Genomic DNA, 72,089 nt, shown 5'->3' on the forward strand with positions numbered 1-72,089 from the left:
AAAATATGCCAATTACTGTGAGCGGCGATGGATCACATTTTGCCCAAACCCTTCCTGTAGTTTTCAAAATATCCCAAACATCCCAAATTCGACCCTTGAGCCATATTTTGGAGCCAAATTTTGGCTCTCTGCACAAATTCGCCGGTTAAAATTACGACATTTTATACCGAAAACATGCCAATTACTGATAGCACCGATGGGCCACATATTGCCCAAACCCCCTCTGCAGTTTTCAAAATATCCCAAACATCCAAAATTCGACGCTTGAGCCATATTTTGGAACAAAATTCTGGTTCTATGCACGTATTCGCAGTTTGAAATTACGACTTTTTATACCGAAAATATACCAATTACTGAAAGCGGCGATGTATCACATTCTGCCCAAAACCTCCCTGCAGTTTTCAAAATATACCAAACATCCAAAATTCGACGCTTGAGCCATATTTTGGAGCCAAATTCAGGTTCTCTGCCGTATTCGCAGTTTGAAATTACGACTTTTTATACCGAAAAAAATGCCAATTACTGAGAGCTGCGATGGATAACATTTTGCCCAAACCCTCCCTGCAGTTTTCAAAATATTCCAAACATCCTAAATTCGACCCTTGAGCCATTTTTTGGAGCCAAATTCTGGCTCTCTGCACATATTTGCAGGTTGAAATTACGACATTTTATACTGAAAATATGCCAATTACTTAGAGAGGCGATGGATCACATTTTGCCCAAACCCTCCTTGAAGTTTTCAAAATATCAAAAACATATAAAAAGCAACTTTTGAGCCATATTTTGAAACCAAATTCTGGCTCTCTGCACGTATTTGCAGTTTGAATTTACGACTTTTTATACTGAAAATATGCCAATTACTGAAAGCAGCGATGGTTCACATTTTGACCAAACCCTCCTTGCAGTTTTCAAAATATCCCAAACATCCCAAATTCGACGTTTAAGCCAAATTTTGGAGCCTAATTCTGGCTCTCTGCACGTATTCGCAGTTTGAAATTACGACTTTTTATACCGAAAATATGCCAATTACTGAGAGCAGCGATGGGTCACATATTGTCTAAACCCACTCTGCAGTTTTCAAAATATTCCAAACATCCCAAGTTTGACGCTTGAGCCATATTTTGGAGCCAAAGTCGGGCTCTCTGCGCGTATTCGCAGTCTGAAATTATTTCATTTTATACCGACAGTATGCAAATTACTGAGAGCAGCGATGGGTCACATTTTGCCAAAACCCCCCTGCAATTTTCAAAATATCCCAAACATCCAAAATTAGACCCTTGAGCTATATTTTGGAGCCAAATTCTGGCTGTCTGCACGGATTCGCAGTTTGAAATTACGAATTTTTATACCGAAAAAACGCCAATTAATGAGAGCTGCGATGGACACATATTGCCCAAACCCTACTTGCAGTTTTCAAAATATCCAAAACATTCAAAATTCGTCGCTTGAACCATATTTTGGAGCCAAATTCGGGCTCTCTGCACGTATTCCCAGTTTGAATTTTCGTCATTTTATTCCGAAAGTATGCCAATTACTGATAGCGGCGATTAGTCAAATTTTGCCCACCCCCCCCCCCCCCCTCCTTCTTCCCCTGCAGTCTTCAAAATGTCCAAAACATCCCAAATTCGACGCTTGAGCCTTATTTTGTAGCCAAATTCAGGCTCTCTGCACGTATTCGCACTTTGAAATTACGGCTTTTTATACCGAAAATCTGCTAATTACTGAAAGCAGCGATGGATAACATTTTGCCCAAACCTTCCCTGCAGTTTTCAAAATATCCCAAACATCCCAAATTCGACGCTTGAGTCTTATTTTGGAGCCAAATCCTGGCTCTCTGCACATATTCGCAGTTTGAAATTACTACTTTTTAGACCGAAAATATGCCAATTACTGAGAGCGGCGATGGATCACATTTTGCCTAAACCCTCCCTGCAGTTTTCAAAATATCCCAAACATCCCAAATTCGACCCTTGAGCCATATTTTGGAGCCAAATTCTGGCTCTCTGCACATATTCGCAGGTTGAAATTTCGACATTATATACCGAAAATATGCCAATTACTGATAGCACCGATGGGCCACATATTGCCCAAACCCCCTCTGCAGTTTTCAAAATATCCTAAACATCCCAAATTTGACGCTTGAGCCATATTTTGGAGCAAAATTCGGGCTAGCTGCACGTATTTGCCGTTTGAAAATATTTCATTTTATACAGAAAATATTCCAGTTACTGAGAGCGGCGATGGGTCTAATTTTGCCAAAACCCCCCTTGCAATTTTCAAAATATCCCAAACATCCAAAATTCGACGCTTGAGCCATATTTTGGAACAAAATTCTGGTTCTATGCACGTATTCGCAGTTTGAAATTACGACTTTTTATACCGAAAATATACCAATTACTGAAAGCGGCGATGTATCACATTCTGCCCAAAACCTCCCTGATGTTTTCAAAATATACCAAACATCCCAAATTCGACGCTTGAGCCATATTTTGGAGCCAAATTCAGGTTCTCTGCACGTATTCGCAGTTTGAAATTACGACTTTTTATACCGAAAAAATGCCAATTACTGAAAGCTGCGATGGATAACATTTTGCCCAAACCCTCCCTACAGTTTTCAAAATATCCCAAACATCCCAAATTCGACCCTTGAGCCATTTTTTGGAGCCAAATTCTGGCTCTCTGCACATATTCGCAGGTTGAAATTACGACATTTTATACCGAAAATATGCCAATTACTTAGAGAGGCGTTGGATCACATTTTGCCCAAACCCTCCTTGAAGTTTTCAAAATATCCAAAACATATAAAAAGCAACTTTTGAGCCATATTTTGAAACCAAATTCTGGCTCTCTGCACGTATTTGCAGTTTGAAATTACGACTTTTTATGCTGAAAATATGCCAATTAATGAAAGCAGCGATGGTTCACATTTTGACCAAACCCTCCCTGCAGTTTTCAAAATATCCCAAACATCCCAAATTCGACGTTTAAGCCATATTTTGGAGCCAAATTCTGGCTCTCTGCACATATTCGCAGGTTAAAATTACGACATTTTATATCGAAAACATGCCAATTACTGAAAGCAGCGATGGGTCACATATTGTCCAAACCCCCTCTGCAGTTTTCAAAATATCCCAAACATCCCAAATTTGACGCTTGAGCCATATTTTGCAGCCAAATTCGGGCTCTCTGCACGTATTTGCAGTTTGAAATTATTTCATTTTATACCGACAATATTCCAATTACTGAGAGCGGCGATGGGTAATATTTTGCCCAAACCCTACCTGCAGTTTTCAAAATATCCCAAACATCCCAAATTCGACCCTTGTTCTATTTTTTGGAGCCAAATTCTGGCTCTCTGCACATATTCGCATGATAAAATTACGACTTTTATACCGAAAATATGTCAACTACTGAGAGCAGCGATGGGTCTCATTTCCCCCCCTCCCAATCTGCAGTTTTCAAAATATCCAAAACATCCCAAATTCGACCCTTGAGCCATATTTTGGAGCCAAATTCTGGCTCTCTGCACGTATTCGCAGTTTGAAATTACGAATTTTTAAACCGAAAATATGCCAATTACTGAAAGCGGTGATAGATCACATTCTGTCCAAACCCTCCCTGCAGGTTTCAATATATCCCAAACATCCTAAGTTAGACGCTTGATTCATGTTTTGGAGCCAAATTCAGGTTCTCTGCACGTATTCGCAGTTTGAAATTACGACCTTTTATACCGAAAATATGTAAATTACTGAGAGCAGCGATGGATCACATTCTGCCCAAACCCTCCCTGCAGATTTCAAAGTATCCCAAGCATCCAAAACTCGACGCTTGAGCCATATTTTGGAGCCAAATTCAGGCTCTTTGCACGTATTCGCAGTTTGAAATTGCAACTTTTTATACCGAAAATATGCCAATTACTGTGAGCGGCGATGGATCACATTTTGCCCAAACCCTCCCTATAGTTTTCAAAATATCCCAAACATCCCAAATTCGACCCTTGAGCCATATTTTGGAGCCAAATTTTGGCTCTCTGCACAAATTCGCCGGTTACAATTACGACATTTTATACCGAAAACATGCCAATTACAGAAAGCAGCGAAGGGTCACATATTGTCCAAACCCCCTCTGCAGTTTGCAAAATATTTCAAACATGCCAAATTTGAAACTTGAGCCATATTTTGGAGCCAAATTTGGGCTCTCTGCGCGTATTCGCAGTCTGAAATTATTTCATTTTATACCGACAATATGTAAATTACTGAGAGCAGCGATATGTCACATTTTGCCAAAATCCCCCTGCAGTTTTCAAAATATCCCAAACATCCCAAATTCGACCCTTGAGAATTATTTTGAAGCCAAATTCAGGCTCTTTTCACGAATTCGCAATTTGAAATTATTTCATTTTATACCGACAATCTGCCAATTAATGAGAGTGGCGATGGGTACCATATTGTCAAAACCCGCTCTGCAGTTTTTAAATATCCCAATCATCCCAAATTCGACCCTTGAGCTATATTTTGGAGCCAAAATCTGGTTGTCTGCACTTATTCGCAGTTTGAAATTACGACGTTTTATACCGAAAATATGTCAATTACTGAGAGCGGCGATGGACCACATTCTGCCCAAACCCTCCCTGCAGATTTTTAAATATCCCAAGCATCCCAAACTCGACGCTTGAGCCATATTTTGGAGCCAAATTCTGGCTCTCTGCACGGATTCGCAGTTTGAAATTACGACTTTTTATACTGAAAATATGCCAATTACTGAAAGCAGCGATGGTTCACATTTTGACCAAACCCTCCCTGCAGTTTTCAAAATATCCCAAACATCCCAAATTCGACCCTTGAGCCATATTTTAGAGCCAAATTCTGGCTCTCTGCACATATTCGCAGGTTAAAATTACGACATTTTTATACCAAAAACTTGCCAATTACTGAAAGCAGCGATGGGTCACATATTGTCCAAACCCCTTCTGCAGTTTTCAAAATATCCTAAACATCCCAAATTTGACGCTTGAGGCATATTTGGGCTCTCTGCGCGTATTCGCAGTCTGAAATTATTTCATTTTATTCCGACAATATGCCTATTACTGCGAGCAGCGATAGGTCACATTTTGCCAAAACCCCTTGCAGTTTTCAAAATATCCCAAACATCCAAAATTCGACGCTTGAGCCATATTTTGGAACAAAATTCTGGCTCTATGCACGTATTCGCAGTTTGAAATTACGACTTTTTATACCGAAAATATACCAATTACTGAAAGCGGCGATGTATCACATTCTGCCCACAACCTCCCTGCAGGTTTCAAAATATCCCAAACATCCCAAATTCGACGCTTGAGCCATATTTTGGAGCCAAATTCAGGTTCTCTGCACGTATTCGCAGTTTGAAATTACGACTTTTTATACCAAAAATATGCCAATTACTGAAAGCGGCGATGGATCATATTCTGCACAAACCCTCCCTGCAGTTTTCAAAATATCCCAAACATCCCAAATTCGACCCTTGAGCCATATTTTGGAGCCAAATTCTGGCTCTCTGCACATATTCGCAGGTTGAAATTACGATATTATATACCGAAAATATGCCAATTACTGATAGCACCGATGGGTCACATATTGCCCAAACCCCCTCTGCAGTTTTCAAAATATCCAAAAAATCCAGAATTTGACGCTTGAGCCATATTATGGAGCCAAATTCGGGCTCTCTGCACGTATTTGCAGTTTGAAATTATTTCATTTTATACCGACAATATTTCAATTACTGAGAGCGGCGATGGGTAATATTTTGCCCAAACCCTACCTGCAGTTTTCAAAATATCCAAAACATCCCAAATTCGATCCTTGTGCTATTTTTTGGAGCTAAATTCTGGCTCTCTGCACATATTCGCATGATAAAATTACGACTTTCATACCGAAAATATGTCAACTACTGAGAGCAGCGATGGGTCTCATTTCCCCCCCCCCCCATCTGCAGTTTTCAAAATATCCCAAACATCCCAAATTTGACGCTTGAGCCATATTTTGGAGCCAAAATCAGGCTCTCTGCCCGTATTCGCAGTTTGAGATTTTTTCATTTTATAGCGAAAATATGCCAATTACTGAGAGCGGCGATGGATCAAATTCTGCCAAAACCCCCCCTGCAGTTTTTAAAATATCCCAAACATCCAAAATTCGACGCTTGAGCCGTATTTTGGAACAAAATTCTGGCTCTCTGCACGTATTCGCAGTTTGAGGTTACGAATTTTTATACTGAAAATATTCCAATTACTAAAAGCAGCGATAGATCACATTCTGCCCAAACTCCCCTGCAGTTTGCAAAATATCCAAAACATCCAAAATTCGACGCTTGAGCCATATTTTGGAGCCAAATTCGGGCTCTCTGCACGTATTCGCAGTTTGAAATTACGACTTTTTATACTGAAAATAGGCCAATTACTGAAAGCAGCGATGGTTCACATTTTGACCAAACCCTCCCTGCAGTTTTCAAAATATCCCAAACATCCCAAATTCGACCCTTGAGCCATATTTTAGAGCCAAATTCTGGCTCTCTGCACATATTCGCAGGTTAAAATTACGACATTTTATACCGAAAACATGTCAATTACTGAAAGCAGCGATGGGTCACATATTGTCCAAACCCCCTCTGCAGTTTTCAAAATATCCCAAACATCCCAAATTTGACGCTTGAGCCATATTTTGGAGCCAAATTCGGGCTCTCTGCGCGTATTCGCAGTCTGAAATTATTTCATTTTATACCGACAATATGCCAATTACAGAGAGCAGCGATAGGTCACATTTTGCCAAAACCCCCTTGCAGTTTTCAAAATATCCCAAACATCCAAAATTCAACGCTTGAGCCATATTTTAGAACAAAATTCTGGCTCTATGCACGTATTCGCAGTTTGAAATACGACTTTTTATACCGAAAATATACCAATTACTGAAAGCGGCGATGTATCACATTCTACCCAAAACCTTCCTGCAGATTTCAAAATATCCCAAACATCCCAAATTCGACGCTTGAGCCATATTTTGGAGCCAAATTCAGGTTCTCTGCGCGTATTCGCAGTCTGAAATATTTCATTTTATACCGACAATATGCCAATTACCGAGAGCAGCGATATGTCACATTTTGCCAAAACCCCCCTGCAATTTTCAAAATATCCAAAACATCCCAAATTCGACATTTGAGCCATATTTTGGAACAAAATTGTTGCTCTCTGCACGCATTCGCAGTTTGAAATTACGACGTTTTATACCGAAAAAATGCCAATTACTGAAAGCTGCGATGGATAACATTTTGCCCAAACCCTCCCTACAGTTTTCAAAATATCCCAAACATCCCAAATTCGACCCTTGAGCCATTTTTTGGAGCCAAATTCTGGCTCTCTGCACATATTCGCAGGTTGAAATTACGACATTTTATACCGAAAATATGCCAATTACTTAGAGAGGCGTTGGATCACATTTTGCCCAAACCCTCCTTGAAGTTTTCAAAATATCCAAAACATATAAAAAGCATCTTTTGAGCCATATTTTGAAACCAAATTCTGGCTCTCTGCACGTATTTGCAGTTTGAAATTACGACTTTTTATGCTGAAAATATGCCAATTAATGAAAGCAGCGATGGTTCACATTTTGACCAAACCCTCCCTGCAGTTTTCAAAATATCCCAAACATCCCAAATTCGACGTTTAAGCCATATTTTGGAGCCAAATTCTGGCTCTCTGCACATATTCGCAGGTTAAAATTACGACATTTTATATCGAAAACATGCCAATTACTGAAAGCAGCGATGGGTCACATATTGTCCAAACCCCCTCTGCAGTTTTCAAAATATCCCAAACATCCCAAATTTGACGCTTAAGCCATATTTTGCAGCCAAATTCGGGCTCTCTGCACGTATTTGCAGTTTGAAATTATTTCATTTTATACCGACAATATTCCAATTACTGAGAGCGGCGATGGGTAATATTTTGCCCAAACCCTACCTGCAGTTTTCAAAATATCCCAAACACCCAAATTCGACCCTTGTGCTATTTTTTGGAGCCAAATTCTGGCTCTCTGCACATATTCGCATGATAAAATTACGACTTTTATACCGAAAATATGTCAACTACTGAGAGCAGCGATGGGTCTCATTTCCCCCCCTCCCAATCTGCAGTTTTCAAAATATCCAAAACATCCCAAATTCGACCCTTGAGCCATATTTTGGAGCCAAATTCTGGCTCTCTGCACGTATTCGCAGTTTGAAATTACGAATTTTTAAACCGAAAATATGCCAATTACTGAAAGCGGTGATAGATCACATTCTGTCCAAACCCTCCCTGCAGGTTTCAATATATCCCAAACATCCTAAGTTAGACGCTTGATTCATGTTTTGGAGCCAAATTCAGGTTCTCTGCACGTATTCGCAGTTTGAAATTACGACCTTTTATACCGAAAATATGTAAATTACTGAGAGCAGCGATGGATCACATTCTGCCCAAACCCTCCCTGCAGATTTCAAAGTATCCCAAGCATCCAAAACTCGACGCTTGAGCCATATTTTGGAGCCAAATTCAGGCTCTTTGCACGTATTCGCAGTTTGAAATTGCAACTTTTTATACCGAAAATATGCCAATTACTGTGAGCGGCGATGGATCACATTTTGCCCAAACCCTCCCTATAGTTTTCAAAATATCCCAAACATCCCAAATTCGACCCTTGAGCCATATTTTGGAGCCAAATTTTGGCTCTCTGCACAAATTCGCCGGTTAAAATTACGACATTTTATACCGAAAACATGCCAATTACAGAAAGCAGCGAAGGGTCACATATTGTCCAAACCCCCTCTGCAGTTTGCAAAATATTTCAAACATGCCAAATTTGAAACTTGAGCCATATTTTGGAGCCAAATTTGGGCTCTCTGCGCGTATTCGCAGTCTGAAATTATTTCATTTTATACCGACAATATGTAAATTACTGAGAGCAGCGATATGTCACATTTTGCCAAAATCCCCCTGCAGTTTTCAAAATATCCCAAACATCCCAAATTCGACCCTTGAGAATTATTTTGAAGCCAAATTCAGGCTCTTTTCACGAATTCGCAATTTGAAATTATTTCATTTTATACCGACAATCTGCCAATTAATGAGAGTGGCGATGGGTACCATATTGTCAAAACCCGCTCTGCAGTTTTTAAATATCCCAATCATCCCAAATTCGACCCTTGAGCTATATTTTGGAGCCAAAATCTGGTTGTCTGCACTTATTCGCAGTTTGAAATTACGACGTTTTATACCGAAAATATGTCAATTACTGAGAGCGGCGATGGACCACATTCTGCCCAAACCCTCCCTGCAGATTTTTAAATATCCCAAGCATCCCAAACTCGACGCTTGAGCCATATTTTGGAGCCAAATTCTGGCTCTCTGCACGGATTCGCAGTTTGAAATTACGACTTTTTATACTGAAAATATGCCAATTACTGAAAGCAGCGATGGTTCACATTTTGACCAAACCCTCCCTGCAGTTTTCAAAATATCCCAAACATCCCAAATTCGACCCTTGAGCCATATTTTAGAGCCAAATTCTGGCTCTCTGCACATATTCGCAGGTTAAAATTACGACATTTTTATACCAAAAACTTGCCAATTACTGAAAGCAGCGATGGGTCACATATTGTCCAAACCCCTTCTGCAGTTTTCAAAATATCCTAAACATCCCAAATTTGACGCTTGAGGCATATTTGGGCTCTCTGCGCGTATTCGCAGTCTGAAATTATTTCATTTTATTCCGACAATATGCCTATTACTGCGAGCAGCGATAGGTCACATTTTGCCAAAACCCCTTGCAGTTTTCAAAATATCCCAAACATCCAAAATTCGACGCTTGAGCCATATTTTGGAACAAAATTCTGGCTCTATGCACGTATTCGCAGTTTGAAATTACGACTTTTTATACCGAAAATATACCAATTACTGAAAGCGGCGATGTATCACATTCTGCCCACAACCTCCCTGCAGGTTTCAAAATATCCCAAACATCCCAAATTCGACGCTTGAGCCATATTTTGGAGCCAAATTCAGGTTCTCTGCACGTATTCGCAGTTTGAAATTACGACTTTTTATACCAAAAATATGCCAATTACTGAAAGCGGCGATGGATCATATTCTGCACAAACCCTCCCTGCAGTTTTCAAAATATCCCAAACATCCCAAATTCGACCCTTGAGCCATATTTTGGAGCCAAATTCTGGCTCTCTGCACATATTCGCAGGTTGAAATTACGATATTATATACCGAAAATATGCCAATTACTGATAGCACCGATGGGTCACATATTGCCCAAACCCCCTCTGCAGTTTTCAAAATATCCAAAAAATCCAGAATTTGACGCTTGAGCCATATTATGGAGCCAAATTCGGGCTCTCTGCACGTATTTGCAGTTTGAAATTATTTCATTTTATACCGACAATATTTCAATTACTGAGAGCGGCGATGGGTAATATTTTGCCCAAACCCTACCTGCAGTTTTCAAAATATCCAAAACATCCCAAATTCGATCCTTGTGCTATTTTTTGGAGCTAAATTCTGGCTCTCTGCACATATTCGCATGATAAAATTACGACTTTCATACCGAAAATATGTCAACTACTGAGAGCAGCGATGGGTCTCATTTCCCCCCCCCCCATCTGCAGTTTTCAAAATATCCCAAACATCCCAAATTTGACGCTTGAGCCATATTTTGGAGCCAAAATCAGGCTCTCTGCCCGTATTCGCAGTTTGAGATTTTTTCATTTTATAGCGAAAATATGCCAATTACTGAGAGCGGCGATGGATCAAATTCTGCCAAAACCCCCCCTGCAGTTTTTAAAATATCCCAAACATCCAAAATTCGACGCTTGAGCCGTATTTTGGAACAAAATTCTGGCTCTCTGCACGTATTCGCAGTTTGAGGTTACGAATTTTTATACTGAAAATATTCCAATTACTAAAAGCAGCGATAGATCACATTCTGCCCAAACTCCCCTGCAGTTTGCAAAATATCCAAAACATCCAAAATTCGACGCTTGAGCCATATTTTGGAGCCAAATTCGGGCTCTCTGCACGTATTCGCAGTTTGAAATTACGACTTTTTATACTGAAAATAGGCCAATTACTGAAAGCAGCGATGGTTCACATTTTGACCAAACCCTCCCTGCAGTTTTCAAAATATCCCAAACATCCCAAATTCGACCCTTGAGCCATATTTTAGAGCCAAATTCTGGCTCTCTGCACATATTCGCAGGTTAAAATTACGACATTTTATACCGAAAACATGTCAATTACTGAAAGCAGCGATGGGTCACATATTGTCCAAACCCCCTCTGCAGTTTTCAAAATATCCCAAACATCCCAAATTTGACGCTTGAGCCATATTTTGGAGCCAAATTCGGGCTCTCTGCGCGTATTCGCAGTCTGAAATTATTTCATTTTATACCGACAATATGCCAATTACAGAGAGCAGCGATAGGTCACATTTTGCCAAAACCCCCTTGCAGTTTTCAAAATATCCCAAACATCCAAAATTCAACGCTTGAGCCATATTTTAGAACAAAATTCTGGCTCTATGCACGTATTCGCAGTTTGAAATACGACTTTTTATACCGAAAATATACCAATTACTGAAAGCGGCGATGTATCACATTCTACCCAAAACCTTCCTGCAGATTTCAAAATATCCCAAACATCCCAAATTCGACGCTTGAGCCATATTTTGGAGCCAAATTCAGGTTCTCTGCGCGTATTCGCAGTCTGAAATATTTCATTTTATACCGACAATATGCCAATTACCGAGAGCAGCGATATGTCACATTTTGCCAAAACCCCCCTGCAATTTTCAAAATATCCAAAACATCCCAAATTCGACATTTGAGCCATATTTTGGAACAAAATTGTTGCTCTCTGCACGCATTCGCAGTTTGAAATTACGACGTTTTATACCGAAAAAATGCCAATTACTGAAAGCTGCGATGGATAACATTTTGCCCAAACCCTCCCTACAGTTTTCAAAATATCCCAAACATCCCAAAATCGACCCTTGAGCCATTTTTTGGAGCCAAACTCTGGCTCTCTGCACATATTCGCAGGTTGAGATTACGACATTTTATATCGAAAATATGCCAATTACTTAGAGAGGTAATGGATCACATTTTGCCCAAACCCTCCCTGCAGTTTTCAAAATATCCCAAACATCCCAAATACGACCCTTGACCCATATTTTGGGGCCAAATTTTGGCTCTCTGCACATGTTCGCCGGTTAAAATTACGACATTTTATACCGAAAACATGCCAATTACAGAAAGCAGCGATGGGTCGCATATTGTCCAAACACCCTCTGCAGTTTGCAAAATATTTCAAACATCCCAAATTTGACGCTTGAGCCATATTTTGGAGCCAAATTCGGGCTCTCTGCGCGTATTCGCAGTCTGAAATTATTTCATTTTATACCGGCAATATGCCAATTACTGAGAGCAGCGATATGTCACATTTTGCCAAAACCCCCCTGCAGTTTTCAAAATATCCCAAACGACCCAAATTCGACCCATCAGCCATATTTTGGAGCCAAATTCTGGCTTTCTGCAAGTATTCGCAGTTTGAAATTACGACTTTTTATACCGAAAAAATGCCAATTACTGAAAGCTGCGATGGATAACATTTTGCACAAACCCTCCCTGCAGTTTTCAAAATATCCCAAACATCCCAAATTCGACCCTTGAGCCATTTTTTGGAGCCAAATTCTGGCTCTCTGCACATATTCGCCGGGTAAAATTACGACATTTTATACCTAAAATATGCCAATTACCTATAGAGGCGATGGATCACATTTTTTCCAAACCCTCCTTCTAGTTTTCATAATATCCAAAACATATAACAAACATTTTTTGAGCCATATTTTGGAGCCAAGTTCTGGCTCTCTGCACGTATTTGCAGTTTGAAATTACGACTTTTTATACCGAAAATATGCCAATTACTGAAAGCGGCGATGGATCACATTCTGCCCAAACCCTCACTGAAGGTTTCTAAATATTCCAAGCATCCCAAATTCGACGCTTGAGCCATATTTTGGAGCCAAATTCAGGTTCTCTGCACGTATTCGCAGTTTTAAATTACGACTTTTTATACCAAAAATATGCCAATTACTGAAAGCGGCGATGGATCACATTTTGCCCAAACCCTCCCTGCAGTTTTCAAAATATCCCAAACATCCCAAATTCGACCCTTGAGCCATATTTTGGAGCTAAATTCTGGCTCTCTGCACGTATTCGCAGGTTGAAATTCTGACATTATGTACCGAAAATATGCCAATTACTGACAGCACCGATGGGTCACATATTGCCCAAACCCCCTCTGCAGTTTTCAAAATATCAAAAAAATCCAGAATTCGACGCTTGAGCCATATTATGGAGCCAAATTCGGGCTCTCTGCACGCATTTGCAGTTTGAAATTATTTCATTTTATACCGACAATATTCCAATTACTGAGAGCGGCGATGGGTAATATTTTGCCCAAACCCTACCTGCTGTTTTCAAAATATCCAAAACATCCCAAATTCGACCCTTGTGCTATTTTTTGGAGCCAAATTCTGGCTCTCTGCACATATTCGCATGATAAAATTACGACTTTTATACCGAAAATATGCCAATTACTGAAAGCGGTGATAGATCACATTCTGCCCAAACCCTCCCTGCAGGTTTCAAAATATCCCACACGTCCTAAATTCGACCTTTGAGCCATATTTTGGAGCCAAATTTTGGCTCTCTGCACATATTCGCCGGTTAAAATTACGACATTTTATACCGAAAAGATGCCAATTACAGAAAGCAGCGAAGGGTCACATAATGTCCAAACCCCCTCTGCAGTTTGCAAAATATTTCAAACATCCCAAATTTGACGCTTGAGCCATGTTTTGTAGCCAAATTCGGGCTCTCTGCGCGTATTCGCAGGCTGAAATTATTTCATTTTATACCGACAATATGACAATTACTGAGAGCAGCGATATGTCACATTTTGCCAAAATCAACCTGCAGTTTTCAAAATATCCCAAACATCCAAAATTCGACCATTGAGCTATATTTTGCAGCCAAATTCGGGCTCTCTGCACGTATTCGCAGTTTGAAATTTCGTCATTTCATACCGGAAGTACGCCAATTACTGAGAGCAGCGATGAGTCACATTCCCCCCCCCCCCTCCCTGCAGTTCTCAAAATATCCAAAACATCCCAAATTCGACGCTTAAGCCATATTTTGGAGCCAAATTGTTGCTCTCTACACGCATTCGCAGTTTGAAATTACGACTTTTTATACCGAAAATATGCCAATTACTGAGAGCAGCAATGGATCACCATCTGCCCAAACCCTCCTTGCAGTTTTCAAAATATCCCAAACATCCCCAATTCGACGCTTTAGTCATATTTTGGAGCCAAATTCTGGCTCTCTGCACATATTCGCACGTTGAAATTACGACATTTTATTCTGTAAATATGCCAATTACTGAAATCAGCGATGGGTCACATTTTGCCCAAACATCCCAAATTCGACCCTTGAGAATTATTTTGAAGCCAAATTCAGGCTCTCTGCACGAATTCGCAGTTTGAAATTATTTCATTTTATACCAACAATATGTCAATTAATGAGAGCGGCGATTGGTACCATATTGCCAAAACCCCCTCTGCAGTTTTTAAATATCCCAGTCATCCCAAATTCGACCCTTGAGCTATATTTTAGAGCCAAAATCTGGCAGTCTGCACTTATTCGCAGTTTGAAATTACGACGTTTTATACCGAAAAAATGCCAATTACTTAGAGCGACGATTGTTCACATTTTCCCCTAACCCTCCTTTTAGTTTTCAAAATATCCAAAACATCCAAAATTCGACGCTTGAGTTATATTTTGGAGCCAATTTCTGGCTCTCTGCACGTATTCGCATTTTGAAATTACGACTTTTTATACTGAAAATATGCCAATTACTGAAAGCAGCGATGGTTCACATTTTGACCAAACCCTCCCTGCAGTTTTCAAAATATCCCAAACATCCCAAGGTCGACTTTTAAGCCATATTTTGGAGCCTAATTCTGGCTCTCTGCACGTATTCGCAGTTTGAAATTACGAATTTTTATACCGAAAATATGCCAATCCAGTTTTCAAAATATCCCAAACATCCCAAATTCGACCCTTGAGCCATATTTTGGAGCCAAATTCTGGCTCTCTACATATATTCGCAGGTTAATATTACGAAATTTTATACCGAAAAAATCCCAATTACTGAAAGCAGCGATGGGTCACAAATTGTCCAAACCCCCTCTGCAGTTTTCAAAATATCCCAAACATCCCAAATTTGACGCTTGAGCCATATTTTGGAGCCAAATTCGGGCTCTCTGTGCGTATTCACAGTCTGAAATTATTTCATTTTATACCGACAATATGCCAATTACTGAGAGCAGCGATAAGTCACATTTTGCCAAACTCCCCTTGCAGTTTTCAAAATATCCCAACATCCAAAATTCGACGCTTGAGTGATATTTTGGAGCAAAATTCTGGCTCTCTGCACGTATTCGCAGTTTGAAATTACGACTTTTTATACGGAAAATATGCAAATTACTGAAAGCGGCGATGTATCACATTCTGCCCAAACCCTCCCTGCAGGTTTCAAAATATCCCAAACATACCAAATTCGACGCTTGAACCATATTTTGGAGCAAAATTCAGGTTCTCTGCACGTATTCGCAGTTTGAAATTACGACTTTTTATACCGAAAATATGCCAATTACTGATAGCACCGATGGGTCACATATTGCCCAAACCCCCTCTGCAGTTTTCAAAATATCCCAAACATCCCAAATTCGACGCTTGATCCATATTTTGGAGCCAAATTCAGGTTCTCTGCACGTATTCGCAGTTTGAAATTAAGACTTTTTATACCGAAAATATGTCAATTACTGAGAGCGGCGTTGGACTACATTCTGCCCAAACCCTCCCTGCAGATTTTTAAATATCCCAAGCATCCCAAACTCGATGCTTGAGCCATATTTTGTAGCCAAATTCAGGCTCTTTGCACGTATTCGCAGTTTGAAATTGCAACTTTTTATACCGAAAATATGCCAATTTCTGTGAGCGGCGATGGATCACATTTTGCCCAAACCCACATATTCACATATTCACCGGTTAAAATTACGACATTTTATATCGAAAACATGCCAATTACAGAAAACACCGATGGGTCACATATTGTCCAATCCCCCTCTGCACTTTGCCAAATATTTCAAACATCCCAAATTTGACGCTTGAGCCAAATTTTGGAGCCAAATTCGGGCTCTCTGAGCGTATTCGCAGTCTGAAATTATTTCATTTTATACCGACAATATGCCAATTACTGAGATCAGCGATATGTCACATTTTGCCAAACCCCCCCCCCTGCAGTTTTCAAAATATCCCAAACATCCAAAATTCGACCCTTGAGCTATATTTTGGAGCCAAATTCTGGCTGTCTGCACGGATTCGGCGTTTGAAATTACGAATTTTTATAAAGAAAAACCGCCAATTACTAAGAGCTGCGATGGATCACATTTTGCTCAAATCCTCCTTGCAGTTTTCAAAATATCCAAAACATCCAAAATTCGACGCTTGAGCCATATTTTGGAGCCAAATTCGGGCTCTCTGCAAGTATTCGCAGTTTGAAATTTCGTCATTTTATACCGGAAGTATGCCAATTACTGAGAGCGGCGATGAGTCACATTTTGCCCCCCCCCCTGCAGTTTTCAAAATATCCAAAACATCCCTAATTCGACGCTTGAGCCATATTTTGGAGCCAAATTGTTGCTCTCTGCACGCATTCGCAGTTTGAAATTACGACTTTTTAAACGAAAATATGCCAATTACTGAAAGCGGCGATGGATCACCTTCTGCCCAAACCCTCCTTGCAGTTTTCAAAATATCCCAAACATCCCAAATTCGACCCTTGAGAATTATTTTGAAGCCAAATTCATGCTCTCTGCACGAATTCGCAGTTTGAAATTATTTCATTTTATACCGACAATATGCCAATTAATGAGAGCGGCGATGGGTACCATATTGCCAAAACCCCCTCTGCAGTATTTAAATATCCCAATCATCTCAATTTCGACCCTTGAGCTATATTTTGGAGCCAAAATCTGGCTGTCTGCACTTATTCGCAGTTTGAAATTACGACGTTTTATACCGAAAAAATGTCAATAACTTAGAGCGGCGATGGTTCACCATTTGCACTAACCCTCCTTTTAGTTTTCAAAATATCCAAAACATCCAAAATTCGAAACTTGAGCTATATTTTGGAGCCAAATTCTGGTTCTCTGCACGTATTCGCAGTTTGAAATTACGACTTTTTATACTGAAAATATGCCAATTACTAAAAGCAGCGATGGTTCACATTTTGACCAAACCCTCCCTGCAGTTTTCAAAATATCCCAAACATCCCAAGGTCGACTTTTAAGCCATATTTTGGAGCCTAATTCTGGCTCTCTGCACGTATTCGCAGTTTGAAATTACGAATTTTTATACCGAAAATATGCCAATCCAGTTTTCAAAATATCCCAAACATCCCAAATTCGACCCTTGAGCCATATTTTGGAGCCAAATTCTGGCTCTCTACATATATTCGCAGGTTAATATTACGAAATTTTATACCGAAAAAATCCCAATTACTGAAAGCAGCGATGGGTCACAAATTGTCCAAACCCCCTCTGCAGTTTTCAAAATATCCCAAACATCCCAAATTTGACGCTTGAGCCATATTTTGGAGCCAAATTCGGGCTCTCTGTGCGTATTCGCAGTCTGAAATTATTTCATTTTATACCGACAATATGCCAATTACTGAGAGCAGCGATAAGTCACATTTTGCCAAACTCCCCTTGCAGTTTTCAAAATATCCCAACATCCAAAATTCGACGCTTGAGTGATATTTTGGAGCAAAATTCTTGCTCTCTGCACGTATTCGCAGTTTGAAATTACGACTTTTTATACGGAAAATATGCAAATTACTGAAAGCGGCGATGTATCACATTCTGCCCAAACCCTCCCTGTAGGTTTCAAAATATCCCAAACATACCAAATTCGACGCTTGAACCATATTTTGGAGCCAAATTCAGGTTCTCTGAACGTATTCGCAGTTTGAAATTACGACTTTTTATACCGAAAATATGCCAATTACTGATAGCACCGATGGGTCACATATTGCCCAAACCCCCTCTGCAGTTTTCAAAATATCCCAAACATCCCAAATTCGACGCTTGATCCATATTTTGGAGCCAAATTCAGGTTCTCTGCACGTATTCGCAGTTTGAAATTACGACTTTTTATACCGAAAATATGTCAATTACTGAGAGCGGCGTTGGACTACATTCTGCCCAAACCCTCCCAGCAGATTTTAAAATATCCCAAGCATCCCAAACTCGATGCTTGGGCCATATTTTGGAGCCAAATTCAGGCTCTTTGCACGTATTCGCAGTTTGAAATTGCAACTTTTTATACCGAAAATATGCCAATTTCTGTGAGCGGCGATGGATCACATTTTGCCCAAACCCTCCCTGCAGTTTTCAAAATATCCCAGACATCCCAAATTCGACCCTTGAGCCATATTTTGGAGCCAAATTTTGGCTCTTAGCACATATTCACCGGTTAAAATTACGACATTTTATACCCAAAACATGCCAATTACAGAAAGCAGCGATGAGTCACATATTGTCCAATCCCCCTCTGCACTGTGCCAAATATTTCAAACATCCCAAATTTGACGCTTGAGCCAAATTTTGGAGCCAAATTCAGGCTCTCTGAGCGTATTCGCAGTCTGAAATTATTTCATTTTATACCGACAATATGCCAATTACTGAGAGCAGCGATATGTCACATTTTGCCAAACCCCCCCTGCAGTTTTCAAAATATCCCAAACATCCAAAATTCGACCCTTGAGCTATATTTTGGAGCCAAATTCTGGCTGTCTGCACGGATTCGGCGTTTGAAATTACGAATTTTTATACCGAAAAAACGCCAATTACTAAGAGCTGCGATGGATCACATTTTGCTCAAATCCCCCTTGCAGTTTTCAAAATATCCAAAACATCCAAAATTCGACGCTTGAGCCATATTTTGGAGCCAAATTCAGGCTCTCTGCAAGTATTCGCTGTTTGAAATTTCGTCATTTTGTACCGGAAGTATGCCAATTACTGAGAGCGGCGATGAGTCACATTTTGCCCCCCCCCCTGCAGTTTTCAAAATATCCAAAACATCTCTAATTCGACGCTTGAGCCATATTTTGGAGCCAAATTGTTGCTCTCTGCACGCATTCGCAGTTTGAAATTACGACTTTTTATACCGAAAATATGCCAATTACTGAAAGCGGCGATGGATCACCTTCTGCCCAAACCCTCCTGGCAGTTTTCAAAATATCCCAAACATCCCAAATTCGACCCTTGAGAATTATTTTGAAGCCAAATTCATGCTCTCTGCACGAATTCGCAGTTTGAAATTATTTCATTTTATACCGACAATATGCCAATTAATGAGAGCGGCGATGGGTACCATATTGCCAAAACCCCCTCTGCAGTATTCAAATATCCAAAACATCCAAAATTCGACACTTGACCCATATTTTGGAGATAAATTCTGGCTCTCTGCACGTATTCGCAGTTTGAAATTACGACTTTTTATACTGAAAATATGCCAATTACTGAAAGCAGCGATGGATCACATTTTGACCAATTCCTAACTGCAGTTTTCAAAATATCCCAAACATCCCAAATTCGACGTCTAAGCCATATTTTGGAGCCTAATTCTGGCTCTCTGCACGTATTCGCAGTTTGAAATTACGAATTTTTATACCGAAAATATGCCAATTACTGAAAGCGGCGATGGATCACATTTTGACCAAACCCTCCCTGCAGTTTTCAAAATATCCCAAACATCCCAAATTAGACCCTTGAGCCTTATTTTCGAGCCGAATTTGGGCTCTTTTCACGTATTTGCAGTTTGAGATTACGAATTTTTATACTGAAAATATTCCCATTACTGAAAGCAGCGATGGGTCACATTTTGGCCAAACTCCCCTGCAGTTTGCAAAATATGCCAAACATCCCAAATTCGACCCTTCAGCCATATTTTGGAGCCAAATTCATGCTCTCTACACATATTCGCAGGTTAAAATTACGACACTTTATACCGAAAACATGCCAATTACTGAAAGCAGCGATGGGTCACATATTGTCCAAACCCCCTCTGTAGTTTCCAAAATATATAAAACATCCCAAATTTGGCGCTTGAGCCATATTTTGGAGACAAATTCGGGCTCTCTACGCGTATTCGCAGTCTGAAATTATTTCATTTTATACCGACAATATGCCAATTACTGAGAGCAGCGATAGGTCATATTTTGCCAAAACCCCCTTGCAGTTTTCAAAATATCCCAACATCCAAAATTCGACGACTGAGCGATATTTTGGAGCAAAATTCTGGCTCTCTGCACGTATTCGCAGTTTGAAATTACGACTTTTTATACCGAAAATATGCCAATTACTGAAAGCGGCGATGTATCACATTCTGCCCAAACCCTCCCTGCAGGTTTCAAAATATCCCAAACATCCCAAATTCGACGCTTGAACCATATTTTGGACCCAAATTCAGGTTCTCTGCATGTATTCGCAGTTTGAAATTACGACTTTTTATACCGAAAATATGCCAATTACTGATAGCACCGATGGGTCACATATTGCCCAAACCCTCTCTGCAGTTTTCAAAATATCCCAAAACATCCCAAATTCGACCCTTGAGCCATATTTTGGAGCCAAATTCTGGCTCTCTGCACGAATTTGCAGTTTGAAATTATTTAATTTTATACCGACAATATGCCAATTACTGAGAGCAGCGATGGGTAATATTTTGCCCAAACCCTACCTGCAGTTTTCAAAATATCCAAAACATCCCAAATTCGACCCTTGTGCTATTTTTTTGAGCCAAATTCTGGCTCTCTGCGTATATTCGCATAATGAAATTACGACTTTTATACCGAAAATATGTCAATTACTGAGAGCAGCGATGGGTCTCATTTCCCCCCCCCCCCCAATCTGCAGTTTTCAAAATATCCAAAACATCCCAAATTCGACCCTTGAGCCATCTTTTGGAGCCAAATTCTGGCTCTCTGCACGTATTCGCAGTTTGAAATTACTACTTTTTATACCGAAAATATGCCAATTACTGAAAGCGGTGATAGATCACATTCTGCCCAAACCCTCAATGCAGGTTTCAAAATATCCCAAACATCCCAAATTCGACGCTTGATCAATATTTTGGAGCCAAATTCAGGTTCTCTGCACGTATTCGCAGTTTCAAATTACAACTTTTTATACCGAAAATATGCCAATTACTGTGAGCGGCGATGGATCACATTTTGCCCAAACCCTCCCTGCAGTTTTCAAAATATCCCAAACATCCCAAATTCGACCTTTGAGCCATATTTTGGAGCCAAATTTTGGCTCTCTGCACATATTCGCCGGTTAAAATTACGACATTTTATACCGAAAACATGCCAATTACAGAAAGCAGCGATGGGTCACATATTGTCCAAACCCCCTCTGCAGTTTGCAAAATATTTCAAAAATCCCAAATTTGACGCTTGAGCCATATTTGGGAGCCAAATTCGGGCTCTCTGCTCGTATTCGCAGTCTGAAATTATTTCATTTTATACCGACAATAGGCCAATTACTGAGAGCAGCGATATGTCACATTTTGCCAAAACCCTCCTGCAGTTTTCAAAATATGTAAAACATCCAAAATTCGACGCTTGAGCCATATTTGGGAGCCAAATTCGGGCTCTCTGCACGTATTCGCAGTTTGAAATTTCGTCATTTTATACCGGAAGTATGCCAATTACTGAGAGCGGCGATGAGTCACATTTTGCACAACCCCCGCCCCCCCCTGCAGTTTCCAAAATATGCAAAACATCCCAAATTCGACGCTTGAGCCATATTTTGGAGCCAAATTGTTGCTCTCTGCACGCATTCGCAGTTTGAAATTACGACTTTTTAAACCGAAAATATGCCAATTACTGAAAGCGGCGATGGATCACCTTCTGCCTAAACCCTCCAGGCAGTTTCCAAATATCCCAAACATCCCAAATTCGACGCTTTAGTCATATTTTGGAACCAAATTCTGGCTCTCTGCACATATTCGCACGATGAAATTACGACATTTTATACCGAAAATATGCCAATTATTGAAAACAGCGTTGGGTCACCTTTTGCCCAAACCTCCCCTGCAGTTTTCAAAATATCCCAAACATCCCAAATTCGACCCTTGAGAATTATTTTGAAGCTAAATTCAGGCTCTCTGCACGAATTCGCAGTTTGAAATTATTTCATTTGACACCGACATTATGCCAATTAATGAGAGCGGCGATGGGTACCATATTGCCAAAAACCCTCTGCAGTTTTTAAATATCCCAATCATCCAAAATTCGACCCTTGAGCTATATTTTGGAGCCAAAATCTGGCTGTCTGCACTTATTCGCAGTTTGAAATTACGACGTTTTATACCGAAAATATGTCAATTACTGAGAGCGGCGATGGACAACATTCTGCCCAATCCCTCCCTGCAGATTTCCAAATATCCCAAGCATCCCAAACTCGATGCTTGAGCCATATTTTAGAGCCAAATTCAGGCTCTTTGCACGTATTCGCAGTTTGAAATTGCGACTTTTTATATCGAAAATATGCCAATTACTGTGAGCGGCAAATGGATCACATTTTGCCCAAACCCTCCCTGCAGTTTTCAAAATATCCCAAACATCCCAAATTCGACCCTTGAGCCATATTTTGGAGCCAAATTTTGGCTCTCTGCACATATTCACCGGTTAAAATTACGACATTTTATACCGAAAACATGCCAATTACAGAAAGCAGCGATGGGTCACATATTGTCCAATCCCCCTCTGCACTTTGCCAAATATTTCAAACTTCCCAAATTTGACGTTTGAGCCAAATTTTGGAGCCAAATTCGGGCTCTCTGAGCGTATTCGCAGTCTGAAATTATTTCATTTTATACCGACAATATGCCAATTACTGAGATCAGCGATATGTCACATTTTGCCAAACCCCCCCTGCAGTTTTCAAAATATCCCAAACATCCAAAATTCGACCCTTGAGCTATATTTTGGAGCCAAATTCTGGCTGTCTGCACGGATTCGGCGTTTTAAATTACGAATTTTTATAAAGAGAAACCGCCAATTACTAAGAGCTGCGATGGATCACATTTTGCTCAAATCCTCCTTGCAGTTTTCAAAATATCCAAAACATCCAAAATTCGACGCTTGAGCCATATTTTGGAGCCAAATTCGGGCTCTCTGCAAGTATTCGCAGTTTGAAATTTCGTCATTTTATACCGGAAGTATGCCAATTACTGAGAGCGGCGATGAGTCACATTTTGCCCCCCCCCCCCCTGCAGTTTTCAAAATATCCAAAACATCCCTAATTCGACGCTTGAGCCATATTTTGGAGCCAAATTGTTGCTCTCTGCACGCATTCGCAGTTTGAAATTACGACTTTTTAAACGAAAATATGCCAATTACTGAAAGCGGCGATGGATCACCTTCTGCCCAAACCCTCCTTGCAGTTTTCAAAATATCCCAAACATCCCAAATTCGACCCTTGAGAATTATTTTGAAGGCAAATTCATGCTCTCTGCACGAATTCGCAGTTTGAAATTATTTCATTTTATACCGACAATATGCCAATTAATGAGAGCGGCGATGGGTACCATATTGCCAAAACCCCCTCTGCAGTATTTAAATATCCCAATCATCCCAAATTCGACCCTTGAGCTATATTTTGGAGCCAAAATCTGGCTGTCTGCACTTATTCGCAGTTTGAAATTACGACGTTTTATACCGAAAAAATGCCAATAACTTAGAGCGGCGATGGTTCACCATTTGCACTAACCCTCCTTTTAGTTTTCAAAATATCCAAAACATCCAAAATTTGAAACTTGAGCTATATTTTGGAGCCAAATTCTGGCTCTCTGCACGTATTCGCAGTTTGAAATTACGACTTTTTATACTGAAAATATGCCAATTACTAAAAGCAGCGATGGATCACATTTTGACCAATTCCTAACTGCAGTTTTCAAAATATCCCAAACATCCCAAATTCGACCTTTGAGCCATATTTTGGAGCCAAATTTTGGCTCTCTGCACATATTCGCCGGTTAAAATTACGACATTTTATACCGAAAACATGCCAATTACAGAAAGCAGCGATGGGTCACATATTGTCCAAACCCCCTCTGCAGTTTGCAAAATATTTCAAAAATCCCAAATTTGACGCTTGAGCCATATTTGGGAGCCAAATTCGGGCTCTCTGCTCGTATTCGCAGTCTGAAATTATTTCATTTTATACCGACAATAGGCCAATTACTGAGAGCAGCGATATGTCACATTTTGCCAAAACCCTCCTGCAGTTTTCAAAATATGTAAAACATCCAAAATTCGACGCTTGAGCCATATTTGGGAGCCAAATTCGGGCTCTCTGCACGTATTCGCAGTTTGAAATTTCGTCATTTTATACCGGAAGTATGCCAATTACTGAGAGCGGCGATGAGTCACATTTTGCACAACCCCCGCCCCCCCCTGCAGTTTCCAAAATATGCAAAACATCCCAAATTCGACGCTTGAGCCATATTTTGGAGCCAAATTGTTGCTCTCTGCACGCATTCGCAGTTTGAAATTACGACTTTTTAAACCGAAAATATGCCAATTACTGAAAGCGGCGATGGATCACCTTCTGCCTAAACCCTCCAGGCAGTTTCCAAATATCCCAAACATCCCAAATTCGACGCTTTAGTCATATTTTGGAACCAAATTCTGGCTCTCTGCACATATTCGCACGATGAAATTACGACATTTTATACCGAAAATATGCCAATTATTGAAAACAGCGTTGGGTCACCTTTTGCCCAAACCTCCCCTGCAGTTTTCAAAATATCCCAAACATCCCAAATTCGACCCTTGAGAATTATTTTGAAGCTAAATTCAGGCTCTCTGCACGAATTCGCAGTTTGAAATTATTTCATTTGACACCGACATTATGCCAATTAATGAGAGCGGCGATGGGTACCATATTGCCAAAAACCCTCTGCAGTTTTTAAATATCCCAATCATCCAAAATTCGACCCTTGAGCTATATTTTGGAGCCAAAATCTGGCTGTCTGCACTTATTCGCAGTTTGAAATTACGACGTTTTATACCGAAAATATGTCAATTACTGAGAGCGGCGATGGACAACATTCTGCCCAATCCCTCCCTGCAGATTTCCAAATATCCCAAGCATCCCAAACTCGATGCTTGAGCCATATTTTAGAGCCAAATTCAGGCTCTTTGCACGTATTCGCAGTTTGAAATTGCGACTTTTTATATCGAAAATATGCCAATTACTGTGAGCGGCAAATGGATCACATTTTGCCCAAACCCTCCCTGCAGTTTTCAAAATATCCCAAACATCCCAAATTCGACCCTTGAGCCATATTTTGGAGCCAAATTTTGGCTCTCTGCACATATTCACCGGTTAAAATTACGACATTTTATACCGAAAACATGCCAATTACAGAAAGCAGCGATGGGTCACATATTGTCCAATCCCCCTCTGCACTTTGCCAAATATTTCAAACTTCCCAAATTTGACGTTTGAGCCAAATTTTGGAGCCAAATTCGGGCTCTCTGAGCGTATTCGCAGTCTGAAATTATTTCATTTTATACCGACAATATGCCAATTACTGAGATCAGCGATATGTCACATTTTGCCAAACCCCCCCTGCAGTTTTCAAAATATCCCAAACATCCAAAATTCGACCCTTGAGCTATATTTTGGAGCCAAATTCTGGCTGTCTGCACGGATTCGGCGTTTTAAATTACGAATTTTTATAAAGAGAAACCGCCAATTACTAAGAGCTGCGATGGATCACATTTTGCTCAAATCCTCCTTGCAGTTTTCAAAATATCCAAAACATCCAAAATTCGACGCTTGAGCCATATTTTGGAGCCAAATTCGGGCTCTCTGCAAGTATTCGCAGTTTGAAATTTCGTCATTTTATACCGGAAGTATGCCAATTACTGAGAGCGGCGATGAGTCACATTTTGCCCCCCCCCCCCCTGCAGTTTTCAAAATATCCAAAACATCCCTAATTCGACGCTTGAGCCATATTTTGGAGCCAAATTGTTGCTCTCTGCACGCATTCGCAGTTTGAAATTACGACTTTTTAAACGAAAATATGCCAATTACTGAAAGCGGCGATGGATCACCTTCTGCCCAAACCCTCCTTGCAGTTTTCAAAATATCCCAAACATCCCAAATTCGACCCTTGAGAATTATTTTGAAGGCAAATTCATGCTCTCTGCACGAATTCGCAGTTTGAAATTATTTCATTTTATACCGACAATATGCCAATTAATGAGAGCGGCGATGGGTACCATATTGCCAAAACCCCCTCTGCAGTATTTAAATATCCCAATCATCCCAAATTCGACCCTTGAGCTATATTTTGGAGCCAAAATCTGGCTGTCTGCACTTATTCGCAGTTTGAAATTACGACGTTTTATACCGAAAAAATGCCAATAACTTAGAGCGGCGATGGTTCACCATTTGCACTAACCCTCCTTTTAGTTTTCAAAATATCCAAAACATCCAAAATTTGAAACTTGAGCTATATTTTGGAGCCAAATTCTGGCTCTCTGCACGTATTCGCAGTTTGAAATTACGACTTTTTATACTGAAAATATGCCAATTACTAAAAGCAGCGATGGATCACATTTTGACCAATTCCTAACTGCAGTTTTCAAAATATCCCAAACATCCCAAATTCGACGTTTAAGCCATATTTTGGAGCCTAATTCTGGCTCTCTGCACGTATTCCCAGTTTGAAATTACGAATTTTTATACCGAAAATATGCCAATTACTAAAAGCGGCGATGGATCACATTTTGCCCAAACCCTCCCTGCAGTTTTCAAAATATCCCAAAAATCCCACATTCGACCCTTGAGCCATTTTTTCTAGCCAAATTCTGGCTCTCTGCACGAATTCGCATTTTGAAATTATTTTATTTTATACCGACAATATGCCAATTAATGGGAGCGGCAATGGGTACCATATTGCTAAAACCCCCTCTGCAGTTTTTAAATATCCCAATCATCCCAAATTCGACCCTTGAGCTATATTTTGGAGCCAAAATCTGGCTGTCTGCACTTATTCGCAGTTTGAAATTACGACGTTTTATATCGAAAAAATGCCAATTACTGAAAGCGGCGATGGTTCACATTTTGCCCTAACCCTCCTTTAATTTTCAAAATATCCAAAATTTTGGATATTATAAGGGAGGGTTTAGTCAAAATGTGATCCATCGCCGCTTTCAGTAATTGTCATATTTTCGGTATATAAAGTCGTAATTTCAAACTGCGAATACGTGCAGATAGCTAGAATTTGGCTCCAATATATGGCTCAAGGGGCGAATTTTGGATGTTTGGGATATTTTGAAAACTGCAGGGGGGTTTTGGCAAAATGTGACCCATCGCTGCTCTCAGTAATTGGCATATTGTCGGTATAAAATTAAATAATTTAAGACTGCGAATACGAGCAGAGAGCCCGAATTTTGCTGCAAAATATGGCTCAAGCGTCAAATTTGGGATGTTTGGGATATTTTGAAAACTGCAGGGAGGGTTTGGTCAAAATGTGATCCATCGCCGCTTTCAGTAATTGGCATATTTTCGGTATAAAAAGTCGTATTTTCAAATTGCGAATACGTGCAGAGAGCCAGAATTAGGCTCCAAAATATGGCTTAAACGTCGAGTTTGGGATGTTTGGGATATTTTGAAAACTGCAGGAAGGGTTTGGGCAAAATGTGATCTATCGCCGCTCTCAGTAATTGGCATATTTTCAGTATAAAAAGTCGTAATTTCAAACTGCGAATACGTGCAGAGAGCCAGAATTTGGCTCCAAAATATGGCTCAAGCGTCGAATTTTGGATGTTTTTGTTGTTTTGAAAACTAAAAGGAGGGTTAGGGCAAAATGTGAACAATCGTCGCTCTATGTAATTGGCATTTTTTCGGTATAAAACGTCGTAATTTCAAACTGGGAATAAGTGCAGTCAGCCAGATTTTGGTTCCAAAATATTGCTCAAGGGTTGAATTTGGGATGACTGGGATATTTAAAAACTGCAGAGGGGGTTTTGGCAATATGATACCCATCGTCGCTCTCATTAATTGGCATATTGTTGGTATAAAATGAAAAAATTTCAAACTCCGAATTCTTGCAGAGAGCCTGAATTTGGCTTTAAATAATTCTTGAGGGTCGAATTTGGGATGTTTGGCATATATTGAAAACTGCAGGGAGGGTTTGGGCAAAATGTGATCCATCGCTGCCCTCAGTAATTGGCATATTTTCGGTATAAAAATTCGTAATTTCAAGCTGCGAATACGTGCAGAGAGCCATAATTTGGCACAAAAATATGGTTCAATCGTCGAACTTTTTATGATTGGAATATTTTGAAAATAACAAAAAGGGTTTGGGCAAAGTGTGATCCATCGCTGCTCTAAGTAATTGGCACATTTTCGGTATAAAACGTCGTAATTTCAAACTGCGAATACGTGCAGACAGACAGAATTTGGCTCGGAATTAAGGCTCAAGGGTCGAATTTGGGATGTTTTGGATATTTTCAAAACTGCAAGTAGGGTTTGGGAAAAATGTGATCCATCGCCGCTCTCAGTAATTGGCATATTTTCGGAATTAAAATTCGTAATTTCATACTGCGAATACATGTAGAGAGCCAGAATTTTGCTCCAAAATATGACTCAAGCGTCGAATTTTGGATGTTTTGGAAATTTTGAAAACTTCAGGCAGGGTTTGGTCAAAATGTGATCCATCGCCGCTTTCAGTAATTGGCATATTGTCGGTATAAAATGAAATAATTTTAAACTGCGAATACGTGCAGAGAGCCCGAATTTGGCTCGAAATTAAGGCTCAAGGTTCGAATTTGGGATGTTTTGAATATTTTGAATACTGCAGGGAGGGTTTTGGCAAAATATGATCCATCGGCATTCTCAGTAATTGGCATATTTTCGGTATTAAAACTTCGTAATTTCATACTGCGAATACATGTAGAGAGTCAGAATTTGGCTCCAAAATTTGACTCAAGCGTTGAATTTGGGATGTTTGGCAAATTTTGAAAACTACAAGGTGGGTTTGGTCAAAATGTGATCCCTCGCCACCTTCCGTAATTGGCATATTTCCGGTATAAAAAGTCGTAATTTCAAACTGTGAATACGTGCAGAGAGCCGGAATTTGGCTCCAAAATATGGCTTAAGCGTAGAATTTAGGATGTTTGGAATATTTTGAAAACTGCATGTACGGTTTGGGCAAAATGTGATCCATCGCCGCTTTCAGTAATTGGCATATTTTCGGTATAAAAAGACGTAATTTCAAACTGCGAATACGTGCAGATAGCCAGAATTCGGCTCCAAAATATGGCTCAAGGATCGAATTTTGTATGTTTGGGATATTTTGAAAACTGAAGAGAGGGTTTGGGCAAAATATTATCCATCGCAGCTTTCAGTATTTGGCATATTTTCGGTATAAAAAGTCGTAATTTCAAACTGCGAATACGTGCAGACAGCCAGAATTTGGCTTCAAAATATGGCTGAAGGGTCGAATTTTGGATGTTTGGGATATTTTGCAAATTGCAGGGGAGTTTGGGCAAAATGTGACCCATCGCTGCTTTCAGTAATGGGAATATTTTCAGTATAAAAATTCGTAATCTCAAACTGCAAATACGTGCAGAGAGCAAAATTTGGCTCGAAAATAAGGCTCAAGGGTCTAATTTGGGATAATTGGGATATTTTGAAAACTGCAGGGAGGGTTTGGGCAAAATGTGATACATCGCCGTTCTCAGTAATTGGCATTTTTTCGGTATAAAAATTCGTAATTTCAAACTGCGAATACGTGCAGACAGCCAGAATTTGGCTCCAAAAGATGACTCAAGCGTCGAATTTGGGATGTTTGGGATATTTTGAAAACTACAGGGTAGGTTTGGGCAAAATGTGACACATTGCTGCTTTCAGTAGTTGGCATATTTTCGGTATAAAACGTCGTAATTTCAACCTGCGAATACGTACAGAGAGCCAGAATTTGGCTCTTAAATATGGCTGAAGGGTCGAATTAGGGATGTTTGGGATATTTTGCAAACTGCAGGGGAGTTTGGGCAAAATGTGACCCATCGCTGCTTTCAGTAATTGGCATATTTTCGGTATAAATATTCGTAATCTCAAACTGCGAATACGTGCAGAGAGCCCGAATTTGGCTCGAAATTAATGCTCAAGTGTCGAATTTGGGATGTTTGGGAAATTTTGAAAACTGCAAGGAGGGTTTGGTCAAAATGTGATCCCTCGCCGCCTTCAGTAATTGGCATATTTTCGGTATAAAAAGTCATAATTTCAAACTGCGAATACGTGCAGAGAGCCAGAATTTGGCTCCAAAATATGGCTTAAGCGTCGAATTTAGGATGTGTGGAATGATTTGAAAACTACAGGTAGGGTTTGGGCAAAATGTGATCCATCGCTGATTTCAGTAATTGGCATATTTTCGGTATAAAAAGTCGTAATTTATAACCTCGAATACGTGCAGACAGCCAGAATTTGGCTCCAAAATATGGCTGAAGGGTTGAATTTGGGATGTTTGGGATATTTTGCAAACTGCAGGGGAGTTTGGGCAGAATGTGACCCATCGCTGCTTTCAGTAATTGGAATATTTTCAATATAAAAATTCGTAACCTCAACTGAGAACACGTGCAGAGAGCCCGAATTTGGCTCGAAAATAAGGCTCAAAGGTCGAATTTGGGATGTTTGTGATATTTTGAAAACTGCAGGGAGGGTTTGGGCAAAATGTGATCCATCGCCGTGCTCAGTAATTGGCATATTTTCAGTATTAAAATTCGTAATTTCGAACTGTGAATCCGTGCAGACAGCCAGAATTTGGCTCCAAAATATAGCTCAAGAGTCGAATTTTGGATGTTTGGGATATTTTGAAAACTGCAGGGGGTTTTGGCAAAATGTGACCCATCGCCGCTCTCAGTAATTGGCATATTGTCGGTATAAAATGAAATAATTTCAAACAGCGAATACGTGCAGAGAGCCCAAACTTGGCTCCGAAATATGGCTCAAGCGTCGAATTTGGGTTGTTTGGGATATTTTGAAAACTGCAGAGGGGATTTGGGCAATTTGTGACCTAACGGTGCCATCAGTAATTGGCATATTTTCGGTATATATTGTCGTAATTTAAACCTGCGAATATGTGCAGAGAGCAAGAATTTGGCTCCAAAATATGGCTCAAGGGTCGAATTTGGGATGTTTGGGATATTTTGAAAACTGCAGGGAGGGTTTGGGCAAAATGTTATCCATCGCCGCTTTCAGTAATTGGCATATTTTCGGTATAAGAAGTCGTAATTTCAAACTGCGAATACGTGCAGAGAGCCTGAATTTGGCTCCAGAATATGGCTCAAGCGTCGAATTTGGGATGTTTGGGATGTTTTGAAAATAACAAGGAGTGTTTGGGCAAAATGTGATCCATCGCCGCTCTAAGTAATTGGCATTTTTTCGGTATAAAACATCATAATTTCAAACTGCGAATACGTGCAGAAAGCCAGAATTTGGCTCCAAAATAAAGCTCAAGGGTCGAATTTGGGATGTTTTGGATATTTTGAAAACTGCAGAGGGGGGGGGGGGGAATGTGACCCATCGCTGCTCTTAGTAATTGGCATGTTTTCGGTATAAAATCTCGTAATTTCATCATGCGAATATGTGCAGAGAAGCAGAATTTGGCTCCAAAATATGGCTCAAGGGTCGAATTTGGGATGTTTGGGATATTTTGAAAACTGCAGGGAGGGTTTGGGCAAAATGTGATCCATCGCCGATTGCAGTAATTGGCATATTTCCGGTATAAAAAATCGTAATTTCATACTGCGAATACGTGCAGAGAGCCAGAATTTGGCTCCCAAATATGACTAAAGCGTCGAATTTGGGATGTTTGGGATATTTTGAAAACTGCAAGGAGGGTTTGGGCAGAAGGTGATCCATCGCTACTTTCAGTATTTGGCATATTTTCGGTATAAAAAGTCGTAATTTCAAACTGCGAATGCGTGCAGAGAGCAACAATTTGGACCAAAATATAGCTCAAGCTTCGAATTTGGGATGTTTTGGATATTTTGAAAACTGCATGGGGGGGGGGGGCAAAATGTGACTCATTGCCGCTCTCAGTAATTGGCATACTTTCGGTATAAAAAAAAATCGTAATTTCAAACTGCCAATAAGTTCAGAGAGCCTGAATTTGGCTCCAAAATATGGCTCATGCGTCGAATTTGGGATCTTTGTGATATATTGAAAACTGCAGGGGGGGGGCAAAATGTGACCCATCGCTGCTTTCAGTAATTGGCATATTTTCGGTATAAAATATCGTAATTTCAAACTGCGAATACGTGCAGAGAGCCTGAATTTGGCTCCAAAATATGGCTCAAGCGTCGAATTTGGGATGTTTGGGATGTTTGGGATGTTTTGAAAATAACAAGGAGTGTTTGGGCAAAATGTGATCCATCGCCGCTCTAAGTAATTGGCATTTTTTCGGTATAAAACGTCATAATTTCAAACTGCGAATACGTGCAGAAAGCCAGAATTTGGCTCCAAAATAAAGCTGAAGGGTCGAATTTGGGATGTTTTGGATATTTTGAAAACTGCAGAGGGGGGGGGGGGAATGTGACCCATCGCTGCTCTTAGTAATTGGCATGTTTTCGGTATAAAATCTCGTAATTTCATCATGCGAATATGTGCAGAGAAGGAGAATTTGGCTAAAAAATATGGCTCAAGGGTCGAATTTGGGATGTTTGGGATTTTTTTAAACCTGCAGGTAGGGTTTGGGCAAAATGGTACCCATCGCCGTTCTCAGTAATTGGCATGTTGTCGGTATAAAATGAAATAATTTCAAACTGCGAATCCGTGCAGAGTGCCCGAATTTGGCTCCATAATATGTCTCACGCGTCGAATTCGGGATGTTTGGGATATTTGGAAAATTGCAGGGTAGGTTTTCACAAAATATGACCCAACGCTGCTTTCAGTAAATGGCATATTTTCGGTAAAAAATGTCGTTATTTCAACCTGCGAATATGTGCAGAGAGCCAGAATTTGGCTCCTAAAAATGGCTCAAGGGTCGAATTTGGGATGTTTTAGATATTTTGAAAACTGCAGGGGGGTTTGAGCAAAATGTGATCCACCGCCGCTCGCAGAAATTGGCATATTTTCGGTATAAAAAGTCGTAATTTCATACTGCGAATACGTGCAGAGAAGCCAGAATTTTACTCCAAAATATGACTAAAGCATCGAATTTGGGATGTTTGAGATATTTTGAAAACTGCATGGGGGTTTTGGCAATATGTGACCCATCGCTGCTTTCAGTAATTGTCATACTGTCGGTATAAAATGAAATAATTTCAGACTGCGAATACGCGCAGAGAGCCCGCATTTGGCTCCATAATATGTCTCAAGCGTCGAATTCGGGATGTTTGGGATATTTGGAAAATTGCAGGGTAGGTTTTCACAAAATATGACCCATCCCTGCTTTCAGTAATTGGCATATTTTCGGTATAAAAAGTCGTAATTTCAAACTGCGAATACGTGCAGAGAGCCAGGATTTGGCTCCAAAATATGACTTAAGCGTCCAATTTGGGATGTTTGGGATATTTTGAAAACTGCAGGGAGGGTTTGGGCAAAATGTGATCCATCGCCGCTTTCAGTAATTGGCATATTTTCGGTATAAAAAGTCGTAATTTCAAACTGCGAATACGTGCAGAGAGCCAGGATTTGGCTCCAAAATATGGCTCAAAAGTCGTATTTTGGATGGTTTTGATATTTTGAAAACTACAAGGAGGGTTTGTGCAAAATGTGATCCATCGCAGCTCTCAGTAATTGGCATATTTTCGAAATAAAATGTCGTAATATCAAAGCACGAATACGTGCAGAGAGCCAGAATTAGGCTCTAAAATATAGCTCAAGGGTCGAACTTGGGATGTTTGGGATATTTTGAAAACTGCAGGTAGGGTTTGGGCAAAATGTGATCCATCGCAGTTTTCAGTAATTGGCATATTTTCGGTATAAAAAAAGTCGTAATTTTAAACTGCGAATACGTGCAGAAAGTCAGAAATTGGCTCCAAAATATAGCTCAAGGATCGAATTTGGGATGTTTTGGATATTTTGAGAACTGCAGAGAGGTTTGGGCAAAATGTGGCCCATCGCAGCTCTCAGTAATTGGCATATTTTCGGTATAAAAAGTTGTAATTTCTAACTGCGAATACGTGCAGAGAGCAAGAATTTGGCTACAAAATATGGCTCAAGCGTCGAATTTGGGATGTTTTTCGTATTTTGAAAATTACAAGGAGGGCTTGGGAAAAATGTGATCCATCGCCGCTCTCAGTAATTGGCATATTTTCGGCATAAAAAATCGTAATTTCAAACTGCCGATAAGTTCAGAGAGCCTGAATTTGGCTCCAAAATATGGCTCAGGCGTCGAATTTGGGATGTTTGGGATATTTTGAAAACTGCAGGGGGGTTTGGCCAAAAAGTGACTCATCGCCGCTCTAAGTAATTGGCATCTTTTCGGTATAAAATGACGTAATTTCAAACTGCAAATACGTGAAGAGAGACCAAATTAGGCTACAAAATATGGCTCATGCGTCGAATTTGGGATCTTTGTGATATATTGAAAACTGCAGGGGGGGGGGCAAAATGTGACCCATCGCTGCTTTCAGTAATTGGCATATTTTCGGTATAAAATGTCGTAATTTCAACCTGCGAATATCTGCAGAGAGCCAGAAATTGGCTCCAAAATATGGCTGAAGGGTCGAATTTGGGATGTTTGGGATATTTTGAAAGCTGCAGGGAGGGTTTGGGCAAAATGTGATCCATCGCCGCTTTCAGTAATTGGCATATTTTCGGTATAAAAAGTCGTAATTTCAAACTGCGAATACGTGCAGAGAGCCTGAATTTGGCTCCAAAATATGGCTCAAGCGTCGAATTTGGGATGTTTGGGATATTTTGAAAATAACAAGGAGTGTTTGGGCAAAATGTGATCCATCGCCGCTCTAAGTAATTGGCATATTTTCAGTATTAAAATTCGTAATTTCAAACTGTGAATCCGTGCAGACAGCCAGAATTTGGCTCCAAAATATTGCTCAAGGGTCGACTTTTGGATGTTTGGGATATTTTGAAAACTGCAGAGGGGGTTTTGGCAAAATGTGACCCATCGCCGCTCTCAGTAATTGGCATATTGTCGGTATAAAATGAAATAATTTCAAACTGGAATACGTGCAGAGAACCCGAATATGGCTCCAAAATATGGCTCAAGCGTCGAATTTGGGATGTTTGGGATATTTTGAAAACTGCAGAGGGGATTTGGGCAATATGTGACTTATCGGTGCCATCAGTAATTGGCATATTTTCGGTATATAATGTCGTAATTTAAACCTGCGAATATGTGCAGAGAGCAAGAATTTGGCTCCAAAATATGGCTCAAGGGTCGAATTTGGGATGTTTGGGATATTTTGATAACTGCAAGGAGGGTTTGGGCAAAATGTGATCCATCGCCGCTGTCAGTAATTGGCATATTTTCGGTATAAAAAGTCGTAATTTCAAACTGCGAATACGTGCAGAGCCAGGATTTGGCTCCAAAATAAGACTCAAGCGTCGAATTTGGGATGTTTGGGATATTTTGAAAATAACAAGGAGTGTTTGGGCAAAATGAGATCCATCGCCGCTCTAAGTAATTGGCATTTTTTCGGTATAAAACGTCGTAATTTCAAACTGCGAATACGTGCAGAAAGCGAGAATTTGGCTCCAAAATAAAGCTCAAGGGTCGAATTTGGGATGTTTTGGATATTTTGTAAATTGAAGAGGGGGGGGGGAATGTGACCCATCTCTGCTCTTCGTAATTGGCATGTTTTCGGTATAAAATGTCGTAATTTCATCATGCGAATATGTGCAGAGAAGGAGAATTTGGCTAAAAAATATGGCTCAAGGGTCGAATTTGGGATGTTTGGGATTTTTTGAAACCTGCAGGTAGGGTTTGGGCAAAATGGTACCCATCGCCGTTCTCAGTAATTGGCATATTGTCGGTATAAAATTAAATAATTTCAAACTGCGAATCCGTGCAGAGTGCCCGAATTTGGCTCCATAATATGTCTCAAGCGTCGAATTCAGGATTTTTGAGATATTTGGAAAATTGCAGGGTAGGTTTTGACAAAATGTGACCCAACGCTGCTTTCAGTAATTGGCATATTTTTGGTAAAAAATGTCGTAATTTAAACCTGCGAATATGTGCAGAGAACCAGAATTTGGCTCCTAAAAATGGCTCAAGGGTCGAATTTGGGATGTTTTAGATATTTTGAAAACTGCAGGGGGGTTTGGGCAAAATGTGATCCACCGCCGCTCGCAGAAATTGGCATATTTTCGGTATAAAAAGTCGTAATTTCATACTGCGAATACGTGCAGAGAGCCAGAATTTTACTCCAAAATATGACTAAAGCATCGAATTTGGGATGTTTGGGATATTTTGAAAACTGCAGGGGGGTTTTGCAAAATGTGACCCATCGCTACTTTCAGTAATTGGCATACTGTCGGTATAAAATGAAATAATTTCAGACTGCGAATACGCGCAAAGAGCCCGCATTTGGCTTCAAAATATGGCTCAAGCGTCAAATTTGGGATGTTTGGGATATTTTTAAAACTGCAGAGTGGGTTTGCACAATATGTGACCCATCCCTGCTTTCAGTAATTGGCATATTTTTGGTATAAAAAGTCGGAATTTCAACTACGAATACGTGCAAAGAGCCTGAATTTGGCTCCAAAATATGGCTCAGAAGTCGTATTTTTGATGTTTATGATATTTTGAAAACTACAAGGAGGGTTTGGGCAAAATTTGATCCATCGCCTCTCTAAGTAATTGGCATATTTTCGGTATAAAATATCCTAATTTCAAACTGCGAATACGTGCAGAGAGCCCGAATTTGGCTCGAAATTAAGGCTCAGGGGTCGAGTTTGGGATGTTTGGGATATTTTGAAAACTGCAGAAGGGGTTTGGGCAAAATGTTATCCATCGCAGCTTTCAGTAATTGGCATTTTTTCGGTATAAAAAGTCGTAATTTCAAACTGCGAATACGTGCATAGAGCCATAATTTGGCTCCAAAATATAGCACAAGGATCGAATTTGGGATGTTTTGGATATTTTGAGAACTGCAGAGGGGTTTGGGCAAAATGTGGCCCATCGCAGCTCTCAGTAATTGGCATATTTTCGGTATAAAAATTCGTAATTTCAAACTGCGAATACGTGCAGAGAGCAAGAATTTGGCTTCAAAATATGGCTCAAGCGTCGAATTTGGGATATTTTTGATATTTTGAAAATTACAAGGAGGGCTTGGGCAAAATGTGATCCATCGCCGGTCTCAGTAATTGGCATATTTTCGGCATAAAAAGTCGTAATTTCAAACTGCCAAAAAGTTCAGAGAGCCTGAATTTGGCTCCAAAATATGGCTGAGGCGTCGAATTTGGGATGTTTGGGATATTTTGAAAACTGCATGGGGGTTTGGCCAAAAAGTGACTCATCGCCGCTCTCAGTAATTGGCATCTTTTCGGTATAAAATGACGTAATTTCAAACTGCGAATACGTGCAGAGAGACCAAATTAGGCTACAAAATATGGCTCATGCGTCGAATTTGGGATCTTTGTGATATATTGAAAACTGCAGGGGGGGGGGCAAAATGTGACCCTTCGCTGCTTTCAGTAATTGGCATATTTTCAGTACAAAAAGTCGTAATTTCTAACTGCTATCACGTGCAGAGAGCCAGAATTTGGCTTCAAAATAATTCTTAAGGGTCGAGTTAGGGATGTTTGGGTTATTTTGTAAACTGCAGGGAGGGTTTGGGCAAAATGTGATCCATCGCAGCTTTCAGCTTTCACAACCCAGGCCAACATGGAATTAGAGCGGGAAGATCGTGCCTCTCACAGCTACTTGAGCACTACGACAAAGTCACTGAGGCATTAGAAGAGAAACAGAATGCTGATGTGATATACTCGGACTTCGCAAAGGCTTTCGATAAATGTGACCATGGCGTGATAGCACACAAAATGAAGTCAATGGGAATAACCGGTAAAGTAGGACGCTGGATACTCAGTTTTCTGTCAAACAGGACTCAGCGAGTAACTGTCAACCATATAAAATCTAGTCCAAGTGCCGTGAAAAGCTCTGTACCTCAGGGTACAATCCTTGCACCGCTGCTTTTCCTTATTCTCATATCAGATATAGACAAAAATACAAGTCACAGCTTCGTGTCATCCTTTGCAGATGACACAAAAATCAGTATGAAAATTACCTCGGCTGAGGACATTGAAAAACTTCAAGCTGATATTAATAAAGTTTTCGACAGGGCATCAGAAAATAACATGATGTTTAACAGTGATAAATTCCAGGTACTCAGGTACGGTAAAAATGAGGACCTTAAACATAATACAGAGTACAAAACGCAATCAAATGTACCCATAGTAGGAAAACAGCATGTAAAGGATTTGGGAATAATAATGTCTGACGACCTAACGTTTAAGGAGCATAACCAAGCAAATATTGCGACAGCCAGAAAAATGATAGGATGGATTACGAGAACTTTCAAATCCAGGGATCCCATCACAATGGTTGTACTCTTCAAGGCACTTGTGTTGTCCCGTCTTGAGTACTGCTCAGTACTCACTTCCCCCTTCAGAGCAGGAGAGATTGCTGAAATAGAGGGAATACAGAGAACATATACGGCACGCATAGACACAATAAAGCACCTAAATTATTGGGATCGTCTCAAAGCCCTCCAAATGTACTCACTAGAAAGAAGACGAGAGAGATATCAAATAATATACACCTGGAAGATACTGGAGGGCCAAGTACCAAATCTACACAGTAAAATAACAACGTACTGGAGTAAACGATATGGAAGAAAATGTAGAATAGAACCAGTGAAGAGCAGAAGCGCCATAGGCACAATCAGAGAACACTGTATAAACATCAGAGGTCCGCGGTTGTTCAACGTCCTCCCAGCAAGCATAAGAAATATTGCCGGAACAACCGTGGACATTTTCAAGAGGAAACTAGATTTATTCCTCCAAGGAGTGCCGGACCAACCGGGCTGTGGTGGGTATGTTGGCCTGCGGGCCGCTCCAAGAAACAGCCTGGTGGACCAAACTCTCACAAGTCAAGCCTGGCCTCGGGCCGGGCTTGCGGAGTAGAAGAACTCCCAGAACCCCATCAACCAGGTATCAACCAGGTATCGCCGCTCTCAGTAATTGGCATATTTTCGGTATAAAAAGTCGTAATTTCAAACTCCGAATACGTGCAGAGAGCCAGAATTTGGCTCCAAAATATGGCTCAAGCGTCGAATTTGGGATGTTTGGGATATTTTGAAAACTGCAGGGAGGGTTTGGGCAAAATGTGATCCATCGCAGCTTTTAGTAATTGACATATTTTCGGTATGAAAAGTAGTAATTTCAAACTGCAAATTCGTGCAGAACGCCAGAATTTCGTTCGAAAATATAGCTCAAGGTTCGAATTTAGGATGTTTGGGATATTTTGCAAACTGCAGGGGGGTTTGGGCAAAAAGTGACCCATCACTGCTTTCAGTAATTGGAATATTTTCGGTATAAAATGAAATAATTTCAAACTTCGAATACGTGCAGAAAGCCAGAATTTGGCTCCAAAATATGGCTCAAGCGTGGAATTTAGCATGTTTGGGATATTTTGAAAACTGCAGATGGAGGGGAGGGGTCAAAATGTGACTCATCGCCGCTCTCAGTATATGGCATATTTTTGGTATAAAATGACGAAATTTCAAACTGCGAATACATGCAGAGAGCCCGAACTTGGCTCCAAAATATAGCTGAAGCGTCGAAATTGGGATGTTTGGGATATTTTGAAAACTGCAGAGGGGATTTGGGCAATATGTGACCTATCGGTGCCATCAGTAATTGGCATATTTTCGGTATATAATGTCGTAATTTAAACCTGCGAATATGTGCAGAGAGCAAGAATTTGGCTCCAAAATATGGCTCAAGGGTCGAATTTGGGATGTTTGGGATATTTTGATAACTGCAAGGAGGGTTTGGGCAAAATGTGATCCATCGCCGCTGTCAGTAATTGGCATATTTTCGGTATAAAAAGTCGTAATTTCAAACTGCGAATACGTGCAGAGAGCCAGGATTTGGCTCCAAAATAAGACTCAAGCGTCGAATTTGGGATGTTTGGGATATTTTGAAAACTGCAGGGAGGGTTTGGGCAAAATGTTATCCATCGCCGGTTTCAGTAATTGGCATATTTTCGGTATAAAAAGTCGTAATTTCAAACTGCGAATACGTGCAGAGAGCCTGAATTTGGCTCCAAAATATGGCTCAAGCGTCGAATTTGGGATGTTTGGGATATTTTGAAAATAACAAGGAGTGTTTGGGCAAAATGAGATCCATCGCCGCTCTAAGTAATTGGCATTTTTTCGGTATAAAACGTCGTAATTTCAAACTGCGAATACGTGCAGAAAGCGAGAATTTGGCTCCAAAATAAAGCTCAAGGGTCGAATTTGGGATGTTTTGGATATTTTGTAAATTGAAGAGGGGGGGGGGGGAATGTGACCCATCGCTGCTCTTCGTAATTGGCATGTTTTCGGTATAAAATGTCGTAATTTCATCATGCGAATATGTGCAGAGAAGGAGAATTTGGCTAAAAAATATGGCTCAAGGGTCGAATTTGGGATGTTTGGGATTTTTTGAAACCTGTAGGTAGGGTTTGGGCAAAATGGTACCCATCGCCGTTCTCAGTAATTGGCATATTATCGGTATAAAATTAAATAATTTCAAACTGCGAATCCGTGCAGAGTGCCCGAATTTGGCTCCATAATATGTCTCAAGCGTCGAATTCAGGATTTTTGAGATATTTGGAAAATTGCAGTTTAGGTTTTGACAAAATGTGACCCAACGCTGCTTTCAGTAATTGGCATATTTTTGGTAAAAAATGTCGTAATTTCAACCTGCGAATATGTGCAGAGAACCAGAATTTGGCTCCTAAAAATGGCTCAAGGGTCGAATTTGGGATGTTTTAGATATTTTGAAAACTGCAGGGGGGTTTGGGCAAAATGTGATCCACCGCCGCTCGCAGAAATTGGCATATTTTCGGTATAAAAAGTCGTAATTTCATACTGCGAATACATGCAGAGAGCCAGAATTTTACTCCAAAATATGACTAAAGCATCGAATTTGGGATGTTTGGGATATTTTGAAAACTGCAGGGGGGTTTTGCAAAATGTGACCCATCGCTACTTTCAGTAATTGGCATACTGTCGGTATAAAATGAAATAATTTCAGACTGCGAATACGCGCAGAGAGCCCGCATTTGGCTTCAAAATATGGCTCAAGCGTAAAATTTGGGATGTTTGGGATATTTTTAAAACTGCAGAGTGGGTTTGCACAATATGTGACCCATCCCTGCTTTCAGTAATTGGCATATTTTCGGTATAAAAAGTCGCAATTTCAACTACGAATACGTGCAAAGAGCCTGAATTTGGCTCCAAAATATGGCTCAGAAGTCGTATTTTTGATGTTTATGATATTTTGAAAACTACAAGGAGGGTTTGGGCAAAATTTGATCCATCGCCTCTCTAAGTAATTGGCATATTTTCGGTATAAAATATCCTAATTTCAAACTGCGAATACGTGCAGAGAGCCCGAATTTGGCTCGAAATTAAGGCTCAGGAGTCGAGTTTGGGATGTTTGGGATATTTTGAAAACTGCAGAAGGGGTTTGGGCAAAATGTTATCCATCGCAGCTTTCAGTAATTGGCATTTTTTCGGTATAAAAAGTCGTAATTTCAAACTGCGAATACGTGCATAGAGCCATAATTTGGCTCCAAAATATAGCACAAGGATCGAATTTGGGATGTTTGGGATATTTTGAAAACTGCAGGGAGGGTTTGGGCAAAATGTGATCCATCGCAGCTTTTAGTAATTGACATATTTTCGGTATGAAAAGTAGTAATTTCAAACTGCAAATTCGTGCAGAACGCCAGAATTTCGTTCGAAAATATAGCTCAAGGTTCGAATTTGGGATGTTTGGGATATTTTGCAAACTGCAGGGGGGTTTGGGCAAAAAGTGACCCATCACTGCTTTCAGTAATTGGAATATTTTCGGTATAAAATGAAATAATTTCAAACTTCGAATACGTGCAGAAAGCCAGAATTTGGCTCCAAAATATGGCTCAAGCGTGGAATTTAGCATGTTTGGGATATTTTGAAAACTGCAGATGGAGGGGAGGGGTCAAAATGTGACTCATCGCCGCTCTCAGTATATGGCATATTTTTGGTATAAAATGACGAAATTTCAAACTGCGAATAGATGCAGAGAGCCCGAACTTGGCTCCAAAATATAGCTGAAGCGTCGAAATTGGGATGTATGGGATATTCTGAAAACTGCAGGGGGTGTTTGGGCAAAATGTGACCCATTGCTGCTTTCAGTAATTGACATATTTTTGGTATAAAGTGTCCTAATTTAAACCTGCGAATACGTGCAGAGAGCCAGAACTTGGCTCTAAAATATGTCTCAAGGGTCGAGTTTGGGATGTTTGGGATATTTTGAAAACTGCAGGGAAGGTTTCGGCGAAATGTGATCCATCGCCGCTCTTAGTAATTGGCATATTTTCGGTTTAAAAAGTCGTAATTTCAAACTCCGAATATGTGCAGAGAGCCAGAATTTGGCTCTAAAATATGTCTCAAGGGTCGAATTTGGGATGTTTGGGATTTTTTGAAAACTGCAGGTAGGGTTTGGGCAAAATGGTACCCATCGCCGTTCTCAGTAATTGGCATATTGTCGGTATAAAATGAAGTAATTTCAAACTGCGAATCCGTGCAGAGAGCCCGAATTTGGCTCCATAATATGTCTTAAGCGTCGAATTCAAGATGTTTGGGATATTTGGAAAATTGCAGGGTAGGTTTTGACAAAATGTGACCCAACGCTGCTTTCAGTAATTGGAAAAGTTTCGGTAAAAAATGTCGCAATTTCAACCTGCGAATATATTTAGAGAGCCAGAATTTGGCTCCTAAAAATGGCTCAAGGGTCCAATTTGGGATGTTTTGGATATTTTGAAAACTGCAGGGGTGTTTGGGCAAAATGTGATCCACCGCCGCTCGCAGAAATTGGCATATTTTCGGTATAAAAAGTCGTAATTTCATACTGCGAATACGTGCAGAGAGCCAGAATTTTTTTCCAAAATATGACTAAAGCGTCGAATTTGGGATGTTTGGGATATTTTGAAAACTACAGGGGGGTTTTGGCAAAATAAGATCCATCGCAGCTTTCAGTAATTGACATATTTTCGGTATAAAATGTAGTAATTTCAAACTGCGAATTCGTGCAGAAAGCCAGAATTTGGCTCAAAAATATGGTTCAAGGTTCTAATTTGGGATGTTTGGGATGTTTAGCAAACTGCAGGGGGGTTTGGGCAAAAAGTGACCCATCGCTGCTTTCAGTAATTGGCATACTGTCGGTATAAAATGAAATAATTTCAGACTGCGAATACGCGCAGAGAGCCCGCATTTGGCTCCAAAATATGGCTCAAGCGTCGAATTTGAGATGTTTGGGATATTTTTAAAACTGCAGAGTGGGTTTGGACAATATGTGACCCATCCCTGCTTTCAGTAATTGGCATATTTTCGGTATAAAAAGGCGTAATTTCAAACTGCGAATACGTGCAGAGAGCCTGGATTTGGCTCCAAAATATGACTCAAGCTTCGAATTTGGGATGTTTGGGATATTTTGAAAACTGCAGGGAGGGTTTGGGCAAAATAAGATCCATCGCAGCTTTCAGTAATTGACATATTTTCGGTATAAAATGTAGTAATTTCAAACTGCGAATTCGTGCAGAAAGCCAGAATTTGGCTCAAAAATATGGTTCAAGGTTCTAATTTGGGATGTTTGGGATGTTTAGCAAACTGCAGGGGGGTTTGGGCAAAAAGTGACCCATCGCTGCTTTCAGTAATTGGCATATTTTCGGTATAAAATGAAATAATTTCAAACTTCGAACACGTACAGAAAGCCAGAAGTTGGTTCCAAAATATGGCTCAAGGGTCGAATTTTGGATGTTTGGGATATTTTGCAAATTGCAAGGGGGTTTGCGCAAAATGTGACCCATCGCTGGTTTCAGTAATTGGCATATTTTCAGTATAAAAAGTCGTAATTTCTAACTGCGATCACGTGCAGAAAGTCAGAATTTGGCTCCAAAATAATTCTTAAGGGTCGAGTTTGGGATGTTTGGGTTATTTTGTAAACTGCAGGGAGGGTTTGGGCAAAATGTGATCCATCGCCGCTCTCAGTAATTGGCATATTTTCGGTATAAAAAGTCGTAATTTCAAACTCCGAATACATGCAGAGAGCCAGATTTTGGCTACAAAATATGGCTCAAGCGTCGAATTTGGGATGTTTGGGATATTTTGAAAACTGCAGGGAGGGTTTGGGCAAAATGTGATCCATCGCAGCTTTCAGTAATTGACATATTTTCGGTATGAAAAGTAGTAATTTCAAACTGCAAATTCGTGCAGAACGCCAGAATTTGTTTCGAAAATATAGCTCAAGGTTCGAATTTGGGATGTTTGGGATATTTTGCAAACTGCAGGGGGGTTTGGGCAAAAAGTGACCCACCGCCGCTCGCAGAAATTGGCATACTGTCGGTATAAAATGAAATAATTTCAGACTGCGAATACGCGCAGAGAGCCCGCATTTGGCTCTAAAATATGGCTCAAGCGACAAATTTGGGATGTTTGGGAAATTTTTAAAACTGCAGAGTGGGTTTGGACAATATGTGACCCATCCCTGCTTTCAGTAATTGGCATATTTTCGGTATAAAAAGTCGTAATTTCAAACTGCGCATACGTGCAGAGAGTCAGGATTTGGCTCCAAAATATGGCTCAGGCGTCGAATTTGGGATGTTTGTTATATTTTGAAAACTGCAGGGGGGTTTGGCCAAAAAGTGACTCATCGCCACTCTTAGTAATTGGCATCTTTTCGGTATAAAATGACGTAATTTCAAACTGCGAATACGTGCAGAGAGACCAATTTAGGCTACAAAATATGGCTCATGCGTCGAATTTGGGATCTTTGTGATATATATAAAACTGCAGGGAAGGGGGGGCAAAATGTGACCCATCGCTGCTTTCAGTAATTGGCATATTTTCGGTATAAAATGTCGTAATTTCAACCTGCGAATATCTGCAGAGAGCCAGAAATTGGCTCCAAAATATGGCTGAAGGGTCGAATTTGGGATGTTTGGGATATTTTGAAAACTGCAGGGAGGGTTTGGGCAAAATGTGATCCATCGCAGCTTTCAGTAATTGACATATTTTCGGTATAAAATGTAGTAATTTCAAACTGCGAACTCGTGCAGAAAGCCAGAATTTGGCCCCAAAATATGGCTCATGGTTCTAATTTGGGATGTTTGGGATATTTTGCAAACTGCAGGGGGGTTTGGGCAAAAAGTGACCCATCGCTGCTTTCAGTAATTGGCATATTTTCGGTATAAAATGAAATAATTTCAAACTTCGATCACGTGCAGAAAGCCAGAATTTGGTTCCAAAATATGGCTCAAGGGTCGAATTTTGGATGTTTGGGATATTTTGCAAATTGCAGGGGGGTTTGGACAAAATGTGACCCATCGCTGGTTTCAGTAATTGGCATATTTTCAGTATAAAAAGTTGTAATTTCAAACTGCGATCACGTGCAGAGAGCCAGAATTTGGCTCCAAAATATGGCTCAAGCGTCGAATTTCGGTTGTTTGGGATATTTTGAAAACTGCAGGGAGGGTTTGGGCAAAATGTGATTCATCGCAGCTTTCAGTAATTGACATATTTTCGGTATGAAAAGTAGTAATTCCAAATTGCAAATTCGTGCAGAACGCCAGAATTTGGTTCGAATTTGGGATGTTTGGGATATTTTGCAAACTGCAGGGTGGATTTGGGCAAAAAGTGACCCATCGCTGCTTTCAGTAATTGGAATATTTTCGGTATAAAATGAAATAATTTCAAACTTCGAATACGTGCAAAAAGCCAGAATTTGGCTCCAAAATATGGCTCAAGCGTGGAATTTAGCATGTTTGGGATATTTTGAAAACTGCAGATGGAAGGGAGGGGTTAAAATGTGACTCATCGCCGCTCTCAGTATATGTCATATTTTTGGTATAAAATGACGAAATTTCAAACTGCGAATACGTGCAGAGAGCCCGAACTTGGCTCCAAAATATGGCTGAAGCGTCGAAATTGGGATGTTTGGGATATTCTGAAAACTGAAGGGGGTGTTTGGGCAAAATGTGACCCATTGCTGCTTTCAGTAATTGACATATTTTTGGTATAAAGTGTCCAAATTTAAACCTGCGAATACGTGCAGAGAGACAGAACTTGGATCTAAAATATGTCTCAAGGGTCGAGTTTGGGATATTTTGAAAACTGCAGGGAGGGTTTCGGCAAAATGTGATCCATCGCCGCACTTAGTAATTGGCATATTTTCGGTTTAAAAAGTCTTAATTTCAAACTGCGAATACGTGCAGAGAGCCAGAATTTGGCTCTAAAATATGTCTCAAGGGTCGAATTTGGGATGTTTGGGATTTTTGCAAAATGCAGGGAAATTTGGGTAAAATGTGATCCATCGCTGCTTTCAGTAATTGGCATATTTTCGGTAAAAAAAAAAGTCGTAATTTCAAACTCCGAATACGTGCAAAGAGCCAGAATTTATCTCCAAAATATGGCTCAAGCGTTGAATTTGGGATGTTTGGGATATTTTGAAAACTGCAGGAAGGGTTTGACAAGAATGTGATTCATCGTTGTTTTCAGTAATTGGCATATTTTCGGTATAAAAAGTCGTAATTTCAAACTGCGAATACGTGCAGAGAGCCAGAATTTGACTCCAAAGTATGGGTCAAGCTTCGAATTTGGGATGTTTGGGATATTTTGAAAACTGCAGAGGGGGTTTGGGCAAAATGTGACCTATCGCCGCTCTCAGTAATTGGCATATTTTCGGTATAAAAATTCGTAATTTGAAACTGCGAATACTTGCAGAGAGCCATAATTTGGCTCCAAAATTAGGCTCAAGGGTCGAATTTGGGATGTTTGGGATATTTTGAAAACTGCTTGGAGGGTTTGGGCAAAATGGTACCCATCGCGCTCTCAGTAATTAGCATATTTTCGGTTTAAAAAGTCGTAATTTCAAACTGCGAATACGTGCAGACAGACAGAATTTGGCTCCAAAATATGACTCAAGCTTCGAATTTGAGATGTTTGGGATATTTTGAAAACTGCAGGGAGGGTTTGGGCAAAATGTGATCCATCGCCGCTTTCAGTAATTGATATATTTTCGGTATAAAAAGTCGTAATTTCAGACTGCGAATACGTGCAGAGAGCCAGAATTTGGCTCCAAAATATTGCTCAAGCGTCGAATTTGGGATGTTTGGGATTTTTCAAAGTATCCCAAACATCCCAAATTCGACGTTTGAGCCATATTTTGGTGCCAAATTGTCGCTTACTGCACGTGTTAGTAGTTTGAAATTACGACTTTTTATACCGAAAATATGCTAATAACTGAGAGCGGCGATGGGTCACATTTTGCCTTTGGAGCCAAATTCTGGCGCTCTGCACGTATTCACAGTTTGAAATTGCGACTTTTTATACTGAAAATATGCCAATTTCTGAGAGTAGCGACGGGTCACATTTTGCCCAAACACCCCCCTGCAATTTTCAAAATATCCCAAACATCCCAAATTCGACCCTTGAGCCATATTTTGGAGCCAAATTCTGGCTCTCTGCACGTATTCGCAGTTTGAAATTACGACTTTTTATACCGAAAATATGCCAATTACTGGAAACAGCGATGGATCACATATTGCCCATACCCTCTCTGCAGTTTTCAAAATATCCCAAACATCCCAAATTCAACGCTTGATCCATATTTTGGAGCAAAATTCTGACTCTATGCACGTATTCGTAGTTTGAAATTACGACTATTTATACCAAAAATATGCCAATTACTGAGAGAGGCGCCGGGTCTCATTTTGCCCAACCCCTCTCTGCAGTTTTCAAGATACCCGTATTATCCCAAACTTGACGCTTGAGCCATATTTTGGAGCCAAATTCTCTCTCTTTGCACGTATTCGCAGTTTGAAATTACGACTTTTTATTCCAAAAATATGCCAATTACGGAAAGCGGCGATGGATCAAATTTTGCCCAACCCCTCTCCGCAGTTTTAAAAAATATCGCAAACATCCCAAATTTGACGCTTGACCCATATTTTAGAGCCAAATTGTGGCTCTCTGCACAAATTAGCAGTTTGAAATTTCGACTTTTATACCGAAATAATGCCAATTACTGTGAACAGCGAAGGGTCACAATTTGCCCAAAAGCCCCTGCAGTCTTCAAAATATCCCAAATATCCCAAATTCCTCCCTTGAGCCCTATTTTGGAGCCAAATTCTGGCTCTCTGCACGTATTCGCCGTTTTAAATTAGGAATTTTTATACCGAAAATATGCCAATTACTGCGAGTAGCGATGGATCACATTTTGCCCAAACCCTCCTTGCAGCTTTCAAAATATCCCAAACATCCCAAATTCGACCCTTGAGTCATATTTTAGAGCCAAATTCTGGCTATGCACAAATTCGCAGGTTGAAATTATGACATTATATACCTAAAATATGCCAATTACTGAAAGCAACGATGGATCACATTTTGCCCATACCCCCCCCCCCACCCTGCAGTTTTCATAATATCCCAAACATCCCAAATTCGACGCTTGAGCCATATTTTGTATCCAAATTCTGACTCTCTGCACATATTCGCAGTTTCAAATTACGACTTTTTATACCGAAAATATGTCAAATACTGAGAGCGGCGATAGGTCACATTTTGCACAAACCCACCCCCTTGCAGTTTTCAAAATATCCCAAACATCCCAAATTCGAAGCTTGGGCCATGTTTTGGAGCCAAATTCTGGCTCTCTGCACGTATTCGCAGTTTGAAATTAGTTTTTTTTACCGAAAATAAGCAAATTACTTAGAGCGGCGATGGGTCACATTTTGCCCAAACCCACTTACAGTTTTCAAAATGTCACAAACTTCCCAAATTCGACCCTTGAGCCATATTTCGCAGCCAAATGCTGGCACTCTGCATGTATTTGCAGTTTGAAATTACGACTTTTTATACCGAAAAAATGCCAATTACTGAAAGCGGGGTTGGATCACATTTTGCCCAAACACTCCCTGCAGTATTCAAAATATCCCAAACATCCCAGATTCGACCCTTGAGCCATATTTTTGAGCCAAAATCTTGCTATCTGCACGTATTCGCAGTTTGAAATTACGACTTTTTATTACGCAAATATGCTAATTACTGAGAGCGACGATTGGTCACATTTTGCCCGAACACCCCCTGCAGTTTTAAAAATGACCCAAACGTCCCAAATTCGACGCTTGAGCCATATTTTGGAGCCAAATTCTTGCTCTCTGCACGTATTCGCTGTTTGAAATTACGAATTTTTATACCGAAAATATGCCAAATACTGAAATCGGCGATGGATCACATTTTACCCAAACCCTCCTGGAAGTTTTCAAGATATCCGTAACATCCCAAACTTGACGCTTGAGCCATATTTTGGAGCCAATTTCTGGCTCTCTGCACGTATTCGCAGTTTGACATTACAACTTTTTATACCGAAAATATGCCAATTACTGAGAGCAGCGATGGGTCACATTTTGCTCAAACCCTCCCAGCAGTTTTCAAAATATCCCAAGCATCTTAAATTCGACCCTTGACCCATTTTTTGTAGCCAAATTCTGACTCTTAGCACGTATTCGCAGTTTGAAATTACGAATTTTTATACCGAAAATATGCCAATTACTTAGAGCGGCGATGGGTCACATTTTGCCCAAACCCCGCATGTAGTTTTCAAAATATCCCAAACGTCCCAAATTCGACCCTTGAGCCATATTTCGGAGCTAAATGCTAGCTCTCTGCATGTATTCGCCGTTTGAAATTATGATTTTTATACCGAATATATGCCAAATACTTAGAGCGGCGATGCGTCACATTTTGCCCACCCCCTAACCCCCTGCAGTTTTCAAAATATCGCAAACATACCAAACTTGTCTCTTGAGCCATATTTTGGAGCCACATTCTGGCTCTCTTCACGTATTCGCAGTTTGAAATTACGAATTTTTATACCGAAAATATGCCAATTACTGAGAACGACGATGGATCACATTTTGCCCAAACCCTCCTTGCAGTTTTCAAAATATCCTAAACATCCCAAATTCGACGTCTGAGCCATTTTTTGGAGCCAATTTCTCTCTCTCTGCACGTATTCGCAGCTGGAAATTAGGACCTTTGATTCCAAAAACATGCCAATTACTGAAAGCGGCGATGGATCACATTTTGCCCAACCCCTCTCTGCACTTTTCAAAATATCCCAAACATCCCAAATTGGACGCTTGAGCCATATTTTGGAGCCAAATTCTGGCTCTCTGCACATATTCACAACTTGAAATTACGAATTTTTATAGCGAAAATATGTCAATTACTGAGAGCGGCGATAGGTCACATTTTGCCCCCCCCCCTTGCAGTTTTCAAAATATCCCAAAAATCCCAAATTCGACGCTTGTGCTATATTTTGGAGCCAAATTCGTGCTCTCTGCACGTATTCGCAGTTTGAAATTACGTCTTTGTATACCGAAAACATGCCAATGACTGAGAGCGGCGATGGGTCACATTTTGCCCAAAATCTCCCTGCAGTTTTCAAAATATCCCAAATCTCCCAAATTCGAGGCCTGAGCCATATTTTGGATGCAAATTCTGGCTCTCTGCACGTATTCGCCGTTTGAAATTACGATTTTTATACCGAAAATATGCTAATTACTTAGAGCACCGATGGGTCACATTTTGCCCCCCCCCCCGGCAGTTTTCAAAATATCGCAAACATCTCAAATTCCACGCTTGACCCATATTTTGGAGCCAAATTGTGGCTCTCTGCACAAATAGCAGTTTGAAATTTCAACTTTTATACCGAAATAATGCTAATTACTGTGAACGGCGAAGGGTCACAATTTGCAAAAAAACATCTGCAGCTTTCAAAATATCCCAAACATCCCAAATTCGGCCATTAAGCCATATTTTGGAGCCAAGTTCTGGCTATGCACATATTTGCAGGTTGAAATTACGACTTTTGATACCGAAAATATGCCAATGACTGCGAGCGGCGATTGATCACATTTTGCCCAAACCCTCCTTCCAGCTTTCAAAATATCCCAAACATCTCAAATTCGACGCTTGAGTCATATTTTGGGGCCAAATCCTGGCTCTCTGCACGTATTCGCAGTTTGAAATTACGACTTTTTATACCGAAAATATGCCAATTACTGAGAGCAGCGATGGGTCACATTTTTCCCCCCCCCCCTGCAGTTTTCAAAATATCCCAAACGTCTCAAATTCGACCCATAAGCCATATTTTGGAGCCAAATTCTGGCTCTCAGCACGTATTCGTAGTTTGAAAATACGAATTTTATACCGAAAATATGCCAATTACTGGAAGCGGTGATTGATCACAATCTTCCTAAACCCTCCCTGCAGTTTTCAAAATATCCTAAACATCCCAAATTCGACCCTTGAGCCATATATTGGAGCCAAAGTCTGGCTCTTTGCCCGTATTCGCAGTTTGAAATAACGATTTTTAAACCGAAAATAGCCCAATTACTGACTGCGGCGATGGGTGACATACTGCCCAAACCTCCTCCCTCCTCTGCAGTTTTCAAAATATTACAAACATCACAAATTCAACGCTTAAGCTATATTTAGGAGCGAAATTCGGGCTCTCTGCACGTATTCGCAATCCGAAATTGCGACTTTTTACACCGAAAATATGCCAATTACTGAGTGTCGATGGGTCACATTTTGCCCAAACCCCTTGCAGTTTTCAAAATAACCCAAACATTCCAAATTCGATTATTGAGCCGTATTTTGGAGGCAAATTCTGGCTCTCTGCACGTATTCGCAGTTTGAAATTGCAATTTTTTATACCGAAAATATCCCAATTACTGAGAACAGTGATGGGTCACATTTTGCCAAAACTCCCGTGCAGTTTTTAAAATATCCCAAACATCCCAAATCGACGCTTCAGCCATATTTGGGAGCCAAATTCTAGCTCTCTGCACGTATGCACAGTTTGAAATTACGAATTTATGAAGAAAATATGCCAATTACTGAGAGCAGGGATGGGTCGTATTTTGCCCAAACCCACCCTGCAGTTCTCAAAATATCTCAAACATCCCAACTTTAACCCTTGAGCCATATTTGGGAGCCAAGCTCCGGCTCTCTGCACATATTCGCAGTATGAAATTACGAATTTTTATACCGAAAATAGGCCAGTTACAGAGACCGGCGATGGATCACATTTTGCCCAAACCCCTCCTGTAGTTTTCAAAATATCCTAAACATTCCAAATTCGATCCTTGAGCCATATTTTGGAGCCAAATTTTGGCTCTCTGAACGTATTCGCAGTTTTAAATTACGACTTTAAACCAAAAATATGCCAATTACTGAAAGCGGCGATTGATCACATTTTGCCCAAACTCTTCCCGCAGTTTTTAAAATATCCCAAACATCCCAAATTTGACACTTGAGCCATATTTTGTAGCCAAATTTAGGCTCTCTGCACGTATTCACAGTATGAAACAACGAATTTGTGTACCGAAAATATGTCAATTACTGAGAGCGACGATGGGTCACATTTTGCCCAAACCCCCCTGCAATTTTCAAAATATCCCAAACACCCAAAATTCGACCATTGAGCCATATTTTGGAGCGAAATGCTGGCTTTCTGCATGCATTCGCAGTTTGAAATTACGACTTTTTATACCGAAAATATGCCAATTACTGAAAGCGGCGATGGATCACATTTTGTCCAAACCCTCCCTTCAAAATATCCCAAACACCCTAAATTCAACGCTTGAGCCATATTTTGTAGCCAAGTTCTGGGTCTCTGCACGCATTCGCAGTTTGAAATTACACCTTTTTTTTTACCGAAAATACGCCAATTACTGAGAGCGGCGATGGGTCACATTTTGTCCAAACACCCCCCCCCCCCCCCCACTGCAGTTTTCAAAATATCCCAATCATCCTAAATTCGACGCTTGAGCCATATTTTGAAGCCAAATTCTAGCTCTTTGAACGTATTGGTATTTTGAAATTACGATTTTTATACCGAAAATATGCCAATTACTGACAGCGGCGATGGGTCACATTTTGCCCCTACCCCCCCTGCAGTTTTCAAAATATCAATTTCAAAATATTGCAGTTTTCGAGTTTGGGATGTTTTTGATATTTTGAAAATTACAAGGAGGGCTTGCGCAAAATGTGATCCATCGCCGCTCTCAGTAATTGGCATATTTTTGGTATAAAAAGACGTAATTTAAAACTGCGAATGCGTGCAGAGAGCCAGAATTTGGCTCCAAAATATGGTTCAAGCGTGGAATTTGAAACGTTTGGGTCATTTTGAAAACTGCAGGGGGGGTTTGGGCAAAATGTGATCCATCGCTGCTTTCAATAACTGGCATATTTTCGGTATAAAAAGTCGTAATTTCATACTGCGAATACTTGCAGAGAGCCAGAATTTTGCCCCCAAAATATGACTCAAGCGTCGAATTTGGGATGTTTGGGATATTTTAAAAACGGCAGGGAGGGTTTGGGCAAAATGTGATCCATCACCGGTTTCAGTAATTGGCATATTTTCGGTATAAAAAGTCGCAAATTCAAACTCCGAATACGTGCAAAGAGCCTGAGTTTGGCTCCAAAATATGGCTCAAAAGTCGTATTTTGGATGTTTATGATATTTTGAAAACTACAAGGAGGGTTTGGGCAAAATGTGATCCATCGCTTCTCTAAGTAATTGGCATATTTTCGGTATAAAATATCGTAATTTCAACCTGCGAATATGTGCAGAGAGCCAGAATTAGGCTCTAAAATATAGCTCAAGGGTCGAATTCTGGAAGTTTGGGATATTTTGAAAACTGCAGGGGGGTGTGGGCAAAATGTGAACCATCGTTGCTCGCAGTAAATGGCATATTTTCGGTATAAAATGACGAAATTTCAAACTTCGAATACGTGAAGAGAGCAAGAATTTGGCTTCAAAATATGGCTCAAGCGTCGAATTTGGAATGTTTTTGATATTTTAAAAATTACAAGGATTGCTTGGGCAAAATGTGATCCATCGCCGCTCTCAGTAATTGGCATATCTTCGGCATAAAAAGTCGTAATTTCAAACTGAAATAAAGTTCAGAGAATCAGAATTTGGCTCCAAAATATGGCTCAAGCGTCGAATTTGGGATGTTTGGGATATTTTGAAAACTGCAGGGAGGGTTTGGGCAGAATGTGATCCATCGCCGCTTTCAGTAAATGGCATATTTTCGGTTTAAAGTCGTAATTTCAAACTGCGAATACGTGCAGAGAGCCAGAATTTGGCTCCAAAATATGGCTCAAGGATCGAATTTAGGATGTTTGAGATATTTTGAAAACTGCAGAGAGGTATGGGCAAATCGTGATCCACCGCCGCTCTCTTTAATTGGCATATTTTCGGGATAAAAAGTCGTAATTTCATACTGCGAATACGTGCAGTGAGCCAGAATTTGGGTCCAAAATATGAGTAAAGCGTCGAACTTGGGTTGTTTTGGATATTTTGAAAACTGCAGGGGGGGGGGGGTGTTTGGCAAAATGTGACTCATCGCTGCTCTCAGTAATTGGCATATTTTCGGTATAAAATGACGAAATTTCAGACTGCGAATACGTGCAGAGAGCCCGAATTTGGCTCCAAAACATGGCTCAAGCGTTGAAATTGGGATGTATGGGATATTTTGCAAACTGCAGGGGGGTTTGGGCAAAATGTGACTCATCGCTGCTTTCAGAAATTGGCATATTTCAGTATAAAAAGTCGTAATTTCAAATAGCGAATACTTGCAGAGAGCGAGAGTTTGGTTCCAAACTATGGCTCAAGCGTCGAATTTGGGACGTTTTGGATATTTTGAAACCTGTAAGGAGGGTTTGTGCAAAATGTGATCCATCGCCGCTCTTAGTAATTGGCATATTTTCGGAATAAAATGTCGTAATATCAAACCACGAATACGTGCAGAGAGCCCGAATTTGGTTCCAAAATATGGCTCAAGCGTCGAATTTGGGATGATTGGGATATTTTGAAAACTGAAGGGAGGGTTTGGGCAAAATGTGATCCATCGCAGTTTTCAGTAATTGGCATATTTTCGGTATAAAAAAGTCGTAATTTCAAACTGCAAATACGTATAGATAGCCAGAATTTGGCTCCAAAATATAGCTCAGGGATCGAACTTTGGATGTTTGGGATATTTTTAAAACTGCAGAGTGGGTTTGGACAATATGTGACCCATCGCTGCTTTCAGTAATTGGCATATTTTCGGTACAAAAAGTCGTAATTTCAAACTGCGAATACGTGCAGAGAGCAAGAATTTAGCTTCAAAATATGGCTCAAGCTTCGAATTTGGGATGTTTTTGATATTTTGAAAATTACAAAGAGGGCTTAGGCAAAATGTGATCCATCGCCGCTCTCAGTAATTGGCATATTTTCGGCATAAAAAGTCGTAATTTCAAACTGGAATAAAGTTCAGAGAGTCAGAATTTGGCTCCAAAATATGGCTCAAGCGTCGAATTTGGGATGTTTGGGATATTTTGAAAATAACAAGGAGTGTTTGGGCAAAATGTGATCCATCGCTGCTCTAAGTAATTTGCATTTTTCGGTATAAAACGTCGTAATTTTAAATTGCGAATACGTGCAGAAAGCCAGAATTTGGCTCCTAAATAAAGCTCAAAGGTCGAATTTGGGATGTTTTGGATATTTTGAAAACTGCAGAGGGGGGGGGGGGGGGAATCTGATCCATCGCTGCTCTCAGTAATTGGCATGTTTTCGGTATAAAATGTCGTAATTTCATCATGAGAATATGTGCAGAGAGGGAGAATTTGGCTCCAAAAAATGGCTCAAGGGTCGAAGTTGGGATATTTGGGATTTTTTGAAAACTGCAGGTAGGGTTTGGGCAAAATGGTACCCATCGCCGTTCTCAGTAATTGGCATATTGTCGGTATAAAATGAAATAATTTCAAACTGCGAATCAGTGCAGAGAGCCCGACTTTGGCTCCATAATATGTCTCAAGCGTCGAATTCGGGATGTTTGGGATATTTGGAAAACTGCAGGGTAGGTTTTGACAAAATGTTTCCCAACGCTGCTTTCAGTAATTGGAATATTTTCGGTAAAAAATGTCGTAATTTCAACCTGCGAATATGTGCAGAGAGCCAGAAATTGGCTCCTAAAAATGGCTCAAGGGTCGAATTTGGGATGTTTGGGATATTTTGAAAACTGCAGGGAGGATTTGGGCAAAATGTGATCCATCGCCGCTTTCAGTAATTGGCATATTTTGGGTATAAAAAGTCGCAAATTCAAACTGCGAATGCGTGCTGGCTCCAAAATATGGCTCAAAAGTCGTATTTTGGATGTTTATGATATTTGGAAAACTACAAGGAGGGTTTGGGCAAAATGTGATCCATCGCCTCTCTAAGGAATTGACATATTTTCGGTATACAATATCGTAATTTCAACCTGCGAATATGTGCAGAGAGCCAGAATTAGGCTCTAAAATATAGCTCAAGGGTCGAACTCTGAAAGTTTGGGATATTTTGAAAACTGCAGGGGGGTGTGGGCAAAATGTGAATTATCGTTGCTCGCAGTAAATGGCATATTTTCGGTATAAAACGCAAAAAATTCAAACTGCGAATACGTGCAGAGAGCCCGAATTTGGTTCCAAAATATGGCTCAAGCGTCGAATTTAGGATGTGTTGGATATTTTGAAAGCTGCAGGGAGGGTTTGGGCAAAATGTGATCCATCGCAGTTTTCAGTAATTGGCATATTTTCGGTATAAAAAAATCGTAATTTTAAACTGCGAATACGTGCAGAAAGCCAGAATTTGGCTCCAAAATATAGCTCAATGATCGAATTTGGGTATTTTTTGGATATTTTGAGAACTGCAGAATGGGTTTGGACAATATGTGACCCATCGCTGCTTTCAGTAATTGACATATTTTCGGTATAAAAAGTCGTAATTTCAAACTGCGAATACGTGCAGAGAGCAAGAATTTGGCTTCAAAATATGGCGCAAGCGTCGAACTTGGGATGTTTTTGATATTTTGAAAATTACAAGGAGGGCTTGGGCAAAATGTGATCCATCGCCTCTGTAAGTAATTGGCATATTTTCGGCATAAAAATTCGTAATTTCAAACTGGAAATAAGTTCAGAGAGTCAGAATTTGACTCCAAAATATGGCTCAAGCGTCGAATTTGGGATGTTTGGGATATTTTGAAAACAGCAGGGAGGGTTTGGGCAGAATGTGATAAATCGCCGCTTTCAGTAAATGGCATATTTTCGGTTTAAAGTCGTAATTTCAAACTGCGAATACGTGCAGAGAGCCAGAATTTGACTCCAAAATATGGCTCAAGCGTCGAATTTGGTATGTTTTGGATATTTTGAAAACTGCAGAGAGGTATGGGCAAATCGTGATCCACCGCCGCTCGCAGTAATTGGCATATTTTCGTGATAAGAAGTCGTAATTTCATACTGCGAATACGTGCAGTGAGCCAGAATTTGGGTCCAAAATATGATTAAAGCGTCGATTTTGGGTTGTTTTGGATATTTTGAAAACTGCAGGGGAGGGGGTGGTTTGCAAAATGTGACTCATCGCTGCACTCAGTAATTGGCATATTTTCGGTATAAAATGACGAAATTTCAGACTGCGAATACGTGCAGAGAGCCCGAATTTGGCTCCAAAACATGGCTCAAGCGTTGAAATTGAGATGTATGGGATATTTTGCAAACTGCAGGGGGGTTTGGGCAAAATGTGACTCATCGCTGATTTCAGTAAATGGCATATTTTCGGTTTAAAGTCGTAATTTAAAACTGCGAATACGTGCAGAGAGCCCGAATTTGGCTCCAAAACATGGCTCAAGCGTTGAAATTGGGATGTATGGGATATTATGCAAACTGCAGGGGGGTTTGGGCAAAATGTGACTCATCGCTGATTTCAGTAATTGGCATATTTTCGGTATAAAATGAAATAATTTCAAACTGCGAATACGTGCAGAGAGCGAGAATTTGGCTCCAAGATATGGCTCAACCGTGGAATTTAGGATGTTTGGGACATTTTGAAAACTGCAGGAAGTGTTCTGGGAAAATGTGAACCATCGCCGCTTTCAGTAATTGTCATATTTTCGGTATAAAAAGTCGTAATTTCAAACTGCGAATACGTGCAGAAATCCAGAATTTGGTTCAAAAATATGGTTCAAGGGTCGAATTTGGGATGTTTGGGATATTTTGCAAACTGCAGGGGGGTTTGGGCAAAGTGTGACCTATCGCTGCTTTCAGAAATCGGCATATTTTCAGTATAAAATGTCGTAATTTCAAATAGCGAATACTTTCAGAGAGCGAGAGTTTGGCTCCAAAATATGGCTCAAGCGTCGAATTTGGGACGTTTTGGATATTTTGAAACCTGTAAGGAGGGTTTGTGCAAAATGTGATCCATCGCCGCTCTCAGTAATTGGCATATTTTCGGAATAAAATGTCGTAATATCAAACCACGAATACGTGCAGAGAGCCCGAATTTGGTTCCAAAATATGGCTCAAGCGTCGAATTTGGGATGATTGGGATATTTTGAAAACTGCACGGAGGATTTGGGCAAAATGTGATCGATTGCAGTTTTCAGTAATTGGCATATTTTCGGTATAAAAAAAGTCGTAATATCAAACTGCGAATACGTGCAGAAATCCAGAATTTGGCTTCAAAATGTGGATCAAGCGTCGAATTTTGGATGTTTGGGATATTTTGAAAACTGCAGGGAGGGTTTGGGCAGAATGTGATCCATCGCCGCTTTCAGTATATGGCATATTTTCCGTAAAAAAATCATAATTTCACACTGCGAATACGTGCAGAGAGCTAGAAATTGGCTCCAAAATAAGGCTCAAGGGTTGAATTTGGGATGTTTAGGATATATTGACAACTGCCGAGGGGTTTACCCAAAATGTGACTCATCGCCGCTCTCAGTAATTGGCATCTATTCTGAATAAAATGACTTCATTTCAAACACCGAATATGTGCAGAGAGCCCGAATTTGGCTCCAAAATATTACTCAGGCGTCAAATTTTGGATGTTTGGGATATTTTGAAACCGCAGGGGGGTTTGGCCAAAAAGTGACTCATCGCCGCTCTTAGTAATTGGCATCTTTTCGGTATAAAATGACGTAATTTCAAAATGCGAATACGTGCAGAGAGACCAAATTAGGCTAAAAAATACGGCTCATGCGACGAATTTGGGATCTTTGTGATATATTGAAATCTGTAGGGGGGGGGGCAAAATGTGACCCATCGCTGCTTTCAGTAATTGGCCTATTTTCGGTATAAAATGTCGTAATTTCAACCTGCGAATATCTGCAGAGAGCCAGAAATTGGCTCCAAAATATGGCTGAAGGGTCGAATTACGGATGTTTGGGATATTTTGAAAACTGCAGGGAGGGTTTGGGCAAAATGTGATCCATCGCAGCTTTCAGTAGTTGAAATATTTTCGGTATAAAAAGTAGTAATTTCAAACTGCGAATTCGCGCAGAAAGCCAGAATTTGGCCCAAAATATGGCTCAAGGTTCTAATTTGGGATGTTTGGGATATTTTGCAAACTGCAGGGGGGTTTGGGCAAAAAGTGACCCATCGCTGCTTTCAGTAGTTGGCATATTTTCGTTATAAAATGAAATAATTTCAAACATCGAATACGTGCAGAAAGCCAGAATTTGGTTCCAAAATATGGCTCAAGGGTCGAATTTTGGATGTTTGGGATATTTTGTAAAATACAAGGGGGTTTGGGCAAAATGTGACCCATCGCTGCTTTCAGAGTTTGTCATATTTTCGGTATTAAAAGTCGTAATTTCAAACTGCGAATACGTGCAGAAAGCCAGAATTTGGCTCCAAAATGTAGCTCAAGGGTCGAATTTTGGATGTTTGGGATATTTTGTAAACTGCAAGCGGGTTTGGGCAAAATGTGACCCATCGCTGCTTTCAGTAATTGCCATATTTTCAGTATAAAAAGTTGTAATTTCAAACTGCGAATACGTGCAGAGAGCCAGAATTTGGCTCCAAAACAATTCTTAAGGGTCGAATTAGGGATGTTTGGGATATTTTGAAAACTGCAGGGAGGGTTTGGGCAAAATGTGATCCATCGCCGCTCTCAGTAATTGGCATATTTTCGGTATAATAAGTCATAATTTCAAACTGCGAATACGTGCAGAGAGCCAGAATTTGGCTCCAAAATATATCTCAAGCGGCGAATTTGGGATGTTTGGGATATTTTGAAAACTGCAAGGAGGGTATGAGCAATATGTGATCCATCGCTGTTTCCAGTAATTGGCATATTTTCGGTATAAAAAGTCGTAATTTCAAACTGCGAATACGTGCAGAGAGCCAGAATTTGGCTCCAAAATATGGCTCAAGGGTCGAATTTGAGATGTTTGGTATATTTTGAAAATTGCAGGCGGCGATGGATCACATTTTGCCCAACCCCTCTCTGCAGTTTTCAAAATATACCAAACATCCCAAATTGAACGCTTGAGCTATATTTTGGAGCCAAATTCTGGCTCTCTGCACATATTGGCAACTTAAAATTTCGACTTTTTATACCGAAAATGTGTCAATTACTGAGAGAGGCGATAGGTCACATTTTGCCCCCCCTCCCCCCCTTGCAGTTTTCAAAATATCCCAAACATCCCAAATTCGACACTAGTGCTATATTTTGGAGCCAAATTCGTGCTCTCTGCACGTATTCGCAGTTTGAAATTACGTCTTTGTATACCGAAAATATGCCAATTACTGAAAGCGGCGATGTGTCACATTTAGCCCAAACCCCTCCCCCCCCCCCCCCTATGCAGTTTTCATAATATCCCAAACATCCCAAATACGACGCTTGAGCGATATTTTGTAGCCAAATTCTGGCTCTCTGCGCGTATTCGCAGTTTGGAACTACGACTTTTAATAACGAAAATATGCCAATACTGAGAGCAGTGATGGGTCACATTTTGCCTTTGAAAAAAAATTCTGACGCTCTGCACGTATTCGCAATTTGAAATTACGACTTTTTATACAGAAAATATGCCAATTAATGAGAGCAGCAATGGGTCACATTTTGCCCAACTCCCCCCATCCCCCTTCAGTTTTTAAAATATCCCAAACATCCCAAATTCGACCCTTAAGCCATATTTTGGAGCCAAATTCTGGCTCTCAGCAAGTATTCGCAGTTTGAAAATATGAATTTTATACTGAACATATGCCAATTACTGAAAGCAGCGATTGATCACAATCTTCCTAACCCTCCCTGCAGTTTTTAAAATATCCTAAACATCCCAAATTCGACCTTTGAGCCATATTTTGGAGCCAAAGTCTGGCTCTCTGCTCGTATTCGCAATTTGAAATAACGATTTTTAAACCGAAAATAGGCCAATTACTGAGAGAGGCGATGGGTGACATACTGCCCAAACCTCCCCCCCCCCCCTGCAGTTTGCAAAATATCACAAACATCCCAAATTCAACGCTTGAGCTATATTTTGGAGCGAAATTCGGGCTCTCTGCATGTATTCGCAATCCGAAATTACGACTTTTTACACCGAAAATATGCCAATTACTGAGTGTCGATGGGTCACATTTTGCCCAAACCCCTTGCAGTTTTCAAAATAACCCAAACAATCCAAATTCGATTATTGAGCCATATTTTGGAGCCAAATTCTGGCTCTCTGCACGTATTTGCAGTTTTAAATTTCGAATTTTTATACCGAAAAATATGCCAATTACTGAGAGCGGCGATTGATCACATTTTGGCCAAACTCTCCCCGCAATTTTTAAAATATCCCAAACATCCCAAATTTGACGCTTGAGCCATATTTTGTAGCCAAATTTAGGCTCTCTGCACGTATTCACAGTATGAAACAACGAATTTTTATACCGAAAATATGTCAATTACTGAGAGCGACGATGGGTCACATTTTGCCCAAACACCCCTGCAATTTTCAAAATATCCCAAACATCCAAAATTCGACCATTGAACCATATTTTGGAGCGAAATGATGGCTCTCTGCATGCATTCGCAGTTTGAAATTACGACTTTTTATACCGAAAATATGCCAATTACTGAATGCGGCGATGGATCACATTTTGTTCAAACCCCTCCCTACAAAATATCCCAAACACCCTAAATTCAACGCTTGAGCCATATTTTGTAGCCAAATTCTGGGTCTCTGTACGTATTCGCAGTTTGGAATTACACCTTTTTTTTACCGAAAATACGCCAATTACTGAGAGCGGCGATGGGTCACATTTTGTCCAAACAGACCCCCCCCCTCCCACCCACTGCAGTTTTCAAAATATCCCAATCATCCAAAATTCGACGCTTGAGCCATATTTTGAAGCCAAATTCTTAGCAGTTTGCACGTATTAGTAGTTTGAAAATACGATTTTTGATACCGAAAATATGCCAATTACTGAAAGCGGCGGTTAATCACATTTTGCCTAAACCCTCCCTGGAGTTTTCAAAATATCCAAAATATTAAAATTTAACGCTTGAGCCATATTTTGGAGCCAAATTCTGGTTTCTGAACGTATTCGCAAATTGAAATTACGCCTATTTATACCGAAAATATGCCAATTACTGAAATAGGCGATAGATCACATTTTGCCCAAACCCTCCCTGCAGTTTTCAAAATATCCAAAACATCCCAAATTCGACCCTTGAGCCTTATTTTGGAGCCAAATTCTGGCTCTCTGCCCGTATTCGCAGGTTCAAATAACGATTTTTATACCGAAAATATGCCAATTACTGAGAGAGGCGATTGGTCACATTTTGCCCCCCCCCCTCATCCCCCCTGCAGATGTCAAAATATCCCTAACATCCCTAATTCGACCCTTGAGCCATATTTTGGAGCCAAGTTCTGGCTCTCTGCACGTATTCGCAGTTTGAAATTACGATTTTTTTCACCGAAAAAATGCCAATTTCTGAGAGCAGCGATGGGTCACATTTTGCCCCCCTCCCACTGCAGTTTTCACAATATCCCAATCATCCCAAATTCGACGCTAGAGCTATATTTTGAAGCCAAATTCTGGATCTCTTCACGTATTCGCAGTTTGAAATTATGATTTTTTTTACCGAAAATACGCCAATTACTGAGAGCAGCGATGGGTCACATTTTGCACAAACCCCCCTGCAGTTTTCAAAATATCCCAAACATCCCAAATTCGACCCTTGAGCCATATTTTGGAACCAAGGTCTAGCTTTCTGCACGTATTCACAGTTTGAAATTACGACATTTACTACCGGAAATATGCCAATTACTGAAACCGGCGATGGATCACATTTTGCCCAAACTCTCCCCGCAGTTTTAAAAATATCCCAAACATCCCAAATTCGATCCTTGAGAAATATTTAGGAGCCAAATTCTTGCTCTCTGCACGTATTCGCCGATTGAAATTTCGATTTTTTATACTTGAAATATGCAAATTTCTGAGAGAAGCGATGGGTCACATGTTGCAAGAACCCACCCCCCCCCATGCAGTTTTCAAAATATCACAAACATCCTAAATCCGACGCTAGAGTAATATTTTGGTGCCAAATTCTGGCTTTCTGCACGTATTCGCAGTTTGAAATCTCGAATTTTTATACCGAAAATAAGCCAATTACTGAAAGCAGCGATGGATTATATTTTGCCCAAACCCTCCCTGCAGTTTTCAAAATATCCCAAACATCCCAAATTCGACCCTTGAGCCATATTTTGGAGCCAAATTCTGGCTTTCTGCACGTATTTGCAGTTTGAAATTAAAAATTTTTATACCGAAAATAAAGTATTTATTACCTAAACCAGCGATGGATTACATTTTGCCCAAACCCTCACTGCAGTTTTCAAAATATCCCAAACATCTCAAATTCAACGCTTGAGCCATATTTTGGAGCAAAATTCTGGCTCTCTGCACGTGTTCGCCGTTTGAAATTACGACTTTTTATACCGGAAATATGCAGATTTCTGAGAGCAGCGATGGGTCACATTTTGCAAGAACCTCCCCTGCAGTTTTCAAAATATCACATACATCCAAAATTCTACGCTTGAGCCATATTTTGGAGCCAAATTCTGGTTCTCTGCACGTGATCGCAGTATGAAATTATTACTTTTTATACCAAAAATATGCCAATTATTGAAAGCGGCGATGGATCACATTTTGCCCAAACCCTTTCTGCATTTTAAAAAATATCCCAAACATACCAAATTCTACCCTTGAGTAATATTTTGGATTCAAATTCTAGCTCTCTGCACGTATTCGCAGTTTGAAATTACGACTTTTTACACCGAAAATATGCCAATTACTGAGAGCAGCGATGGGTCACATTTTGCCCAAACCCCCCCTGCAGTTTTCAAAACATCCAAAACATCCCAAAATCTACCCTTGAGTCATATTTTGGAGCCAAATTCTGGCTTTCTGCACGTATTAGCAGATTGAAATCACGACTTTTTATTCCGAAAATATGCCAATTACTGAAACGTCGATGTATCACATTTTGCCCAAACCATCCCTGCACTTTTCAAAATATCCCAAACATCCCAAATTCGACACTTGAGCCATATGTTGGAGCCAAATTCTGGCTCTCTGCACGTATTCGCAGTTTGAAATTACGACTCTTTATACCGAAAATACGCCAATTACTGAAAGTTGCGATGGATCACATTTTGCCGAAACTCTCCCTGCAGTTTTCAAAATATCCAAAACATACCAAATTTAACGCCTGAGCCATATATTGGAGCCAAATTCTAACTCTCTGCACGTATTCGCAGTTTGAAATTACGAATTTTTACACCAAAAATATGCCAATTACTGAGAGCGGCGATGAATCACATTTTGCCCAAACCCTCCTTGTAATTTTCAAAATATCCCAAACATCCCAATTTCAGCGCTTGAACCATATTTTGGAGCCAAATTCTGCCTCTCTGAACGTATTCGCAGTCTGAAATTACGAATTTTATACCGAAAATATGCCAATTACTGAAAGCGCCGACGGATCACATTTTGCCCAAACCCTCCCAGCAGCTTTTAAAATATCCCAAACATCCCAAATTCGCAACCCGTTCTCACACAAGACAGCACATATATGACTTAATGCTTAAAGTCAATATGTTGAATATGAATTAGTAAATATGTGATATATTCCCAGTTACTTTTTTTCTAAGGCCCAAACTCTTCCTCACGTACCAATTTACGTCTCACAGTATCCATCCGTCAACCTAGGTAGCAAAATAGTCGCGATTGGTTCAATTATAAGGAAAATTGTAGTTTTCAGATCCCACATGGGTTGTGAAATTTACCTACTATTGTCCATGCTCCTAGAATATTACAGATCAGCTACTTCCTATTGAAGGCTCGTAGTTTTGTTTTGAGAAATATTAGTTGTTCTTAGTAAATTATAATAAGCACTAAAAATTATTACATAGAATAACAGTTCATCGTCAATGAATAAAATATACCATAGTTTGTGCTTTACAAATCTTTAAAGGATGTTTTGTAGGAACGCTAACAGAAAACGATGTTACGTTGGAATATCTATGGGGTAAACTACTGCAAACAGGATATTATTGTGTCTACTATACCAACTATAGCTAGGATGGGTATATTGTCCACTACCACCTGTTAGGTGGGTAAGGGGTCCAATACCACCCACAGGATGGGTATGAGGGTCACATCCACCCACAGGATGAGTATGGGGACCACATCCACCCACAGGAAGGGTATGGGGTCCAATACCACCCACAGGATGAGTATGGCGTCCACTACAACCCACAGGATGGGTATGGGGCTCCAACCACCCATAGAATGAGTATGGGGCTCCAACCACCCATAGAACGGGTATTGGGTCCAATAACACCCACTGGATGTGTATGGCGTCCATTGTCGAGCTCGAAAACCGCAGCATTCATCTCAGAACCATGCCTATTTCACGCAGATTCCTTAATAAACGTAAGAATTTTATATGTCACAAGAAAGATAGAAATATAAGCTTCATTCTAAATACCTTACCATGGGTATATTTAAATTGTAAGCGAAGATACCTGTATTTTTATAATAGCCGAGCTCCGACCCCAGACAGATCGATCGACCGAGCAACTCTCTCGCAGAACAATGTTTATTTTACGTGAATTCGTTAATAAACATATGTGTTTTATATGTCTCAAGAAAGGCAGACATATAAGCTTCACATTAAACACTTTACCATAGACATATTTAAAGTTCTAATGAAGATACATGTATTTTAAAAATTACGGAGCTCCCACCCCGTACAGACTGAACGACAGAGCAACTCTCTCTCAGATCAATGTTTATTTCACGTAAATTCGTTAATAAACACAAATGTTTTATATGTCTTAAGCAAGATAGAAATAAGAGCTTCATTTTCAATACATTACAATAGACATATTTATAGCTCAAGTGAAGATACATATGTTTTTATAGTAGCGCTCAGTAGCTTGTCGGGCATGGAGTGCAGACGCCTACGCACTTGCCGATATATTGTATAATTAACAAAGATACGCTAATAAAGCCAAAAATCTTATATGCCTCCAGAAAGACCGAGATATGAACATTATTATGATTGCACCAAATGAAATATATCATGTTCGAGAACAAAGAGATATCAATTTTAAATTAAGTTTCGACTCTTGCTCGGGCGAGAGAGATAGGGCGACTCTCGCCCCATCTATTGGGGATTCTGTCCACTAAAGACCCAAAGCTACTCAAACCCTCTTAGCATTATTTAGGTAATGAAGTAATATGGTATATATACTCACTATAATGTGGGTGCTGAATGCAGAACATGAGAAAACATATATTTACTCCAAACTAATGTAATTTCATTATGAAATAAGTAAATAAGTAGCATCAAAGGAAGTCGACGGTCCAAGCGTCAATGTTGTGGAGCGACTTATCCAAGATATATCGTTGTTTGGAAAGTGTTTGTTGGCATATCCAGTTGTCGCACTTCTCTGCACAAATTATCACAAATTTAAATTATAATGTTAACAAGTAGAATACATATTTTTAATAAAATCTAACATAACTAGTCAGAAAACATTTAACATTTATTAAAAAATATATGTTTGGAAGTTAAATTTATTTATTTTATTTATTTATTTATATATATACAAGAAGGTACATTGGGTTTGTCAGAATAAATTGGAGAGTACAGTATTTACACTCTTATAAAGCCACTAGTACGTGCAGCGTTTCGGGCAGGTCCTTAATCTAACAGATAATTTTAAGTAGGTAATTTCTATCAGAATTGATAAATGACAAAGATACATTGCAAGAGAAAAATGAGATGAGAGAGCTTAGTAAGTATATTAAAGCACATTGTTATATTAAAGCTCTGATTGATTACATTGACATCTTGATTAGTAATTTAAACAAGATTAATAGACACCATACAGCAGATTGACAGCACATATAAGACAGCAATGATCACAATGGTAAAGATGTTCAGATTGGGAGACTGGGTAGCAAAAGATACCGATAAACAAGATTTATAAACACCATACAGCAGATTGGCAGCACATATAAGAAGACAGCAATGATCACAATGGTAAAGATGTTCAAATTGGGAACATAAAGGTTGGGAGATTGGGTAGCAATAGATACAGTGCAATTTTAAGGCAAAAAGTGAAAAACTATGAAGATGAAATTAGATACCTTTTAGTATTGATTTTGAATGATGTAAAAGTTGGACAGCTTTTCAATTCAGTAGGGAGTGAGTTCCATAAACTGGGTACCTTTATTTGCATAGAGTGTTTACACAGATTAAGTTTAACTCTGGGGATATCAAAGAGATATTTATTTCTTGTGTGGTGATAATGGGTCCTATTACATCTGTCCAGGAAGAGTTTCAGAGCAGGATTTGCATTTAAGAACAGGGTTTTGTAAATGTAGTTGACACAAGAGAATTTATGGAGTGAGATTATGTTTAGCATGTTTAGGGAGTTAAACAAGGGGGCTGTGTGTTGTCTGAAAGGAGAATTTGATATTATTCTGATAGCAGATTTTTGCTGGGTGATGATGGACTTGAGGTGGTTTGCAGTGGTTGAACCCCATGCACAGATACCATAGTTGAGATAGGGATAGATTAGTGCATAATATAGAGAGATGAGAGCAGAGTTAGGTACATAATATCTGATTTTGGAGAGTATACCAACTGTTTTAGAGACTTTCTTAGTTATGTGTTGTATGTGGGTACTGAAATTGAGTCTCTTGTCTAGGAATAGGCCAAGAAACTTTCCATCATTTTTATTGCTAATGTTTGCATTGTCTATATGAAGCTGAATTGCATTTGTAGATTTGCTTCCAAATAGGATGTAGTAGGTCTTTTCTATGTTAAGTGTTAGTTTGTTGGTTGACATCCATAAGTGGACTTTTTTTAGTTCATTATTAACAACATCATTTAGTGTATGTGGGTTGGGGTTGGAGTAGATGAGGGTAGTATCATCAGCAAACAAAATAGGTTTCAGAATGTTAGACGCATTAGGCAGACCATTGATGTATATAAGAAATAGAAGAGGCCCCAAGATGCTGCCCTGTGGCACTCCAACGGTTATTGGTAGAATGGGAGAGGTTATATTATTGATGGCTACACATTGGTGTCTATCACTAACTTCAAATCGACTTCATAGGACAATAGTTTTGAAATATATACTCGCTATTCGTTGACATGCGTTCGCTACTTAAACTACCATGTACTGTACTTATGTAAAATCTCCCATGTCTCTTCGCTCATCTCACCGAACCCTACAGGCTCTGTGATATATTGTTTAATTAAGTTGACCAGACCACACACTAGAAGTTGAAGGGACGACGACGTTTCGGTCCGTCCTGGACCATTCTCAAGTCGATTGTGAATGGTCCAGGACGGACCGAAACGTCGTCGTCCCTTCAACTTCTAGTGAGTGGTCTGGTCAACGTACTTCAGCCACGTTATTGTGACTCATCGCCTTGTTTAATTAATTGAGATTCACAAATAAAGCTTATAATTGTATATGTTATCAAAAAGGCAGAGCTTAGTTTAGTTCATTTATTATGCACCCCATACCCATCCTATGGGCGATAGTGGAGTGTTACAGAGGCACATAATGGGCTCAGGGACTGAGCCCCACAATCCATATAGCCAAGCAAGTTATAATCTTGATAAGCTAGTTACAAAAGTCAATGCACATTGTCACATCAACAATGGGCTCGAGACCGACCACAAGTACAGTCTATAATTTAAGCAACTGACATATATGGAGGGCTAGTGTCACAATTGATATGTTTATCCTACACATAACCCCCTCTCCCCCATCAAATGGGCAGCGGTGGATAGGTTACAATCAAGTCGTTTATTGCGTTTTATTCAGAGATCAGATCTTATTGGGTGAGGAAAGATATTCATATTTTAAAGAAGGCTTCTTGGCTGATGCTCTCCATTGATGGAAAATATACAACCTTTTGAAAATCAATGTTAGTTTGATCTAGATATTGTAATTAACGAAAGTATTTGTCATCAGAAAGGTAGAAATATAGGCTACAATTAAAATCTTTTGTCATAAATATAACTGAAGTGAAAACGAAGATATATGCGTTTTGATAGTTACTTGATGGCTAGCTCTGAGAGTGTGAAGCCCTGCACACCAGCCAATAAATTGTATAATTAGTTTCCATATATTTTAATTAATCTTAAAAATCTATATGTCAGAAGAAAGGAAGATGTAGCCGTTAATGTGACAACATTTAAAAATATATATCTCTTAAGCTAAATAAATAATACCACCTTATCGCCTGTGTCTGGACACATGAAAACTACCTAGGTATCAGTATCCAGCCAGGCGGGGATCACAGGCTGCACAATACTGATAAATTATGTAATGCACTACTTGTGGTCGATTTCGAACCCATTTATGATGTGACGACTTATAGTGAATTTTGTAACTAGCTCATCAAGATTGTAACTTGCTTAGCTAAATGAATTGTGGGGTTCGGTCCATTCATTTTCTTTCTTTATTATGCACCCCATAATACCCATTCCGTGGGCAGTGGTGTAAAGGTTTACAGAGGCACATAATCGGTTCAGGAACTGAACCCTCTAGTTCGTTCAGCGAAGCAAATAACAATCTTTTGACGCTAGTTACAAAATTATTAATGTACACATACTTATGCATACATGTACATATACATATATACATACACATGCATATTTAATCACCCACACAAATACATACATCAGTAATCTTTTGTATCACAAGTGATTCAACAAGAGGCTCACAACAGTAACTATACAAGGCACTTTACATCTATGAAGAGTCGCACAGTTACTAGTCTTGCTCCACACCCACCCAACTGGTCGGCAGCTTTACAGTCATGTGCTCCACACCCACCCAACTGGGCGGCAGCTTTACAGTCATGTGCTCCACACCCACCCAACTGGGCGGCAGCTTTACAGTCATGTGCTCCACACCCACCCAACTGGGCGGCAGCTTTACAGTCATGTGCTCCACACCCACCCAACTGGGCGGCAGCTTTACAGTCATGTGCTCCACACCCACCCAACTAGGCGGCAGTTTTACAGTTACCTGGTGTTATTCTTCACCTATATCTTTTTCTGGTTAATCCCTATTTACATTATGCAGTTCAGGTTTCGTCGCCATGCTATAGTTTTTAGTTTAGTTAATTTATCACATAATGGGTTCAGGGACTGAACACACAATTTATTTATCTAAGCAAGTTACAATCTTGAGGAGCTAGCCACAAAATTCATAACACATCGTCACATCAACCACATGGGTTCGAGATCGACCACAAGTACAGTTTCTAAATTAAGAAAATGCCATATGTGGAGAGCTAGTGTCACAATTGATATGTTTGTCCTGCACATTTCCACAGTAGTTTGCTTGGGTTCTTTTAATTATCTTAGATATCATTGAAGAGAACCTACTAGGTACTATACTGTATATATGCTGGTAAGAAGTATAATTATCCTGAGAAATCGTGTAAATTATGTTGTACGAGTGCTTCCAGTTAAGTAACATAGTTCATTTGTGTGCGCGCGGTTGAAGAGGAAATGTTATCCCCCCCCCCCCTCCCCATTGTAAATATTTGTGGGTTTCAGACCATACGGCCGCGGCTTACCCTCGCCGCGGTCGAGGGTAAGAACACCGGATGTATACCCAGTATTACAAGTAAACATTAGCAATAACAATTATGGAAAGTTCCTTCACCTATACATAGAGAAGAGACTGAACTTCAGCACCCACGTACAACACACAAGGGGATGCTCTGATAGAGAGAGAGAGAGTGAGAGTAAAAATGTCCACTGAGGTCTGATTAAGTCCTTTTGGGGACCTTAATCATTAGGACGTCCAATGATTAACGCAATGTGAGGCGTATTCAGATGGTATATTGACAACATTCAGCATATCTCATACTGACCTAGTAGTACTTGGTGCACAAATACCTTTTCCAAAGGAATCACAAAACATAATTAAACACAACTGTACCGTACAGTGTTATATATTTATTTCAGTTTGAACAATTTTTAACATTAAAGGATAAATCCTTTAATTGGTTGAAATTGGTTTTAATATTCGAAATCTAATTTGTTGATGTTAAATAATATAAGGTTCAAATTTATTAAGATACATACTTTAAAAACTATTTCTATTTGAAATTTAAATAACATAAAAAGAGTACAGAATATAACAAATACCGACTATATAAAAGACCCGACACTTGC

This window comes from Procambarus clarkii, chromosome 14 (genome assembly GCF_040958095.1).
Source record: "Procambarus clarkii isolate CNS0578487 chromosome 14, FALCON_Pclarkii_2.0, whole genome shotgun sequence".
In the NCBI taxonomy this organism is placed as follows: domain Eukaryota; kingdom Metazoa; phylum Arthropoda; class Malacostraca; order Decapoda; family Cambaridae; genus Procambarus; species Procambarus clarkii.